General features: G+C 37.7%; 1 protein-coding gene across 1 annotated transcript; it reads left to right on the top strand.

The window, feature by feature from the left end:
• Positions 1–927: 927 nt before the first annotated feature.
• kcnj3a (potassium inwardly rectifying channel subfamily J member 3a) lies at positions 928–47,650 on the top strand. The gene is made up of 4 exons (XM_051905975.1): positions 928–1,655; positions 2,633–3,301; positions 4,997–5,213; positions 42,639–47,650. The coding sequence occupies exons 2-4, from the start codon at positions 2,639–2,641 to the stop codon at positions 43,229–43,231; spliced, it is 1,473 nt and encodes a 490-aa protein (XP_051761935.1). The 5' UTR covers positions 928–1,655; positions 2,633–2,638; the 3' UTR covers positions 43,232–47,650.
• The last annotated feature ends 13,298 nt before the right edge of the window (positions 47,651–60,948 follow it).

The raw sequence follows: 60,948 nt of genomic DNA, 5'->3' as shown, positions 1-60,948 counted from the left end.
TATCTTTTGTCCAATAAAAATGTTCCATGGATGTTAAAGGATGGAACCATAGATACCAAAAAAACATTTATTTTTATTCGTGTATACATAAAGTTAAGATCAGGAACGTGTTTTAAGAAAGGGTTTTGAAAGTTTGAATTAATGTTAACTAAGTAATTAGGCCTACTGTTTGCATTCTTTACACCACTGGTTGCCAACACATCGATTGTGATCATTCGACTGTCTCTGTAGCTCCCGAAAATAATAGAAAAATAAATACACAAATAGCCCTGCTTGACTGTATTTGTTTCAGTGTCTCAGAGCAGCTTGGTTCATTTACTGTGCATCAAGCCTCTCTAAGACGCTGAAACACCGTACCATGAGGTGCACACTTGTAAATTCTTCGCTTCACTCTTAAACTGCACAGCATAGGCCTATATTTATTTTCCAGCAAAATAAAAGCTTGAATGTTTTTAATTAAATGCTCAATTTTCTAAGTTATGGTAGTTTCACAATTTAAAGTAGTTTTCTTGGTTGCATAAATTTGAAAGTTGGCAAAAAACATAAATAAAAATATCTGTTATTCAAATACAATTAGCCTAATTTAAAGGCCTCAAGTTGGAAGTACAATCTGGGCTGTCTTTTTCGCTCAACTCTTCGATCGGTAGATCTCGCCTTTCATCAAGCCTGAGGTCAAGGAGTTTGGCCTTAAAAAAGGTTGGCGACTTTACACCATTACACATCCCGTAGCCTATGTGTGCTCTAGCCTATTATAGTGTATTGCAGTGTATTTTCTGTGCATGTACTGAATACTGGTATGTAATGTATATTGATCGTTTGCACTCTAATGAAAAACTAAAGTCAAATTTCTTGTAAGTATAACTTCCTTAGCCAATAAACGCGAATTGTGATTGTGAAGTTCCGCCCTCCCCTGCTGAATAACACACCTCAGTATCCCGAGGAGCTTCAGAGGCTGCGAGAGAAACGCTCAGTGCACAGGAGAACTGAAGAGACAAAGAGCAGCCTCACACACTCACCCTGAGGGTCTGAAGGACACGACCTGGCCGTCCCTGCAACCATTTGGGCTATTTTATTTCATTCTCTTGCAACGAGCTCGATAACACAGGAACAACAGAGCTTTTGGTTTGCGACCAAAACATAGTGTAAATCTCTCTGTCCGAGGCGCGTCCGGATGAATTCATAACCATCAGTTTGGTTTCACCACACACAGGCTCTGAGCAGTATAATCTGATTAAGTTGAATATGTTCTACTGGTGAACATACAGAGGTGGAGAATATTCAGCCAGATGTTGAAACGCATCTAGACTAGTTTTTGTATCCATTAATTGTTGCGCAAATCGCTGGACAGACGAATGCGCTAATCTGTGATCGGACTGTTCATTTCAGACTGACGAAAATCATCCACAACTCTGAGCTTCGGTTTGTGAAACTCAAATGAACAGATGAGTGAAGACAGACTGAGTGTTTCAGGACCCGAGCCGCTGGACAGCGCCTGTGGAGAGTTTCCTGCTTTCATCCCCGACGAGGGAACATGTATCTTTACACCTTTTCCGTAAACAAACAAACGATTACTTCCCTTTAAATCACGCTTTATAGTCTGAGATGACACGCAGCTAATGAGAAGAGAGGAGAAATCACTGTATGGTGAAATATAGGTAAGACTATTGTCTTCTCTTCTTATTCTTCAGATTTTTATTAGACCGGGGCTATAGTCATAATTTCCACTGACTGTTTCTCAGGGTAGGTTTTGAAAGTCAGTGTTTATGTTTTATGACTACAAAAAAGCTATTGAACATTCCCACTGCAAAGATAGTTAATTTATTATTATAGATATAACCATGAAATCTGCAAATTCTTTAACTTTCTTCTATCTAAAGTACAAAAGCTATCTTCCACAACATGTAGCCTATCTAAAATATGACTATACAGGCTATTTAATGGTTTTACAGCAAAATGTAAACAATTAAAGAATTATGGAGCAAAGACACTTAATTAAACAGCCAATGAGGAAACACACACACACACACACACACACACACACACACACACACACACACAATATGGTAACATTTTATTTTGGTGACTTTGTTACACGTTACATGTATTGGTTCTCATAATAACAGTAAAGTATGCGTAATTATAAGCAAGTAAACCTAAACAAACCCTAACCCCAAAACCTATAGTACACATTGTTAATTAATATTACTTAGTATATATTTATGTAATTACACTGTGACAGGGACATCTTAAAATAAACTGTAACCTATAAAACCACTGTGTTGGTGAAATTTTAATAAATCAACTGAATAAATTTAGTAGGTATAAAACACAGAAATAAAACACAAAACTTGCCTGACCTGACATACAGTATCAGCCTTTCACTTAAAATCTATATGTTTATTATTATTATTATTATTATTATTATTATTGTTATTTGACTTTTCAAAAGCTTGTACGGTAAGAGATAAAGACCTTGTGACAACTTCTTCATGTGACAACTAGCTTCGGTCTCTTCTATTTCTGTGGTCTTGTTTTTACTTATATACTCTTTATCCACTGAAAAGGTCATGACAGGTCTAATACACTGCTAAAATATCAGACAGTCAAGTTAGTATTACTGCTGTCTCTGCAGGATAAAATGTCTGCACTTCGTAAGAAATTTGGAAGCGACTATCAGGTAGTGACCACCACATCCTCCAGCCATCAGAAGGAGAAGAAGAGGAAACGGCAGCGATTCGTGGACAAGAATGGACGATGTAACGTCCAGCATGGAAACCTGGGTGGAGAGACCAGCAGATATCTCTCAGACCTATTCACAACTTTAGTAGACCTCAAATGGCGATGGAACCTCTTCATCTTCATCCTCACATACACAGTGGCCTGGTTATTCATGGCTTCAATGTGGTGGGTCATTGCATACATCAGAGGGGACCTGTACCGAGCTCACGATGAAAAGTACACGCCATGCGTGGCCAACGTCTATAACTTTCCCTCTGCTTTCCTCTTCTTCATTGAGACAGAGGCCACTATAGGATATGGCCACAGATACATCACAGATAAATGTCCAGAAGGAATCATTCTCTTCTTATTTCAGTCTATCCTGGGCTCCATAGTGGATGCATTTTTAATAGGCTGTATGTTTATTAAGATGTCTCAACCCAAGAAGAGAGCAGAGACTCTGATGTTTAGTGAAAACGCAGTCATCTCCATGCGTGACGGCAAACTCACGCTGATGTTCAGGGTGGGAAATCTGCGCAACAGTCACATGGTTTCAGCACAGATCCGGTGCAAATTACTCAAGGTAAGGGCCTGACTTTTGTCACATTTTAGAGGTTGTTAACTTGTAATTAGACATGTATGTACTGAGTAATATACTTTAACAGCATGCACACAATTTGTTGCCTACTAATGTTGTGAAGCTGCTTTTAAAAATACTTTTTTGTGATTTTGCAACTATCATTGTCTAATAGGTCTAACATGGACACTGTAACAAAACTATTGTATTCAATACTTATTTACATTAGTATGCTTAAAATGTATTAATCATTTGTGTAGGCATATATTTCAGAACATGTACACTACCAGTCAAAAGTTTGAAATAATTATGATTTTGTAATGTTCGGAAAGAAGTTTCTTATGCTCACCAAGGCTGCATTTATTTGATCAAAAATACAGTAAAAAAAAAAAAAAAACAGCAATATTGTGAAATATTATAACAATTTAAAATAACTGTTTTCTATCTTAATATATATTTAAAATGTAATTTATTTCCGTGATCAAAGCTGAATTTTCAGCATCATTACTCCAGTCTTCAGTGTCACATGATCCTTCAGAAATCATTCTGATGTGCTGATTTGGTGCTCAAGAAATATTATCATCAATGTTTAAACAGTTTTTGCTGCTTATTATTTTTGTGGAAACTGTGATACACTACCATTCAAAAGTTTAGGGTAAGTAAGATTTTTTTTTTTTTTAAAAAGGGAAGAAGAAAAAGAAAAAAGAAATGAATACTTTTATTCAACAAGGACACATTAAATTGATCAAAAGTGACAGTAAAGACGTTTATAATGTCACAAAAGATTTCTATTTCAAATAAATGCTGTTCTTTTGAGCTTCATATTCATTAAAATCAGAAATCTGTCTTGTGCACCAAATCAGCATTTTAGAATGATTTCTGAAGGATCATGTGACACTGAAGTCTGGAGTAATTATGCTAAAAATTCAACTTAGCCATCACAGAAATAAATGCCATTTTAAAATAAACTCAAATAGAAAAAAAAAAAAAAAAAAAAAGTAATAATTGTGATAATATTTTACAATATTGCTGTTTTCTTTTAGTTTTACCGTATTTGCTTGCAAACAATGCCTTGGTGAGCATAAAGCTATAATATACTGAAGCTGCTACACTTAATTAGTATTATTACTGCTGTATCTATATTTACCTGAAACGTGTGATATGAGCACTGTAATGGAAAGTGTTACTCTGCCCTCTGTTGTTCATCTACAGACTCAGCTGATGCTTGGAGGTGATTCTTGACCTCCTCTCATTTAATTAAAAAGAAATAGAGAGAGAGAGAGAGAGAGAGAGAGGAGAGAGAGAGAGAGAAAGAGAGAGGAGAGAGATTTTATTTCATTTAAATATTAAAGATGTCATCAGAAAATATGTTTTCAGTCCCTTAGACCTAGATGGCTGCCTTGATTGCATGCAGGCCTATATTTAAGTATGCTGGCCAAAATCTCATACAATAAAAAGAAGACATGCTACACAGTGTCTCCCTGACATCTTTGTTGTATTCAAAAAGTAAAAATTAACCTAAATCTAGTGATTGGTATAACACAATTGTAAAATTGTTCCTTAATTGTAAACTTTGAGCTTTAATTTGATTTAATACCTCTCTCTCCTTTGATGACTGACTGTCTACCCTCACAGCTCACTTCACCGTACAGTTTGTAAAGCAATGTTTACGCCCCATCTCCCCTCTTCTCGCTTCCGCAGTCCCGACAGACACCTGAGGGTGAGTTCCTCCCTTTGGATCAGCTGGAGCTGGATGTGGGCTTTAGCACTGGAGCGGACCAACTCTTTCTCGTGTCACCACTCACAATCTGTCATGTGATCGACACCAAAAGCCCCTTCTATGAGCTCTCGCAGCGATCCATGCAGACGGAACAGTTTGAAATAGTTGTGATTTTGGAGGGTATTGTTGAAACGACTGGTAAGTTATCTTTTCTGCTCTTTTAATCATGCATTGGTTTCGCCTTTTGATTTTAAATTTAAAAGGCCTCTGAAAGTTAAAGGCTAGAATACACTACACAACTTTTGTCCTGGTTTTTGATTTACATTCTGGATGAGTCAACGCTAGTTGCTGAAATTCAGAGCCTGTCTGCAGATTTTGGGCAGCCAAAGTTGGTAGTTTATGATGGGCACAGACTTTTTTAGCTTCAGATTTTCATTCCATCCATCAGAGGATATATGACATATTTGATATTTAGAGCTGATTTTAGAGCACGTTGTTTTCATTTTAAATGCATCTCCTAGAAATGAGAGTTTGTTGTTTTCGAAACGACTTGAATGTATGGTAGTGTGTGATCCTCAGTCGTTTAGTGTACTATTTACAAAGTCGGCAAGTGTATGATCATAGCTTATTGTTTTATAATCTGTTCTGATTTTAAAAGTCATCTAGTGTATTCCACTAGAACAAGGGACATTGTACTATTTATTCGTTTAGAAAGACTACCACATCCTGTTAAAGCTAAAATAGGAGGCATTGGGTCTCACTGGCCTTGAAGTGCACTTGATTGATTGTGTTCTATTGATCAGCAATGAAGTGTAATTGTAGACATGCTGTTTGGGGAAGTTGGTAAAACCAGTCTAGTGTCAGTGTGTATCCATTAGGATGAAAAGCACAATAACATTTAACAGGGCTCAGTAGTTAACGCACATATCTTGAAATCAAAGTTACAGTATGTCCTACAGTATATCTGATTTTCTTATTTATTTATTTATTTGATTGATGTTTATTATGTCCATTTAGCTCTCAGTGTGCTACAATTTTACCTTTTTTTTTTTTTTTTTTTAAGATAATGAACAATTTCAGAGCTTACCAGAAAATATTCTTGGGGAAGAAAGAAAGAAAAAAGAAAATAAATCATATGCTTTCTGGAACACACTGTATTTGCCTTAGCTTTTGAAAATCCTATATATAAAGCTCATTTTAACAGGTGGTTGTCAGTTTTCATAATTATATTCTATTTACTTAGGTTAACTTTTATGTTGGGATATAATCAAACATAAAATAGTCCTGGTAGATGTTTGGAGGTGGACATATCAGAGGTTGGCCAGCACTATGAGTTTTTGATCTAACAGCGTTAGATCATTTTAAAAATAAAAATAAAAAATCATTTAAAAAACTGGTGACTAATAACATGCCAGATTAATGATACTGCCTACAAATCATATTAGTGCTCTTCATTGCCATTTTGTCAACAACCCAAAGGAAGTCTCAAATACAGTACTCTTTTCCAATATCTCAGTATATTCCTTCAGGACTGGAAGACTTATTGGTAATTTGGCTTATATTAAACAGTGGGCATAAACACGGAGCCAAAATTTACGTCTCACTGAACACTAACTCAGTTCATCTCTCTCTATCTGTGGTTAGAAGCATAGTTTCTGGTACACATATACAGTACACATAGATACATACTAAAAAAAGAATAGAAACAATAGTAAAAGAAGTAGTAGTTTGGGTAACACTTTAGAATAATGGACCATCATTAAATGGGACATAAAGTGGATTTTTTAAATTATTTTATAATGTTTCCTGAGGTACACTTATAATGTTAGTATGATTTTTACATCAAAAATTGCCATAATTTTGAAATAAAAGGCATTTTTCTATCCTGATTTTATCCCTCTGGCTTGAATGCTCAGTTTGAAGGGGCGTGTCTGCTGTGAGACTTCAATGTAAATGGCCACTGCTGTGATTGGCTGACATCTTTGCATTTGAAATACATATTACATGTGGAATCCTCTTGGATACTTTTACTATTAACGAATTAACGAATTCGTTAGATTAACAAATCCTGAAAAGTGTTCATTATAGCCTTATATTTAGATCTTTTCCCATCACATGAAATGTTGCAGTGATGAGCATTGAGCAGATGACAGACAGGTCAGTCTGTTGATCGCGTGTATGCAGTGATCTCATCTGTAACTTGGTTCCTGCACTCTCACGAAATGCTTTCACCACAACTAACAGCAAACAGTAACAGTAACAGTGTAACAGCATCATTCATTATAACGGCAGTTTTGGCAAGTGTCCAGATAAACTTTGATCGCATTCTGTATGTAATTTAATCACAATTTAAAAATCTTGTTATTTTAATGCTACTAAAAGAAACAATGTGCAGTTGATCGTTTAGTCACTGGATTGATTTACTGATGCAAAATCAGTATTAAATGATTTTGGGACAAAGAAAATCTGCCTGAACTTGAATAATTACACATCAGACATCACTGATCACAGATCAAGCATAAGAATGAACACTGCAAAGCCTGCATCTATATTGCGACTGAATTACCAAATAGTCCACAGTGATATGTAAAAATAATTGATATCCATTTTTCTATGACATTGGGATCTGATCAGCAGATTATGCAAAGATAATGTTTTTCCACAGCAAGGAACAGCACAACGTCTGCGCGGCATCGCAATCTTGTTATTATACAATCTTATTGTAAACAACTAGGCCTACTTTAGATCCACTTGCTGCTCATCAACTGAACACCAGTTGGCGGGGCCAACGATGCAACAGTGTAAAAGTAGGTGTTGTTGTCTTACTCCAGAGGTAATCGTATGCAAATGATTGTGCCCCTGTGACGTCACATGCCACCTCGGATTCAAATGAAGTATTTTTTACAGCTTGATTATATAAATGCTTTTTTATTGATGACGAGGGCGTTTTAAGTTATGGAACTTGCAGGGTGTATTAATGATACAAAGACCTCTTATATGCCAAAAGATCAAGGAAAATTTGATTTCCCATGTCATGACCCCTTTAATAAGTAGCTCTGTAGGAAGTAATGCAGGACAAATGAGTAGTACAACATTAACACTTCAGCTACTACTATTAACTAATATATAAACAAGATTAACTAATCAGTAAATAGTAAATTTAGGACTGAGATAGTTCCTTATTAGGTAATCAATAATTACAGAACGTTATTAGCCTAATTAAGAACTATTAACTAACCATGACAAATTATAAAGTGTTATAAATTAATTATTAATCACATTAAAGTGTGTCGGAGACATAATAAATGGCCTTTTTTACTCTGAACATTGTCATAAAACTCATCACTAATTACTCAGCTGTTACCTAGTCACTCTTCAAGAACTAGTTATCTGGACCATTATTTATTGGCAGCAGCTATTTTCACTAAGTGCAAATAGCTATAGTTGCTATTTGGTAGCACTTTATTTTACAGTGCCGTAGTTACATTGTAATTACTCAAATAAGTACCGAGTAATATTAATTAACTACATGTACTTACTATAGAGTTACAGTTAGGTTAGGGTTTGGTTTAGGGTTAGTTACTTGTAATTATGCATAATTTAGTGTTATTACTATAGTAAGTACATGAAGTAACGTGTAACTACGGCACTGTAAAATGAAGTGTTACCATGCTATTTACACTAAGTGAAAATAGCGATGTATTTACACTATATAAAAGTAGCAGTTCCTTGCAATAAGTGCAAATAGTTGTTAGATGCTATTAGGCTATATATAAATATTATATATAGTGGAATACTATTATAAATAGTGGAAAATCTAAGCATTGTTGTACATTAACGGAATGCAATAATAACAGAGTGTATATGACTATATTTATTAAAATTATTAAATGGATGCTGCCTTATTGGGACAATAAAGCCCGCCCTATACCTATCCCTAACCCTACCTGATAAATAGGCCTACTTACTTGTTAAGCACTTTATTTCCACTTTTCAAATATTTTCTTCATTTTTATTGAAAATAAATGCCTTTCCGATCTGACGTGATGGGAAAAGGGAGAAGAGCGATTTCGGCAAAACACGGATTTGAACTCAGGTCGAACGCGTTATGCACCATAATCTCTACTGCCTACGCCACTGCAGACATTGAGTGGCACATGTCTTTCTTGTGTGGCCCAACCAGACATTAGTGGGTGGAGTTAATGTAAATAGCCTTTGCCAACAAGAATTTTAAAGTGGAAGAAAAAAATGAATCAGCGTTTTTTTGAACAAATCTCTTGAATTGAATGATTCAATGACAAATATTTTTCTAATAGTCACTTGTCGCCACCTGGTGGCATAACGATGTAATCGATAAAAACGTTATTTGAAGCACCATGTTACTTTCCATAGGTGATTTATTCTATTTTGATAGCTTCCGTAGACATCAATGTTCCAGTTCTTCTGTAATAATATGAATATTTATAACACAGAAATAATAAAACTGTGTGGTTGAAAGTACTGTTTGTGAAGATGTTTCATACCTAGGCTGTAAATGACAACTGCAATCTTTGGCTCAGTGGCAGCGTGAACACAGATTTGAATGTTCGGGTACGATTTTGTCAAAGGGTTAATAGACACAGGCAAAATGTTCTCAATTAGGAATGAGATCATGAATTGAGATCGCAATGTGTATGTGTGTGTGTAAAGTATGTGTGTGTGTGTTTGTGTGTGTGCATGTTTCACTTTTAAATAATGGTCCAGATCACTAGTAGTTCCTGCAGAGTGACTATAACACTTGAGTAAATATGATGCATTTTATGTCCATGTTTTATGAACATGGGGACACTTGATATTCAACAATATTACACCATTGACACCGTTGTATGCAAACTGAACTGGGCTGGACAATGACATTACTGTTTTCTCCAGAGCTGCTGTATAGATAAATGAACTAATTTAATAACTAATGATTTTTACAACAGAATGAATCAATACTGAACTTTCTTAAGCTGGAGAATAACACCATTTTCTTCTAGAAGCTGAATTATGTTCCCTCTTTCACTGTAAAGCTGCTTTGGCACAATCTGCATTGTAAAAAGCGCTACAGTGACTTGACAAGGTGACTTGACATGTTCAGAGTAAAAAAAAAAGTCAATCTTCAAGAGCTACTAGTGATTACTAATATACTAAGATACTAATTTGATTCAACATAAATGTGAGATATTTTAATATACTGGTCCTTAAGAATGATTGTAAAATAACCATGCAGTGCATTTCTTTCACATATCTTTGACATCGATTCAATCACTGCAGAAGTCATCGAGTCCAATCCCCAACATCTCAGACATCACTTGACAAGCATTTCTGCTGTAGGGGACTCATGTGGCATGAGCACAAGACAACGTTAATAACTGATGAACAGTGAAAGTACAGAATCCCAAGACTCTCCAGTTTTCTGGTGGCTGTAACACTGTTTCTATGGCAACCCATTTTGAACACCCCCCCCCCCCCCCCCCCCCCCCACCCCGCCTGTTTCTATGTAGCCTTTGAACATATGCTTATTATGAAGCCCTGAACAGTGTGTGCAAAGCACTTTTTTTAGACAACCGAGGAGGAATGTGCATCAGACAGAACAAAGAAAGAGGCAGAGGTACAGAGAGGGCAAAAGTGCCTTGACATGGGTCCCTGTTAAACAGTTCAGAGATACAGAAAAGAGGCACGTTTATGTTCAAGTATTGATAGTTTATTTCATATTGGCAGTTTCTACAGTTTGTAGAAAAAATAACCTCAACTCAAACAGGAGTAGGTGATCTCAAAACGTACAAATATCTGATATAAATAATCATGCCCATTTTGCGTGTGTTAACAGATGCGCTAGTTCCTCCTTGTTTCAGTTCCAAAATTTATCAAAAGTTTTCAAATATTTTCTGTAACATATTGTGCAATAAAATAATCACTTCTGCGCTCATTATCATCAATATCGTCTGCTCTCTAAGTATTAGCATTGGATGTTGAAAAATACATTTTAGTCAGCCACTATTAATATTGGTGTGATCTATGTGTGTGTATGTGAAACAGCCAGATGAGGGAACATTCATCAGCATCAGACCCCTTAAGAATTTTAACACTTACAGAACACTTTTTTTTTCAATGAGATGATTTTGAGAGCTCTCAGTTCACTCAGCAAATATTCCCGAATAGTTCTGACACAACAACAAAAGCTTTGGAGGTAGATTTTTTGTGCCCGTCATGCTGATTTGAGAAATTTTGTCAGTGAATGCAGGAGCTCTTTAAAATAAAAATACACAAACTCTTTGAAATGTCATGAAAAATAATCTCCCCAGACTGTGAAGGCTGTCACTGATAAAGTCTATTCTAAAGATATATTTTAGTGAATTGTGCTCTAGTTCAGGGAATTTAGAGGAACACCTTTCTTTATACTCTGTCATTTTTTAGCAGAGGTTGAGCTGTCTACGGTTTTATATGTGTATATATATATATATATATATATACCTAGCTAAATTGTCACTATTGGTCAATATTTAAGTCTTAGTTAAAATATGTTTTTAAAAATTTTATATCTTTACTGTTTTTCATCATTATATTTTTTTGTCCCTGAGGTCCACTTATAAAGTTAGTCAAGGTTTGTCACAATTTAGAGTTTAGCTTTTTTGTTTGTTTGTTTGTTTTGTTTTTGCTGCTGTGTCTTTAAGAGTCTTTAAGAAAATGCTAACCTTTTGCATGTGAAATGAGTAACAGCAGTTAACTCAAGGCAGCAGCTTTGTTGTCAGGTCCAGTATTCAGTATTCTTCTTAATTACTCATCCTTCAATAAGAGCTTTAATACAAAGACACACTGAAATATGTCTTGCATGAAGCATTCGGTCACAAGACACACGAGAGCCAATCAAAGCTGACATAATAATTCTGCAGGTGGCAATTTTTTATTGTGTGTTTGTAATTTGAGTATTATGGCATATGGAGGCAGTGTTCGCTTTTGGGTCTGTTCCTCAAGCAAAGCAAATGTTTGGTCTCTTGGAGACTTGGAAAATATATATATATTGGAAAATATATATGTATATATATATATATATATATATATATATATATATATATATTTTTTTTTTTTTTATTAAATTGTGACTGAAGTTGTATCTGTCTTTTTGGATCTGTGTTTTCTATTGTTTGATATTCACTAATGGTTAGGTTTAGGGGTATGGGTCGGGTTAGGTGCTCAAAAATATCTAAATAGAGTAAAAAAAAAAAAAAAAAAGTATTGTGGCTGTTTAAATCATACCCCAACATATATGTCATAATGGCAAAATTATACACCAGTATATAATTTCATGATAATAAAATTTCTCTTCGCATAACCATGCCCTAATGATGACAGTGGTTTCTCACTGACAGCAATGGAGTTCGTCAATATAGTGACATCTAGTATGGAGTCAAATCCATGCCACATATATTTGCAAAACAGAAAAGTATTGCAAAAGAAAAAGTATTGAGGAAAAATAAATTTAGTATGTTTTTTTTTTTTTTTTTTAAATCTACAAACTCCATGTAGCTTAATTGTTTAAAATGTTGTAATAATGCATGTGTAATAATGATTGTGTAATGATGACTTGTCAGTGCTTGAAATTTCTCATCAGCTACACATTTTAACAAAAATAGCTGAAACCGAGACATAATTGCATTGTTTAGAAAACTGTCGGAACACCAGGATGTCCAGCTACCCTAGTAATACGTTAATATATCCAATCAATGATTCTCGAAAGAAGGACAGGTCATGATTTTATCTGCGTATGTAGTATGCATGAGTATGGCAAATAAAAATACTGCTTTAACTAAACTAACTTCATTAACTTAAGCAAACACTGTTCATACACATTCAATTAAAATGAAACAACACACATTTTGCTAGTGCTATGCTAGTGAACTAAAAGAAAATAATCAACTTTGTATAGCTGCCTGAAATCCACCCTCATGCCTCTGCTCCACCATGATGACTGTGATTTGTGTCTCAAGCTGATGTTGTAGCTTTGAGGGAGGCATGCCCAGTCCCGTTGTACACGCCCAAGTCCCATGACTCCTCCCCCATGTCAAAACAATACTACAAAGTGAAACGCACAGAAAAGTGACGGAAAAACAATACCAAGAGCACTCACTTGACTGAAATGCAGATGAAAAGGAGCTTTGCAAACGATTTAGTATCACCAATAAAAGTAGCTTTGCAAATGAAAATTGTATCATCAAGGAAAATGTGTTGCAAAATCATTGCTGTTAAAAATCTTTTACAGTGATAAAGGATCAAAGTTCTTAAGCATCTTTTAGAGCAGTCACTGATTTTGCTATTATTTCTTTATTTTTACTCTATTTTATTTATATTTTGCAATTTTTTTTTTTTTGCAAAATTTTTTTCGCGATTCATTATTCATCTTTTGCAACTCTTTATTTTCTTTTGCAAAACTTTATTTTCTTTTGCAATATTCATTTTCCAAATGTATGTGGCATGAATTTGACTCCATATGTCTGATAACTTTAGCGTCTCAATAGTGATGCTTAAGAGTCAGTTCAGATGGCTGTCTTAATTGTTTTGAGAGCACTGACCTTTGTTTGGAGAAGATTGAGAACGATGGTAATCTGGTAAGAGAGTTGTATATACAGTGAAAAAAATTCAGAGGTTTTTAAACTCAGGGGCTCTGTGATGGACTCTGCATTCTGTTGAAAACAGGCATCTTTTTTATTCAATCTTGTCTTCTCTTGGATTATAATATTGTGTCCTTCTTAGTACAATCATGCATCAGTGTGTTTGCATCCATGCTGTTTGTTTGTATTTTCCATTTAAAATATCCCAGCATTTTGTGTCCCTGTCCACATTATCATTTCATTCATGAGGAGGATTTCCCGCTTATTTTCTCTGTGAAGGCTTTTGATGCTTTTCTGGAGGGATGCAGCCCGCAACAAAATCCTTTCACAAAGAATAATCAAAACCCTCCTAAATGCAAAGTGTAAATTTAGCCCTGCACTAGGATCAGCCTGATAAAGGCCCTCGTATATACAGAATGAGCTCTGAGCTTTCCTCAGCTGTTCTGCAACCAGTGATAAGAAGTTTCATAAATGATGAAACCAATGGAATATAGCACATCTTGCTGGCAAAACCATAGCTTGAATTATAGATATGCTGAGATGAGCTAGTGGCCCTTGACTGCATAAACTGTAAAACCCAACGAGTTAGGGTAACTCATTTCATTTGAGGAAAGTTTTTGTCTAACATTATCCAAACATCCCTCTTTGTAGAACACAAGGATCATCATATGGATATTTTTTTAATAAATGGTAAAAAAAAACAAAAAAAAACTTTACAGTTATAAGATGGTAAATATTTAATTGATGTTAATTTTACCCCAAAATCCAACATATCTGACACAAAACGGTCCAAATCCACGTTTCACTGCTGGATTCCAAATCTCTATGTATAGTCAGTTGCGAAACTCTTTTAGATGTGTTTTATGTTTTTCGTGGCATCCAAGCTGAACACCAACGCTGCCACTCAGTCTTTTTGCCACTCAATGGGTGTAACCGCAGTGACTCCCACCTACTGTGACGTCATGCGCATACCCTTTATCCATGAGTTTCAAAGATGTCACTTCGGCTATGCCCGCTGCCATTTTTGTGTCCGACACGGCAACTAACACAGCAGCACTTCATTGTACTGATGATCATCTTTAGCTTCTAGCGAGCACTCAAACAGCAACACAAAACATTAATAACTATGATTGTGGCTGTCATATTAATAACATTATAATTGTATACACTTGTAAAAAAATGTTGTGAATTATTTGGTCTTAGTTGCTGTGTTTCGGCGTGTTGTTACAGGAAGAACGCGTCCACAACAGGAACTACATTCATGTTTCTTAGTTCAAGTTCATGCGTGCATGATTTTGTGCAAATTTAAGTTGTAATATTAAGTTTATCTTGTATAAATATATCTGAATTATCCTATATAGAATGTGTTCTGTTGCGTTAATTAACCTTCTAGCAAAGCGCTTCAGTTTATGGGTGTTCTCTTCAGCTTCAGCGTGCGCAGCTCAAACAGTAATGATGTTATCCAAATGAGACTATTTGGGAAAAATATCGATATTTGGAAAATCATCTGTAATTGTTTGTGATCCTTATTTTATTACCTCCGACTGTGTTTTGTCCCTTAAAAACATTTCTACAGTAGTGCCCACGAGAATAAGGTGGATATCTATATGGATATGAACTTGAACTAAGTAACGTAGTCAGAATAATGTAGCTGTTGTGGTCACATTCTTCCTGTAACAACACGCCGAAACACAGCAACTAAGCCCAAAGAATTCACAACGTTTTATTACAATAGTGTGTACAATTATAATGTTATGAATAAGACAGCTCCAATCATAGTTATTAATGTTTTGCGTTGCTGTTTGAGAGGAAGATGATCATCAGTATTGTACTGAATCAGAACAATAAAGCTCTACAGGTTATTAACCTCAACGAAATGCATCCTATATGAGATTAATCAGATATTTATAGGCTACATAAATGTAATATTACAACTTTTATTTGCACAAAATCACGCGAATGCACAAGTGAAGCTTGAACTAAGTTATGTGCTAATCAGAATGTTTAACTCCAGTAGACACACTCTTCCCACAACAATGCGCTGAAACAACAACACAGAGATTTCACAACGTTTTATTACAATAGTGTTCTCATTAGAAAGTTATGTAAATGACAGTCCCAGTAGTTATTAATGTTGTGCATTGCTGTTTGGCTGCCAGTGGTGTGGTCCCTTCTGATTGAAGCCAACAATTCCGCCGATTGAACTCCTTTGGGATCGAATAAAATTGTAGTTCGGGGTTTCTCTGACGACTGTTAAAACATCTAACAGCACCACATATCCCAGGCATATTGTAACCTTGTTGTGAACTTTCTGAGAGTGTTTCGTTGATCTTCCTCTGGTAGCTGTAGCTGCTGTGACCATAGACTGAAACAGGTCACGCAGCTGTGACCGGACACAAAAATGGCGGCGATAAAACACAGTGACGTCACATGAAACCCATGGATAGGTTGAGTTGGAAAGACCACTCTCAATGTTTTGATGGTGCTTGGGAGGCTCAATGTTTACACTTTTGGGCAAGATAAACACATGAATGGCAAACTACTAGTAGTCAATGTACAATAAACTGGGTTAAGAGAATTTTAACATAAAAAACTTGCAAACTTCGACATTAAACACTAACAGATCTCCTCCTATATTAATATTGTGCAAAAAACACATAAAATAACACTTAATTTTAACATTTAATATCCTTATCGAGTCTGAAGCAAAGTATGTTCTGTTTACTGTCACTGGATATTGGATGTACAGTATTTCATATTACAGATTGACTACAAACCAATTACATAACTGACTACAATTACAATTACATATATAGTGAAGACAACTGAGTGGAGCAATATGTTGTGTGTTGTGTGTGTGTGTGTGTGTGTGTGTGTCTGTGTGTGTGTGTGTGTGTGTGTGTGTGTGTGTGTGTGTGTGTGTGTGTGTTGTCTCTCAGGTGAAAAGGGCTTGGTAATTGTGTCTTTAGGGATTTGCTATGGCTGGGCTGAATGGTGATAAATTACTTGAGGGTGCGGAGTGGCACACAACCCCATATGAACCCTGTTTGGTGAGGAAAAATATCTTCCAAGGATCTGTCATACACATAGAAAGGAGATAGAGGAAAATAATTGGCTCAGCAGTGCAGCTGATGTTGTTCTCGGTGTATAAATGATTTGTTCTGTACAGAGTTCAGGGACGGGCTCATGGGGTTTTATAGTCATAAATGTTGCGATTAGCCCACCTGCACTGCAAACATCAGAACACTCAGTCTGTAACCCGTGAAAAAGCAAAAGCCTTTTTTAAAAATCGAGATCAGGCAATAAATGTTACAATAATAAACATACAAACATACACACTTTATACATACAAACAATACAGTAGCAAAGTGGAAATACTTGTCTCACATTTGTAGTACTGGGATGATCGTCAAGAATTAAGTACAATGTCTTATGGACATATTAATCAAAACGTGGACGTTTTTAGTAAATATCAAGGTCAAGAATGGTTGTGATGCTTTGAATATGTTTGGCTGCAGCAGAACCTGGAAGCCTTCACTGAAGGAACTGTGAATTCTGCTTAGCATGACAGAAATCTCCAGGAGAATGTTAAGATATCTGTCCTAATCAAAGTCTAGACTTAAACTTCATTGAAATGCTGTTGCAGGACCTGATATGCACAGTTCATGCTCAAAAGCCTATAAATACCACTAAACTGAAGCATTACTAAATTCCTTCACAGCATTGTGAAACACTCATAAATAACTACAGAACACATTTGGTTGGTACACAACATTGGTGTAGAAACAGTTTTCACTTAGAAATTGCTAGTAAATGTCAAAATGAATAGATAAATGGTAAGTAACACATTTTAATTAATCATGACATTTAATTTAGAAAGACAGAAATAGTAAAATAGAAATAGTAAAACAGAAAGACTGAAATTAGAAAGACTGAAGTTGTTTCTGGTTTGATCAAACATACTCCAGTAATCTTTGTTATATATATATATATATATTTATATGCAAATAATATGCAAAAAATATGCAAATATACAGAAAATCACAGCACTGTACTTCATCAGCAATCTTTTAAACGTTACTAGGGAAGAAATGTACCTGTTCACATGAGGATCTAGACCAACATGAAGAAGACATACAGTGACCTGAAAAGAAAGGAGAAAAAAAAAATCCTGTTGAAATCTGTTGAATTCCCTACCTGGGAAGCTCAAAGCCTGGGTGTATCAGCATGGCATTCTCCCAAGAACTACCTTTCAAATCCTTGGAGGAGGAATTTAGGGTAACAAAAGCCAGGGAAGTGGTACAGTACCAGGACTCAAGTAATCCAAAGGTGGCTAAACAAGGGATCCGAGTGAAGACTGGCAGGAAGTGGAGGGCTGAGAAGGCTGTTAAGGAGGCAGATGCAAGGCTGCAGAACAGGCTGGTGGAAGTGGTCACACAAAGCCATGCGGGGCTAGGATCCTCTACACCACAAATAAGCAGAGGAGAGGAAGGGCACTGCCAAGTTCAGGATGAGGTAAGATCAAGGTGAGAGAATGCAGTTAAGAGGAAAGTGACCTGTGCAGAGCTGTGGAAAGCTGAGCCGCAGCGCATAAAATTTCTTATTCAGGCAGTGTATGATGTGCTTCCAAGTCCATCAAATCTCCACATGTAGGGCAAAGTAGAGCCATCAGCATACCCACTGTGCTCCAAACGTGGAAACCTGGAGCACATCCTTAGCTGCTGTTTGAAGACATTAGGAGAAGGGAGATACCGATGGAGGCAAGATCAGGCCCTGAAAACCATTGTTGAAGCCATATGCTAAATCCACCAAGCAGATCACTGCCTTTTTTAGAGCCGGAGAGAAGCCATGGGAAAAGAAACTTCGGGTAGTATTTTGAATTCTGCAAGGGATTGTCAGATGTTTGTGGATCTGAACGGCAGCTGAAGTTCCCTAGCTATGTTGCAGTCACCACCTTGCACCAGAAATTGATCTTGTTTCTGGTTTGACCAAGCAGGTTGTGTTATTGGAGCTAGCAGTCCCATGGGCAGATTGGAAGCAGAGATGGGCACTCGAGTTAGTGCTCGGCAGGGCCGACGCGTGCCTATCCATGGGTTTCATGTGACGTCACTGTATTTTATCGCCGCCATATTTGTGTCCGGTCACAGCTGCGCGACCTGTTTCAGTCTATGGTCACAGCAGCTACAACTACCAGAGGAAGGCCAACGAAACACTCTCAGAAGGTTCACAACAAGGTTACAATATGTCTGGGATATGTGGTGCTGTTAGCTGGTTTAACAGTCGTCAGAGAAACCCTGAACTACAATTTTATTCGATCCCAAAGGAGTTAGATCGGCGGAATTGTTGGCTTCATCCAGACGGGACCACACCACTGGCAGCCAAACAGCAATGCACAACATTAATAACTGCTGGGACTGTCATTTACATAACATTATAATGAGAACACTATTGTAATAAAACGTTGTGAATTCTCTGTGTTGTTGTTTCAGCGTGTTGTTGTGGGAAGTGCGCGTCTGGAGTTAAACATTCTGATTAGCACATAACTTCAAGTTATATGCTAAGTTCAAGCTTCACTTGTGCATTCGCGTCATTTTGCGCAGATAAAACTCGTAATATTAAATTTTTGTAGTATAAATATCTGATTAATCTCATAAAGGATGTTTCGTTGAGGTAAATAACCCGCAGAGCTTTGTACTGATGATCATCTATGGCTTCAGCGCGAGCGCTCAAACAGCAAAGCAAAACATTAATACCTACGATTGGGACTGTCTGCTTACGTGACATTATAATCGTATATACGTTGTGAATTCTTTGGTCTTAGTTGCTGTGTTTCGGAGTAACAGGAAGAACGCATCCACAACAGGAGCTACATTATTGACTACGTTAATTCAAGTTCATCTGTGTGTGATTTTGTGCAAATATTAGTTGTAATATTATTTTTATTTTGTGTAAATATCTGAATTATCTTATATAGGATGTGTTCCGTTGAGTTAATTAACCTTCAGTTTACGGGTTTTGATTCTCTTCAGTTTCAGTATGCGCAGCTCAAACAGTAATTATTAACAGTCAATGATTAACAGTCATTAAAAATTAACAGCAACTAGAATTCACAACATTTTAATACAATAATGTATACAATTAAAATGTTACTAATATGACAGCCACAATTGTAGGTAATGTTTTGTGTTGCTGTTTCGCGCCGAAGCTAAAGATGATCATCACAATAAATCACTGCTGTGTTAGTTGCCATCTCGGACACAAATATGGCGGTGGGCATAGTGGAAGTGACGACTTTGAAACCCATGGATAGGCGAACTAGGCAGCCGCCTAGGGTGGCAAAAAGGAGAGGGATTTAGTTTTTAAGTTAATCAATTTATTTATTTATCTTTGGGACATTCGTTTGGAATTATTTCACTTATCAAAAAGTTATCACCCGATTAGTTATTCTAAATCTAAATTATCTTTCCCTCATTCTACCAAGTACCAAACCCCGCCCCAACCTAGAGCGGCATATCACTGAACAAAAAAACGCCGTTTTGAGCGGTGAGTGGGCTATGAGTTTGCACGATCGCAAATTCTCTCATAAAAACAACGAAATTTAGACATTATGTAAATAAGAGATTCAATGTGTGACAGCTTCATTTATTATGAAAGAACTTTGTGAGATATGACAACTTTTTAGTGATTACAGAGGGAGCACTCTTTGCACGCCTTCTGCCATGCTCCCTTATACAGTAGGCCTATTTTCTGTTAAAATTAACAGTGGTTTGTGAACGTAGTGAACAGACGTCCCCGTTTTCCGGGGACAGTCCCGGTTTTTGGTGCTCCGTCCCCGACTGGAGCTGTCAGCTCGTTCAAAATAACCCGCGAATACATTGAAAAAAGCCCGACCAATATACAGCAGCCTGTTGGTTATCGGAGCAATCGTGTAGTGATTATATTCACAAACAGAGGGGGCTGTGCAGCTACACCGTCACTGGTAAATTTGGTCGCGTGCGCGCGCTGCTAACCTGGACCAGAGCAGAGCGCCATTATCATCAAATATAAAAAGAAACATTGTTATCTGTTTCGACTTTCAAGGTAGTAACATAACTATTCATGTTAAATTAAAGTAATATGGTTATGTGTTGGGTGCGGGATTGTTTTGGACAGTTTAAACGTCCCCTGTCACAACGCAGCAATTTCCACACGTCTTATCAAGTGGTGAAGGTACACTCAGATATGAATAAATAATAATACACTTGCAACTTACTTAGTGCTTAAAACGAGTCTAAAATGCAAAATAATAATTAAAAATAGTTACAAGTTTAAAAAGTTGAAATTTCTGTAGGATACAGTAGGCTAACCCAGCTGGTAAAAATGAAAATATTAAATTCACTAATAAATGTTAAAAATATTTGTTAAATGCTGTTTTATTTATCTAATCTAATATTTATGTTGTTTTATTTTTGTAATGTGATTTTTCAAAATAGTGTAATAGTTTTTTTTTTTTTTTTTTTTTTTTTTTAGTTAGACCTGGTTAATAGTGTTTTTTTTTTTGGTGAATTGTATTAAAAACAGAACAAAAATCCTAATAAATTAAATCATAATAATTATTAATGTAATGATATAGGGCACCTGCAACAATTAAAAAAACAAAAACGTTCAAAAATGTATTGTCCCCGTTTTTTATTAATAGATAATAACAAATGAGATTTCGGTGAGATTTTCGCCTGTGTGTGAGAGAGAGAGAGAAAGCGGAGGAGTCACGTAGCTCACCTTTGTGTGCACAATATTAATAAATGCCATATATTTATAACCTCTATTCATAATGGAGAGATGTGCACGTGCAAGTGACGGGATTTTGGGTGTGAGAACCGCTTGCACACCATCGCTTCGCAACTAGCTACTAGAACTACCACCGATTTGCGGCTTTCGTGTGTCTCTCATTGAAAATGAACTAAAGACTAAATGAACTAAAGACGTCCCGTAAACTGTCTTTGGCTGCGTTTACACTGGCACAAAAAATCAGATCTTTTGCTCACATCTGACACAGATCAGAATTAGTTGCACACGTGTAAACACAAAAATCCACACGAGATCCGATTTTTTCGCATCCGATCTGAGCTACTTCCAAATGTGGTTTTAAATCCGATACATATCCGATCCCTGGACATGCGACCTACGTCTAAACACGTATATCCGATTCCCATTGGAATTCCAAGCCATCACAAGGCGAGGGCGGCACGTTTGCTCAGTTTATGTTGTATCATGAAGCAGACGTGCTTGTATGCACTCGCACTAAAAATTCGCAGCTTTATTATTGAAGCGGGAACATTATATGTCTAACGTTAGCTATCTATTTTTCTAGAAAGAAATTTTGCGCACACACATACATTCAGCAGCTGAATTTCAACCTTTGCCCGGTTAATTTAAGAGACCGCCGTCACTCGTGTTGTTGTTTTTCTTATAAGCCCCCTAGCTCGCTCGAATTCATTCAAAAAAATGGAATTCTAAAACTGATAACTGTAGATAAAATATCTCAGAATTCGCGCTGCAATACATCCATGACACTGACAGCTGTTAACTTATCCATTCTGACTGGTAATCGTGGCCACTGGACATGAAATATATAAATAATTTTAATAGCACGGCCATTCAAAACCCGAGGGTCTACTATGTGCATGTAAAACTATCAGTGACAATCATTTTGGGACAGGAAGTAATGTAAACACAAATATCCGATACCAGTCGCGTCTAAAGTGAATGTAAACACACTGGCCAAAAAATCGGATATGGTCAAAAGATCGGATCTGTGCATTAAGCCTTTATGACGAAGTAGGCTACTGCCGGCCCAATTTTTCAGCGGCCCACCAGGAATTCTCCTGAATCTTCCAGGAGATATTCTTACTATATAAAATAAGTGTTTGCATTTGTAGTTAGTGTTTACGTGCTGATTATTTTTTATATTGCAGAATGAAAAAAAAAAAAAAAAAATCCGAAAACATGCTTGTACATGCTTTTATATTAGTGCAAGTTTATTAATAAATCAATAAACAAAACCTCCAGTCTTTCACATGCATCTCAAAGATTGAGTTTAATTGTTAGTGTGAAGTGGGGACGGCACGACGAGGTTTTGCCTAGAGCGGCAGTTGAGCTTGCGCCGGCCCTGGTGCTCGGACTAGAGTCACATTTTAATAGACTTCATTCCATTACTTATGTCCGTATATTGCGCGTAAACTCTGAAATGTCATAAGAGTCCCATGAAACATGACGGGAGCCACCGTGCCAAATGTTCTTTCAACATTTAGGTTTATTAACATGTCAGATCAGCTAGATGCAAAGAAAGTGGGAAAACAATTAAAGACATCGGAACAACAACATCAAATTTTATAAGACATCGAATCCACAAAGGTTAGTCACATTAAAATACATAGCTAGCTATTACTGTGGTGTAGTTGCATGGCTCCTTTTGATTGCCAGCCTGTTAAAACATGAACAAAAAAATCTAGCCTTTAAACCTAGCACTATGTTTTATCAATCTTTTTGTAGTATATGCAGCTTTTCTCTCTCTTAATGTCTGTATATGAGAGAGAGATGTTAATCCATTTATTACTTAAAGGAATAGTTCACTTTCAAATAAAAATGTCCTGATAATTTACTCACCCCCATGTCATCCAAGATGTCCATGTCCTTCTTTCTTCAGTCGAAAAGAAATTAAGGTTTTTAATGAAAACATTCCAGGATTATTCTCCTTATAGTGGACTTCAGTAGTCTCCAAATGGTTGAAGGTCAAAATTACAGTTTTAGTGCAGCTTAAATGGCTTTAAACGATACCAGACGAGGAATAAGGGTCTTATCTAGCGAAACGATCGGTCAAAATCAAAATGCATATGCTTTATAGGCACAAATGATCGCATCACAAGTGCTTCCACCAGAAAGCGATTCCGTATTCTTCAAAAAGCTTACGCTAAATGTCCTACGCCTTCCCTATTCAACTTACGGAAAAAAAACGGAACTGGCGCCGCGTTCATTCCGTAAATTGAATAAGAAAGGTGTAGGACATTCAGCGTAAGCTTTTTGAAGAGTACAGAATCGCGTTCTGGTGGAAGCACTTGTCATTTGTGCCATGTGAACTAATCCTTTAAACCGCAGTATCGCAATCAGCATGCGTACAGTTTTCTATTGACTTAAACATGAATAACAATGCTGCTGTATAACAAACTGCTGTATAACAAATGGTGACTGGTGTTATACAGTTTTAATACAGTCGCTAAGTGACTACTCATCTTGTTGCCAGGAGGATTGTTTTGTACATTGTAATGAATTATAAAGTAACAAGCTGGATTTGCATGATCCCTTACATCTTAGGGCCTATTACAAACAAAACAGATAACTGAAAGATCATATATTTTGTCTATATAACACAAAATAGGATTTTCTTTTTTTCATTTTCCTTTTTTTTTTTTTTTTTTTTTTTGTAAGGCATGAAATGACTTGATACTCGACCTGGACTCGTGTCAAAAGACTCCAGACTTGACTTGGACTCCAGCTTAAAGACTTCAGACTTCTGACTCTAACTTCAGATGAAAGACTTGTGAACATTTCATTAGCCAGAGCCTTCAGTAATTTGGGGATTGAGGGAGAGAGAAGAAGGAGACCATCCCCAGTACCACTGAAGTGGCAGAGAGGGTGTCAAGATGGCTGTGGCTATATCCTTGAGGAAAGTGTATGTTGTTGAAAGACCGAAACAATCAAGCATCATCACTGAAGATGTATCGGGAAGCAGTATCAGTAGATGCATACAACAGAAGGGTTTCATTTTTAACACTGGATCATTGGAAAATGTGCTTCTACCTACAGTTTTGCAAAATTCCTTAATGTACCTATACATACAATTCACTGCAGTTTCTAGTTGAAACGACCACTAGTGGTAGTAAACACCAAAAACTTTTATTTATCAGAATGGTTGCTTCAGATCACACATTTGCTTTTGTTAACACTATTGGTTTGTTTCAGGGTATAGGATTTAGAGTAGGTGGTACAATATTTTCAAATGCGATAGAGCATTAACCTTTTATCTCCACTCACTGGACATTTAATTTCCGAACTGCCACAATACATACGACAACCAACATAATAAAACGTTGCCAGATTCATGTTCATCTTTTTTGGATGAAACTGAAGGCGTTTTTAGCAGCACTCACTGGACGTTTCACTTTGAAAGTATCGTGCAACATGCATAAAGCAACGTAAAATATAATTTTCCAGAAATGGCGCCACAGACACCTTTTTCCAGTGACCCTGGGTTGTCCATTTCAGTTATGGTGCTATTTATGTTGACAGCTGCCCATGTAGGCAATAGTTAGCTCACTAAGTTTGCAGACACAACCAGTATAATAGCAAAAATTTGCAAAAAGTATTATTTGCCAGACATTATAAATGTTGTGGATTTCTTACTTGATAGCTTGGAGTTGTTGATTACACTTAACCCATAATGTTTTAATGGTCTCTAAATAAATTTCATATAAGCTCTGACCTATCTGTATTAGTGTCAGCAAGGGGTTGAGGCATAAATGAAAATAAACTGCTGGATCTATTCGTAAGCAGTTCTTTAATGAAAACAAACTCAAAATATAGCTGCAAGCAGCACTGACAGGCCCAAGCCCCAGCGCCACCAAATTTCATGTCATAGGATGTCATAGGTCACTTTCAATTAAGTGTGAAGTTATCATTTTCAGATCAAAATTGTCCAGAAGTATTTATCTTATGGTGTTTTTTATTTTTATTAACCTAATTATTAAACTAATTATATATATATATATATATATATATATATATATAAAGTTGTCAGTTCCCTACAGATGAACTGGTTCTATGGCTTTATTTTGTCATTCATATTGACAGAAAAAGATAAGGCCTTAGAGATTTATTATCCTATAATGCAGGCAAAACGACACAGGATTGAATGGGTTAAATTCTAAACCGTCAAAAGTGTAAAATACACACACGCACACACACACACACACACACACACAGAGAGAGAGAGAGAGAGAGAGAGAGAGAGATAGGATGCTTATTTGGAGACTGTTTACGTTAGTTGAGCCAGAAGATAGATTTATTTATTTATTTCAACCAGATAGCACCATTCTCTTCCTGTTTCACCTTTTTGTCATTACTTTAATCCCTCACCATGGCAACACTATTTGAGATATCCAGTTTCCATTCACAGTTTAGCATCTTCAATGTCTTGGCATCATGTTGAAAAAGTTTGGTGTGAATTGTATTAAACCCCTTTAGATGAGGGGATTCAAACATCACAGCCTGATGTTTCAAAAAATCCAAATTCAAACCAAAATAGCTGACTTCCTAATGATTGGAGCTAATGACTATAAATTAGAAAGTTGTCTGAGTTTGTGCCCCACATTCCCGCCCATTTCTAAAGGTAATGATACACAGGGCAACTTTTTGTGCAATGTTGCTGAGCAATGTTGCTTAGGCACTTTTGTGTTTGGGTCTTCAGTACTATTGATTGATTGTGTTTGAACGCCTCTGAAGAGCACTTTAATCGATTGCAGATAAACACATGGGCTCATGAACATTTTGTTGGCTGGAGTGGCTCCTTGTGTGGTGATCCTCTGGGAAAGATAGTTGCTATTTCTGTCCTATTGTTATGCTACGCCTGTCAGAGCCCTGGAAAAGCCTTCGTCAAAGGAAAAGAGAAAAGGAATGCTCTTTTCGCCCCTTTTCTCTGACCTCACTTGATCTACAACCTCATTTATTCTGTGTCTCTCTCTGCCTACCCCAGTGACACCATACATACAAATCCCTTCGCTCTTCTTCAGCTTTACTCAAATAGAAAACCACTCCAATAAAAAAAAAAAAAAGGGTTGGGTCTGGAGGTGCAGGAATCAATAGCCTGTTTAAAGTAGTAACATTAGCTGTTCCTAATGTTAGTGATTTTCATTGAGACTTTCTTAACCTCATTGTCTAAAATTGCAGTGTTATTTTATATATCCCCTGTCCTGCTGTGCTAAATAGGACATGGGAGTGAATTTATATCATGATTATATCATAAAAAATGGGAAAGACATCCTGCATCTCTGCTGGAGTCTGGGTCTGTATATTGTCAAAGAAACACTTTAGGGAGAGTTGCATTTTGCTCATCTCTTGAGAGCAGCAGATTACATAAAGTCAAATGTAGATTCGTCATATGCCAGAGCATTTATTATTAACACCAATGTGAACTGCCATTCACAACGTATTTTACCTCCATAATCTGTTGTATTTCCGAGTGAAACAAAGTAAACAATGAGATAAAATGTAGGGTGGGTCTTGATTTTATCCAGTGGTAATGGATTGGATTGTAAAAGTCTAAATTGATGTCTAAATGTCATCTAAATATCTGTTACTCATATATGTGTATATAAATTTACCCGGCAATGTGACATGGCTGGAACCATATATCGATGCACACTATATTGATGTATACCGACCCAGACCATGTGTCCATACAAAAATTTAGTATGCCAGGTACCATGTTCCTCTCATTTCATAGATTATTTTTTAAGAAACAAAGAAAATTTTTTATACCTATGTAATGACTCTTTTTGTAACGCACTTAAGAATAAAATTCTAATAATCATAATACAAACATCACAATGTGGTATTAAACATTCAAACCAAGAACAATAACTGTAATGACAATTATATTGTACCGTGCAATTGTTATTTTCTTTTTCAATTGACCAATAATCTCTCAAACACCACCAACAGCCCAAGCCCAGCACCAGATTCTATAATTAAAAATGTTTGATTTACTGATGTTTCATACACTTTCAGTTGTTAGGCTTTCAAATTTGTATTGTTGTATTGTGAATAGAGGCTGATGAGATTTTATTTAACTCATACCTAGACTCTTTTCTACCCGCTCTAATGAAGATTATTTAGATTTAAAATACTCAGGCCACAGGTCAGGTCATTGTTCTAAATAATTCTAAGTAAAAAATTTTATTTCAATCATATTCATTTGGTCTTGCATTTCCGAAATGAATTTTAGTAAATAATTTTCAACAAATAACTGTATTTATATTGACACTGCCTTGCATTTTGAGAGCCTCAAATTAAATATTAAAGGGAAACTGACAGAATGTGCTATTTTTCACACATGAAAGGTGCAATTCTCAGATGAAGACCACTTTAGTAGATCAGCTCGGACAGCATGTGCTATTAAGTTTGTGTGTGTATAATATATATATATATATATATATATAGTAGTCAACATTTGAAGTGGATCACAAAAGTTCATCAAAGTTGTCCTAAGAACTAAACTGTCCTAAGAAGAAGGTTTTAGGACAACTTTGATGAAAGGTTTTGATCCACTTCAAATGTTGACTACTGTATATATAGTTAATTGGCTTGGTGCCTTTTTGTATGTTTGTAACTCTTTTGTTGTTGGAGCATACATTGTTGTTGGGGTGGTTGTATAAACACACACGATGATGAAGATGAAGGCAAACAGGTAATATTTAATAAATTCAACGGGTAATCCAAACAGGAACAGAGCAACATACAACACATCCACAATAGACACACCGGACACTAGACTGAAGCAGAACTGAACTTAAATACAGGTGATGATGATGGTGAATGATGAGTGCACAGCTAAAAAATCATTAGTGTCCATGACAACAATGGACACAGTGATGTCATCGTTCAGCTCAGTTCAATTCGCATAGAATGGTGTCAAAGCAGGCAGATCAAAAACATTTTTGAATATCAAGTTGAATGTCAAGTGTCCCCAACTAAGCAAGCCAGAGGCAACAGTGGTAAGGAACCCAAACTCCATCAGGTTACAAAAATGGAGAAAAAAGACCTTGGGAGAAACCAGGCTCAGAGGAGGTGTTAACTCCCACCCTGTCCCACCCAGTACCTTCATCATCACTGTTTCTAGACAGCACCAAAAACGTTATGAACTATGAGTTATTCATTTCTTCGACCTGCATGAACTGTGTTATACTTACCATTATTATATCAAGATTTGTATTGCCACCATCACAGCAAAGCTCAGGCAGTCCTCCAACCCAGCCGCTGCCAGATGTTTACAGCCCTGTGCCGTCTCCGTGGATGCCCTCCTATGACATCAAGCCACAGGTCGTGTTACCACCAGCAGCGTCAGTGCAAGAGGATCCTGCAGCTCCGCCTCCGACCTCGGATCTCTCGTCCCATCTCGGTCTGTCGACCTGTCGGCTTCGCCTTGGCTCCTCCCACCTTCGGCTGCACCAGAGCCCCTCAGACTTGCAGCTCCACTGGGTTCCCTCGTTCTGCCTGCTCCCCTTGGTCAGTCGTCACACCACTTCCGCCATGGACTTGCGGGCCGTCCACTGTGCTCTGTCCCTCCATTCCTACGGCTGCAGCGGGTTCCTCCTTCCCCTCTGCGTCGCCTCTGTCCTCCATCACACCGGCTCCACCTCAGCCCATGGGTACTCTGGCTCCACCTTCGACGTTCGTCGCCGCAGCTTCGCCTAGGTCTCCAGTGCCAGCAATGTCACTTGTTTCCATTGGCTCTCCCTCTGCGCCTGTGGATCCATCGGCCTCGTCTCCTTGGGTCGTCCCCCAGTTGTCGTCAGCCTCTACACCACCTTGGTTCCTCCCTCCCTCTACTCTGTTGTGGGCTGTTTACATTGGTGAGCTCTGGGTACAGACTACTAAGCCAGCAATTTATGTCCACCAATGCTGCCTGGGGATCGTCTTCCAGTCACCACCATCCCATCGCCAATGCCTGCTCTCACCACCAATTCACCATATCCTTGTCCACCTCCAAACCCCCCTCCATCCCTCCCTCAGCTCTTTCTTCAGTTATGGTGTGAGGTCGCGCCTTACCGGAGGGGGGAGTAATGTCACAGTTATGTTCAGTTTGTTTAGTTTTCATGGACTTCTAGTTTGTTTTCATTCTTTTCATGTGTTCCTTTGTTCATTTTCCCACCACTCCTTAGTCGTCATGGTTTCTGTCATTATGAGTTCATTTGTATCAGCTGTGTGTCATTAATTACCTTGTTTGTGTTCCTATATAAGTTGTATCCTTGCTTTCATTCTCTGTCCGATCTCCATTATGTTAAGTGTGTTTGTTCCTGCCTGTTCATCTGCCTTGTGGATTTATTATTAAATTTTGGGTCCCACTTTATATTAGGTGGCCTTAAATGTAACTACTATGTACTTACATTTAAATTAATCATTTGATACAATGCACTTATTGTGTACATACATGTTTTTACGTTGTACTTATATTTTAAAAACATACCTGCATGTAATTAAATCTGTAATTAACTTCTGTAATTACATTTATAATTACACTGTTGACCCATCCCTTAACCGACCCTTTAACTTACCCATACCACCACACCTGTCCCTAACTTTACCCGTATCCAACCTTAATAGCAGCAAAATTGTTTTGCAATACAATATGAACACAATAAGTACATTGTACTTATTTTTTTTGATGTAAGAACATACAGAAGTAGTTAAGGCCACCTAATATAAAGTGGGACCAAATTTGGTGTTTTGGAACTTTATTCGTCTTCATCTGTATTCCTGCAAACACCCGTGACAATACCACAATTGTGCTTTTGTTCAGAGTATTAGCAAAATATTAACTTTGATTATATTTTACAGAATCATCCAGAACAAAATCTTTCTTGCTTGTGTGATATTGCTTAGTAATACCAAAAGCAGGCTTAAACTGAAACTGAATTTCAATCACATGTAATTATTGTCATGTGTAGCTGATAATGTATTCTGCTCAGTCTGGCCACCTTTTAATATTTATAACTTTATTGCTCCATTGTCATCTTTTCTCTCTTTCTCTCCCTCTCTCTTTCCTTCTTTTCAACATTACCCTATAATTCCATGCAATCTTCCTTTGATTCATTCTCTGGCAGAGCATGCTGGGAGGTTTTGGACTGGAGGATCCCCTTGCTCTTCTGGCTGTATGAGAATGAGGATGTTTACCCTTGAGGCAGATCTGTTATCTTAACACAGGAATGAAGAGAACCTCTTGTGTACATATGTACAGTATATATATATATATATATATATATTTATATATATACACACACATTTCAATTGTGTTATCTAATACTGTTGTTGCCATAGAAACAGATTTCTCAAGAAATCATACTGGTACATTTGGAGAGTTAGAAATTTTAGCATTACTTTTTAATTTCATTTTTATGTAAGTGGCCAGTAAAATGTTTGGTCACACCTACTATAATTTTTTCCCCTTTAAACACTCCTCTTATTACTGTTTTATTACTCTTCCCAATTAATCAATTTTAAAAATAATAATAATAATTCACTTCCACATCATTTGAGAAGGACGGTACAACTTTTCACCATGGACACTACTATGATTCTGAACAAGGGGTCTGTCACGGTCATGCCATGTTCGTTTTAGTTTTCATGGACTTTTAGTTTGTTACCTTCAGTCACTTGTGTTTCCCTCGTCTAGTTTCCCACCACAATCAGTCACCATGGACACTCATCACTTTCATTACAGCTGTCTGTCATTATTGAATCTGTTAATTCGTCTGTGTATTTAGTTCCCTGGTTTCTGTTCATTGTTGTCGGGTCTCGTTTGTGTTCGGATGTGTGTTACGTTCCTATGCCTGTGGATTTATTAAAGACTTCCTTATCTTCCTTATCTTCGTGTTCGCGTGAGTTAATACCAGCACAGTCCCTGACAGAAGACCCGACCTAGAAAGAGATTGCAAGCGTCGTGCTTAAAATATTTTCTTTCCTTTTTCGTGTTCAGTGTTCTTTTTTGTTCCGTTCTCACCCCTGTTGGCACTATGGACTTTGCACCAGTCCAACTAATGTGCCTTGAGCAGGGAGAAAGCTCCCTCGAGAGACATTTGGAAAAGTTCCTGGATCTCGCCCATCAGACCACCTTCCCGGACTACTGCCTGTGCTCGTTCCTCTTTGTTGGACTCAACGCCGCCACACGAGCACAGCTGTCCGGGGAGAGTCCTCGAGGGAGCTTCGCATCCTGTGTGGAGTGGGTGCTGGCATCCTGTGTGCCCGAAGCTCCTCCTCCAGCCTCGGAAGGTCTCGAGCTGCCTCGACCTGTCGCCCGGGCTCCTGCACCTGCGCTCCTTCCACCCTCGACCTCAGAGTGGACCATCGGCCATTCGGCCGTGCCAGACTCCCTCGGCACATCGGCTCCACCTGGGTCAGACGTCACTTCACCTCCGCTGCGGACTTGAGGACTGTTCGCTGCTCTCTGGTCCTCCACCCCTTCGACTATGGCTCGCTCCGCCCCACCTCAGGCTCCGCCTCCACCCTCGGTCACTCCAGCTCATCCTCAGACCTCTGGATCCCCTCCTCGATCTCTAGAGGTCGTCGCTGCGGCTCCGTCGCAGCCACCAGGATCTTCACCATCTCTCCGCCACCTCGGCTCTTCGGCTGCGCGGTGGGCTCCATGCTCGCCGTCATTGTCTCCAGTCATCCCCATGGCGGCCCTCATCTGTGTTCCACCATGGCTCCTCCCTCCATCAATGCCGCCGTGGGGCACTACCCTGGCTGTGGCCTGGATCAACATCCAGCAGCCCCTGCTCAAGGCCATCACTTAGCTGTCACCACCTCCTGCACCACCCTGGACTTTTATGTTCCGCCCCCTCTCGGTTGGCCGTCCACCTCCAGAACCACCACCTGCATCATCTGCGTCTCCGTGGTCCAATCTGCCTGCTGCCATCCCAACACCTCCCCGTCTCGCCAGCCCTCCACCACATCCTTGTCTTCCTCCAACTACCTCCCTCCCTCGTTGGCTTATTCTGTTTTTTGTTACAGCGTGAGGTCGCACCTACTCGGAGGGGGCGTAATGTCACGGTCATTCCATGTTCGTTTTAGTTTTCATGGACTTTTAGTTTGCTACCTTCAGTCATTTGTGTTTCCCTTGTCTAGTTTCCCGCCACAATCAGTCACCATGGACACTCATCACTTTCATCACAGCTGTCTGTCATTATTGTTAATTCATCTGTGTATTTAGTTCCCTGGTTTCTGTTCATTGTTGTCGGGTCTTGTTTGTGTTCGGATGTGTTATGTTCCTATGCCTGTGGATTTATTAAAGACTTCCTTATCTTCGTGTTCGCATGAGTTATACCAGCACAGTCCCTGACAGGGTCAATTTCATTGCCAACCAGCTCCAGGGATGGGGCTCCAGGCATTAAATGGCTTATGGCTGACCAGAGAAATGGTGAATGAAGTAGAGAAAATTAAGTCAAAATCATGAGTAAACAGCTTCTGTTTTGCCAGGACCACAGAAAAATTAAGTTACGAATGAGACAGCAAGATAGAAAACAATAATGCATTGTGTTTTAAATATTTTTATTCATTTCCCCCCACAGTAGTTAATTTCAATTGCCCTGTCGTGTGACAAATAAATATTTTAAGGACAAATATTCCATGTAGTCTCTCCAGGTAGCGTAAACTACAAACTATATACATAATAATGATCAAAAAAAAAAAAAAAAGTTTGAAAGAGTTTTAGATGGAGTATAGCATGTTACAAAAATTTCAAAGCTTATTGAAAACCTGTTTTTCTATTAGGTAGTGCTAATATACTACAGCAAAAATGAATATTCCTGTAGTCCCACATAATAATTACAAACTGAATTAATAATTTGTAATAGTCTTGCTCATATTCAAGCTAAAAAAAAAAAAAAAAAAAGAAAAAAAAGTAAATTCATAACTACTCATTTATGAAATCTGACCCCAATTAGATAATACAAAAGTTTCACTGAATAAGAACAGAATTCTGAGATGTATTCATGTGGGTGTTGGAAGTTGGAAGTCAAGATGTCATTTGCTTACCCCACTTTCAATTTTCAAGTTTCAAGTTTACACTGTCAATATAAAGTGGCAAAAAGGCAAACATATCAAAAACATTTGTAATATGAAATCATGAGAGAATATGTAATCATGATAGAAACAGCATCATTGTGTAGCATCACTTTTTTGGTGTGCTTGCTGTGTTCACGTAAGTGATTTTTTCTTTCTTCTTCGTATTTGTAACACTTGACTTCTCTTAAAACCTCTGGGACTCAGGACAGGCCCATGGCCTCATTCCAGTGTGTGTGTGTGTGTGTGTGTGTGTGTGTGTGTGTGTGTGTGTGTGTGTGTTTGTGTGTGTGCGTTTTTGTGATTAACGCGTTTTTGTATAATGACATGGGTATTACACTGGTATTATGATTAAACATAAAATATTAGGACATTTCATGAGTCCTCATATTTAAAATAGCTTTAAAAACATACTAAACAATGTTTTATTAAAAATATAAAAATGCAGAATGTTTTCTGTGATGGGTAGGTTTAGGGGTAGGGGTAGTGTAGGGGGATAGAATGTACAGTTTGTACAGTATAAAAGCCATTACGCCTATGGAATGTCCTCACTTTGATAGCAAAACAAACCTGTTTGTGCGTGTGTGTGTGTGTGTGTGTGTGTGTGTGTGTGTGTGTGTGCGTGTTTTTGTGACATATCAGGACACAAATTTGTATAATGACATGGGTATGACATAGGTATTACAAGGAGAGGGTAACTTATGAGGACATTACCCATTTTTCAGAAGGCTTATAAATCATACAGAATGAGTTTTTTTGAGAAAGTAAAAATGTGCACAGTTTTCTGTGATGGGTAGGTTTAGGTATAGCGGTAGTGTAGGGCGATAGAAAATACGGTTTGTACAGTATAAAAACCATTACACCTATGGAATGTCCCCACAATTCACAAAAACAAACCTTCAATGTGTGTGTGTGACAGTGAGATGAATCAGAGTGTGAAAACACTGCAAATGAAAGACCATTCCTCCATTCATCTTCATCTTTTATTTCCACTCTTTCAATCATAGGGAGCTCTATACCATAGAACCTCATTTGGCTCTGTTTTTGATGGTTAAGCCATGTGTGTGTTACTCACATTCAAATAGAATTAATGGAAGAATGAATATAGTGCAGAAAGGAGATGCAGGCCGAACGTCATCCTCAGTCCTTTTTTTGCACAGTATATTTTTGCACAGTAAATATTTATTTTTTAGCTTTCATACCGTTTTGCTAGCTTTCATCCCAGTGCTTCTCACTGCCTGCGCTCTGCACTCATCCTTATGCTGTCCTAATCCCAAAACACTAAATTCTCACCTCACATTATCAAGGGAACTCCTCTGCTTTTAGTCTGCAGGTGTGAAGGACTGGATTCGTGTGTGTCAGCTCCATTCATCTTCATTTCCAGCTGTTTTTTTCTTTTTGAATCCTAAGTAATGTAAATTCTTGTTTCCTGGTTATTTCTGCTTTAGTGATTTTGTACACACAGATTTTAGGATTTCTTGTCAAAAAGAAAAGAAATAAAGAAAGCAACAAATAAAGAACAAAAAAATATTTAAATGTATTGCAGAGTAATGCATTTGAAATATTTTTTAAAAAATAGTTATATTATTTCTATTGTTCTATTGTTTCTTGTCCCATCAAACTGGCAGTTACAAATGATGTAACACAATTCATATTTTTGCAAATGGTGAAAGAGTAGTTGCATCCCTGGATATTACGTTGGTCATTTAACATCTCTATATTTAAAACAAATATGGAATGTTTAGGATCTTAGGATGCATTCATTCTCGGCTTCTGTGAAGGCTTTTGGGATTTTTATTTATTTATTTATTGATATTGAAATTCTGTGACAAGCTGTTTTGTCTGTTTTTTATCTCTTCTGATCCTTATTAATATATTTTGCTGTGGGGATGTTTCTAAAGTAGGCAAACATCACACTAAATCCTTTCCTTTTTTTTCCGTTTTAAAAATATTTAAAAAATAATTTTTAATATTTTTCAAATTCAGTAAATGATGAAAAATGTTCAATTAACGCAGCTTCTGATGCAATATGCCCAAATCATTGTAATGCAGGCAATATATCTAACACCTCACGCACTGGATTGCCAGATGTAAATGCAATACAGCTAAACTAGGCTAGACACTATTCAGATAAAAGTGTAAGAGCTCCACAGTCTACAGTAATGATGCTTGCCTTAGTATAAATGCCACTAAAGATTCCAAAGTTCATTAAGAACGAGTTCAGGCAAGGGTGCCCTCTGCTGACTGATTTTACTGCTGAATTTATTTGCTTTTAACCTCACAGACACACATAAAGACCCTGCTTCCTTTATTTAGCTCCAGTTGGTTTTATTCAAATGAGTACATGGGAAGTCCAGAGATTGTCTTATTATTAAATAAAATATCATTATTAGGCATACACAGCAGTCATAAATCATTACAATTTAAGTCTAATTTATTTGTTGAAACGTGGTAGCCATAGAGAGAACACATCATTTTTTTTTTCATTGAACAACATACAATATAATACAATATTTATAATTAATTATTCATTTTTTGTCTTCATTCGTTCAAATGCATTACATCAGCATCATAGGCACACATAGCAGTCAGTCATTACAATTCACAATATTACACAATGCCTATTAATAAATATTACTACACATTTGCTGATGGTTGTAATGCTGTAAATGAGTTCTACCTGTCGCGACATTCCCTACTCTGCCTTCTCTTAAAAAATAAAAAATTTTCTCATAGTAAAATCTACATATATATCCCCCAAAAAAGTATTGTTTAACGTAAAACATGATAAAGATTAGTGGACAGGCAGTTGATTCATTAAATGATAAACTATTTCCTCACAAAAGCAGTTTATTCAGTGTGGTGAAACCTCTCCTCCATTGACATCCATTAAAGAAAACGACCTCTGGTCTCCTTCCCTGCGTACCAGCATTTGTGTTAGCATTACGTTTTTTTCGGCTAAGGTTGCAGGCTTGCCTTCAAGTGGCTTTGGGAAGTCTCCATTTAGCAATTATTACAGATTCTTAAATTTTATAAAGTTCCCTTTTCCCCTAAGGAAAATATTATATAGTATATAATAAATATAATATATATATTATAATAAATCCAATATATATAAATATAATATATATAGTTTCATCCTCGGGTAGTTTAGAAATGAAATCATGTTGTGCATGTTTACATGGTCAGAGGAGAACTCAGGGCACGGGGCACAGGGCATCAGATGACTTGACTAATTATTTTTCTGCTGTTATCCACAGTGCTGACAGGGTCATTCATTAATTTATACTATAATGCACAGAGGAGTTTTACCACTCTTACAGTATGCTCTCCCCCACAATGCAGCTAGCCCTGAGTCTAGCTGAACACAATCACAAATGTGTAATATGTGATGCAACTGGATGCACTGGATGCAGAATGCACTGTTTTTACACATAGCAGTTTTCATTACTTTGGTAAATAGTGGTTATAACCCTCAGACTGTCCTGCTGCAGACTGCAGGTAAACAGTCTATGTTTATTAATGGGAGCATCAGCATATGTGTATGAGAGAACAGCTTTGGATGCAAGAGCTATGCATGTGCACATGGCAAGATTAGGTTTCCATAGAAACACAGTGTTGTAGTTCCCTTTAGAGTGGAACTTAACTGTGCGTCATGGCTTGACGCTATGGGAACGCTTCGCGTGAGCAGGTGTCTGAAGCACGTGTTTACACACACCAATCAGTGATTGGCTGAGCGTGATGACATAGCACCGTAGTGTAGTACATCACTGACACTATAAATAGACACCATGCCAGCGTGTCGCCAGTTTCTTTGTCTTCAGAAGCCACATGTGTGAGTGTGTGTTTGCTAACTACATAGATGATTGACTGATACTAGCCCAGTCAGAAGAGTTGACGGCTTGCTCACATGAAGAAGTTGAGGTTGAGATTGAACGCCAAGAAGAGTGTGCTTTTTCCAGCTCAGAGAACCACTTTTCTCGGGGTCATTTGGGACTCAACCCTGATGCAGGCACGGCTGCCACCTGCACGTGTAGAATCAATCCTAAATGCTATGAAAGATATTAAGCTAGGTTAGGAGCTTTCATTTCTTCAATTTCAGAGGCTGTTAGGTCTCATGGCTGTTAGCTCCCTTTGAACTGGACGCCATGGTACAGAGATGGCCGAGACTGAGTCTGTATGCATTTCCTCTGATAGCTTTATTCCCGGGTGTTCTAGCAAGGGTTTGCCAGGACAGAGTCCACCTTCTCCTAGTGATTCCATTCTAACCGCCCTGAGTATGTTTCTCGGGACATGATATCTCGGCATTCCATGGGAGATTCCGGTTCGGAGAGATCTTCTGTCTCAAGTGCAAGGGACAATCTACCACCCCAAGCTGGAGATCTGGAAAGATCTGGGTCTGGCCCCTGAGGGGTCCCAGCTCATAGATTCTGGTCTCTCAACTGAGGTTGTTGAGGCAATTTTGAGTTCTAGAGCCCCTTCCACCAAAAAGCTGTATGCCAGGCAATTGCCTGGTCAGTTTGGTGCTGGAGTTCCTTCAAGATCACTTGTCAATGGGAACACTAAAGGTTAATATGGCCGCCATCTCAGCTAGCTGCATACCTTTGGATAGAGCTTCTGTTGGGAGACATCCTCTGGTCTCTCAGTTCTTGTGTGGTGCCAGGGGGTTGAGGCTAAATTCCTTCCTGTGACCTAGCATTGGCATATTAGCAGAGGCACCATTTGAGACACTGAAATCAGTTTGTAAGAAAATGCTGACTCTTAAAGTGGCTCTCTTGTTAGCATTGACGGTCCGGTCTTAGCTTGTGCTCGCAACTGTCTGTGCAGAATCACAGCCTTGTGGGGCAGGCACTGTACCATGCTGTGGTGACGTTGTCATTAAAGTTCCCATAGCGTCAAGCAATGACACAGTGTTAGTCTTGGGTTACCTATGAGAGGGGACACACCTGTGTGTTTTCTTCAGACAATTAGAATGTGGCAACACGCTGGCATGGCATCTTTTCATAGTTTCATTGGCATACTATGCTATGTTGCTACTTCATCGGCACACTCAAAGTGTTCCTATAGCGCCAAGCCATGACATGCCATTGAGTTCCCCTCTCAGGGAACCGGGTTACATGCATAACCTGAGATGTTTTGATTGCATGAACCCTTTCGCTTCTGTTTGACATCATTATTGGTGTTTGCAAGCATTGCTGTTACTATTCTTTATAAGTAGGTTTACTGATTTGAACAAAGCCCCAAAACCTTAACTCTTGTAATAGTAACACTTTACAACAAGGTTCCATTTGTTAACATTAGTTAACTACATTAGTTAACATAAACTAACAGCAAAAATACTTCTAAATCATTTATAATCTTAGTTTGTTCATTTCAAAATTATTAATACATTATTAAAATCAAAAGTTGTATCTGTTAATATTAATTGACCTGAGCTAACATGAACTAACAATTAATAATTGTATTTGTATATACTAACATCAACAAAGATTAATAAATACTGTAACAAATGTATTGCTCAACGTTAGTTAATGCATTAAATAACATTACCTAACACTGTGCAATAATATGGTAACTAAAATTATACAGCAAGTGTTGTATAATTTGCCCGTTCATGAGAGTGTATTACTCTCATGAACATGCAAATAAACAGAGCGTTCAGTACACATGAATTTTCTGTAATCCACATTTGTAACATTTTTGATGAGTTCAGGGTTGTCCACTCAGAATGTCATTTTGCACGTGAAAATCAGAAGACTACAATACTTGGCCCACAAAAGTTAGCTGACTGAAGGCAGCCTGGGCCGTGCTGATAACAGGCTTTTTGCTTCTGTTCTTGTGAGAGTTTTATTGATTCTCTTCCTCCTTATTACTTTTTGTATTGAGGACATTTGCTTTTCATGACAGACTTTGTATGTTTTATTGAGGTCAGATATAAGCAAGCTCAAACTGGATGTTTCTATTACTGAGAAGCTCAAACTGGAAAGAGACAAATATTGATCTCATTTCATGTGACCCTCGTTTTATTGGTCTAATCAGGATATATCAGAAATTTCTGTGATATAAAAAATTTAAATAAGCCTCTTCATCATTTTTACTTGTGTTATTTATTATTACTACAGTATTATTACACTTCCATTAAAATATAGAAGAACACAGATAACAAAAAAGACAACAAATCCTCAGTCTTTGGAAGCATTTCATATGTTTATAAGATATTGCATGCATTCAGGGATGAATTATGATGCTGTCGTGCCCTGGGCACGGACCTGTCTATAGGCCCCCCAGCTCTCTGATTTTGTGCTGGGGGGAAGCGGTGCGGTGCAGTGTGGCAAGAAATTGTTGCGTATGGGTTTAGTGATGCAGTGTGCAGCTTGTCTGGGCCCCCCGACTAATCTAGTGCCGTCCCTTCATGCATAACTCTTGCATGTAAACTGTGGATTAAAATATGACAATTAATCTCTCAAAGCAAAACATCTTCAACACTCTAATTAGGTCCAGAGAGAGAGAAAGAGAGAGAGAGAGAGAGAGAGAGAGAGAGAGAGAGAGAGAGAGAGAGAAACATTTAGCTAATCTGATTTTCAGATTTTTTTTTTCTTTTTTCTTTTTCCTTTTTTCGTTTAGCTAAGCTGATCTGTTTCTATTTGTTATGCCTTGATAAGGTAAAGATTTAACTGAATGTTAAAACACAAGACAATAGAAAGTGAAAGAAAGTGAGGCTGGCAATATTTACATTCATAGTTTGTTGTGACACAGGCAATTATTATTGAGAGGTTTCGTAATTCAATTTTTTTTTCTCCATAAGAGGCAAAAGACCACTTATATTTGCACCACTGATATACACATTTTTCAAATTTTAAGAGTATTCAACATATTTCCAACTTGTTTTCAATAAATATTATTGATTTAAGTTTGTTTATTGATTGATTTTTATTTCTTTTTCTTATGCATTCCAATTTTATTCTATGTATTTGTTTCCTCTGTATGTAAAGCAGTTTGAATTACCATTGTGTATGAAATGTGCTATATAAATAAAATTGCCTTGCCTTGCCTTGATTTGTTATATAGGCCTGGTTTAAAAGAATCATTGTATTATATTTATGCTTCATTGTGCTCAACATAGCCATAAAATAAACATAAAATATCTTCTAATTGGCTATGAATGTGCCATGTCACTCTTTCAGTGTGGGAAGAATTGTCGCTGGTGTTGTAGTCTGGGTGTTGGGGGGTTTCTTGGATCAGAAAAGGTATGAAGCCCCTAGGGGCCAGTTGCATACACTTAGGCAAGACTGTGTCCTAAGAATTAGAATAGAACTAGTAGTGGACAATCTAGCAGTTAGTTAGAGGTAATCAGACTTGCTTTTTGGCATCAAATTAGACCAATCTACATTTTTATGTAACTGACTTAAAGTAATATACAGTCTTAAAGAAAAAAAAAAAAAAAGATGACGGTAACACTTTACAATAAGGTTCATTAGTTAAACATTAGTGAATATATTAACTAACATGAACTAACCATGAACAATACATTTGTTACTGTATTTACTAATCTTCGCTAACATTAGTTAATGAAAATACAGTTGTTCATTGTTTGTTCATGTTACTTCACAGTGCATTAACTAATGTTAGGATTTGAATAATGTATTAGTAAATGTTGAAATTAACATTAATAAAGATTAATAAATGCTGTATTAACTGTGCATTAACTAATGAACCTTATTGTAAAGTGTTACCTAGATGGACTAACTTGACAGACCAGTCTTAGCAGTTTATGCAACCGGCCCCTGGTCTAGAGTGTTGTCACTGCATTACCGTACTGTCATTACCGGACTTAGGCATAGGCAGGTGTGGGCTGTGCCCACCCAAACATCCTGCCTTGCCCACCCAATCATACTTTAGGCCCACCCAATCAGACTTTATTTTTTGATTTGTGTATTGATTAAAAGCAATCCGAAGTGGGCTGTGTGTTGAAAAATTTGAGAAAGAGCTGAAAACTGCCACAACCAATCATAACACCATAAATTAGCTTTATTTTTCCTTTACTGGCTGAACGAACAGCACCTTATACACAATGTGGCAACTGTCAGCTGCAGAAAAGCAGAGGGTGATAACGGGCAGAAATATTTGCATGCTATAAAAGTGTGAATACGAGGAGTTTAAAATGTATCTTCTGAATATGTACCTTATATTTAATTGTAAATATGAAGTTTAATTTATATAGCTTTGATTGATTTAAAGTGTAATTTTAGACCCCCTAAAAATGGGTCAAACTACTGACATTACCTGAGCAGTTGAGTTAAATACGCAAGAACATAATGTAAGTGTTTAAAGTGCGTGGTTCATTTGAAAGCTTGCCCTCTTTGACTTGCTGTTAATGCTGCTAAGTTGAATGTACAGAGCAAACTGATGTACAGTGCAAAACATTTTCATCTTAAAAATGGTCTAGTCATTTCATAGTACATGGATTTTTTTGATTTCTTGTTCCTTTGTTAACTTTAATAGTTTGATAGCCGGAAGCTCTGTAACTTGTGATTGTTTGCCTTTTTCACGACACTTGCTTTAGGCAAAAAAAATCATTTGGATGACAAGACCAATCATAATCCAGTATGCAAATGTAAGAAATGAAATCAATCATATTTCAGTAAGCAAATCATCGCTGTGAGTTTATTATGAGTGGTGAAATGGCTGGCCGCACACAACCACTGAAGTGTAGTGTATGAAACAATGGTGCAACAGCATAAACTGTAAGATTGGAAAAGGTGGTTTATATTATTCAGTTTCTATAGCATATACTTTCAGCTGTCAAACCACAAAAGGACAAACTTGTTACTGAAATAATGTCTATACACAATGTATATCTTTCAGCCAAGGGTCAAGTCATTTCTTTAAACATGTTTAATGTTTAATATGTACAGGGTTAGAAGTTTAGAACCAATCTTAACCAGATGTTTTAGGGAATGTCAATACAGTTCTGCCTTCCAAGCACTGTACTAATCAAGAGAGTTGTGTATGATACTCTTTAGAGTGCAGCAATGCTTTTCCCAGTTTTATCTGATTGATTAATCCTTGACCACTTCTTTCATTCTTCCATTTGTTCCTTTTCATGTGTCTTCTCTCACAGGCATGACTTGTCAAGCGCGGACGTCGTACACAGAGGACGAGGTGCTCTGGGGCCACAGATTCTTCCCAGTTATCTCTCTGGAGGAGGGTTTCTTTAAAGTCGATTATTCTCAGTTCCACGCTACATTTGAGGTTCACACACCTCCCTACAGCGCAAAGGAGCAGGATGAGGCATTACTCATGTCCTCTCCACTCATGGCTCCATCTTTGTGCAACAGTAGAGAGAAGAACAGCTCCCTGGACTGTCTGGAGCTGCTGGAAGATCCAGAGAGCACCACTAAATTACCAGCCAAGTTACAGAAAATGACAGGTAGAGATGGGCTGCCCAGGAAGCTCCTGAGAATGAGTTCCACCACATCAGAGATGACATACAGCCTTGGCGAAATGCCCATGAAGCTTCAACGTATCAGTTCTGTGCCTGGGGTCTCAGAGGAAAAGCAGGTTACCAAGGCGACTAAGATTGCCACAGAGGCCATCAGCAAATCAGTTGCGGACTTGCCGCCGAAACTGCAGAGAATGGCTGGGGGAGGAGGTCGCATGGACGGACACCTGCCACCCAAACTCCGAAAGATGAATTCTGATCGTTTCACATAGAAGAACTTTCTTCTTCAGCAACTTACAAAAGGGCCCTCTTATAATTCAAGATATTTAGCGTGCATATATAGACAGATAAACCGTATATGCAGTACTAATATAGGTTAATGTAATTCAGAACATCTGTTCCTGTGGTGGGTTCATATTCAGTGAACAGGCTCTTTCAGGTTGTTGTTACTATAAGCACAATCTGGTATGGATGACACCACTCAAGTGCATGTTAAAATGTTTCTCTCCCTCTGATGGCATGACAAGCTGTACATATTTATTTGCCAAGGAAATGTTAGCAAATATTATTTTCTGAAGCCATATGGTGATATAGCGGACAATTCCTCCTACGTGGCTAATTAGCAATTGTTCATGTCACACAGTTAAGTTGTTTACCATAATACCTCTATACTGAGCTTATGTTACAATGCATGTGCATATATATATATATATATATATATATATATATATATATATATATATATATACAATTAGATAAGTAATTATTTAGAATAGTACATCTATTACTGAGAACTGTCAATTGTGGAAAGCTTTTTATGGCTTTTATATTTACTGATAATATCATAAAAGGAAAAAATAAATAAAAATAGGGAAATCAATTGGATCAATTGGTAAAAGCTGGTATCTGTCACCTCCTTCAAAATAGTTCACCCCAAAATGCTTTTGTTTCTCTCCCTCAGGCTATTTGAAAGCCATCTTGCTTTCTTTTGAGAAACAGAAGTAGATGCTTTACGGAAAGTCCATGCTGCCACTTTTAATAGAATTGATACAGACAGTGACCAGGGGCTGTCAAAGTTAAAATTAGAAGAAAAGAAAAGTTACATTAAAAAATGGTCCAAAAGAATTGATGCTAAGCTGATGATTTTCTCCTTCACATTAATGGGTTTGAAATAATATGAGGACAGAAATTCCATTTTTGGATGAACTATTCCTTTTACTGTAACAGAGCAATAACTGAATGGCTGATAAGTATCAAAATTAGAGCAACCATTTAGCAAAATTACCTGGAATTTCAACACATATTTGTCAATATTTCTTGTTTAAACTTGGGACATCTAATACACATTTCACTACAGGTGAAGTGTGTAATTTTTTGTTGTTAAAGTACTGTCTCCTACCCCAGTTTAAGCCATTCTTAGGTGATTTATCCAAAAAAGTGTAAACACTGTGGTTCTGTGGTATGGGGTGCCAGTTGTAACCTGACTAACCATTATGTTTCTTGCACACAACAATGAATGTACTTTTCATTTCATCAATAACAAAAAAAAAAAAAAAAAAGGTGCACAAAATGCGTTTCATTTACAGAACACTCAGCGGAGGATATTTTGTGAATAAATTGTACCTCTTTATTTGGTGACACCTTAACTATTGGACATTTCAATATCATTTACAGCAAATAGGTTTTAAAGCATATTTCTTGATAGTCTTTGATGTGCTTTCAGGACATTAGGGCTCAATATAATCCCCACTATCCACATTATTAAATTATTTCCTCATTATAAGTTGGGTGAAGAATCAAGGAATGACATGGACTGATTCTGCCTCTTCAACTTTTAATAACCCTGGACTTAAGTGCACCTTCTGCCTTTATTGAAAAGGATTTAAAGGAAATTTAATCCCCCCTCACCCCCACCCCCACCGTTCTTTCAGATTCTAGATGTAAAATTTGGCGTCTGTGCAATCAGTGAAGTAGAACCGAGCATTAGAAGTCTTGATTGGCTGATCCTTTAAAGTGTTGAGGTGGTGTCTAAATCCTGTTAATGCACCCTCACTGAGTACCTCTCTCCCAAGAGATTTTTTTTTGCCTGAATTGCCATTGAGATCCCTACACATTTGTCCATTAGCCACAGCATCTTAAAAAAAAAGTGTGTAATTTGAGTGTTGTACACCTGCACCCTTAAAGATAATCACTGCTGTATAATAGATGCTAGGTGGATTGAGATCCATTCCAGCCATAAGCTGTAGCACTAAACAGAGGCACTCTGTCAGACCACTCTGATATCACTTTTATATCACTCTGACTCTCCATTGCAGGTCTGTGGTCATTATCAATGTAGAAAAGAATGAGAATTGAGGCTGGAACCAATACCTAATTAAATGCTGTCTATAAAACCAGTCAATTAGTCATTAATTAACTGTCTGTTAATTAGTTATATTGATTTCAGAGCTGGATCATTCTCAGAAAACACTGCAATTAGTGCCTGGTAATTTCAGCAGGGTGGTCTTTATATGTTATCGGAATTATAATAAATATGAGTTGAAGACTTGGAAATTGCACATAAAATTCCCCTTATCATAATACTGTACAAATCTGATATTAGCGGTTGGATAATCAGTAACGGATAAGAGAAAAGTTCCAGTAGTGAATGGTAAGTTCATTCATATTTTGAAATGTCTTGAAATATTCTTGTGCTTTGTGGCAAGAACAAAAAACTATTAAGGTTAAAATAAGTGAAATACTGATAGAAATTTACCTTTGCTTGAATTACACAGTTAAAAAATATATATAGTTTTTTAAGGGGAAAAAGGAAGCTAAGTAAACTGTGAAATTACTTTTGAAAAGCAAATTTAAAGTAAATACATTTTTATCATATACAGTAGGTAATATTTAGAACATTTGAAAATGCATGCAATGGTAAATATATCAAATAGTATGAATAAGTTCATTATCCTCTTAATTATAAAACAAATGACACAGTTTCCTAACAATGAGTCAGCAGCATTGTTGTCAACCATGTTTGGAATGATCTATTTAAGCAATATCACACAAAATACAGAAAAAAAAAAAGAAAAAAAAAATGTTACAGGCAATGTTGCATGACTCCTCTACCCAATCCACTTTTATTTTGTAAGGATCACCACCCGTCAGCCCAGCGATGGAATCCAATGGCCTGGGTTAAGGTATAATGCGTGTATGTCTTTTCAGCGCTCCTGTGAAGTTCACTTAATTTTTAGAATTAGATCAATTTTACTTTAGCTGTGCGCTTAATCTGACTTCAATTTCAAATGATTATTACTTTTGGATTGTGTTTCTACTTAGGAATTAATCAAAACTATTGGTTATGTATTAATTTAGATATTTGATTACTCTGGGTATCCCATATTTTTCAATTATTTGTTCATTAGGGAACCAATGTTGCATAGAGAACTTGCGCCGACCGGTCGTAGTCTCACAGACACAAACTCGTCAGTTCTGATCTTAGACAGAGGATGCAGGGTGAATATTTACCTTTAAGTCGGCCGTGCTCTGCTTGCTCACAACAGAAAGCGTAATTTTTGTATAGTCACGAAAACTGCAACTTACAGTTTTTGTAAGTTGCAAAAGTCAGTTTAACAAAAGTCAGTGATAGTCAGAAATCGGAAGGTATCAAATGATGTGCCCCATGCTCCATTCATTGAGCCTTCCGTATGATCAATCCTGACCACAGATTTGTGGTAACACCAGACTCCACTTTAATCTACTTGAAATAATGATTTAAGAATAATACAATGAATCAAAAAGAACATTTTATTTGTCAGGTGAAAATGTATTATGCTTATTACACAATTAGACAAACAGAAGCCAATTCAGAAATAATAGATACATAACATCAATTGCTCAAGGATGACTCTAGAGTAAGAAATGCATACCTGACCGTGGAACACACAGTGGTGTGTGGGTGTTTTTAAGACACTCACCCAGCACTGCATTGGGGTTTCTGGCTACAGAATTTCCCAAATGGCTGCTCTACCACCTTCCCTTAAATACCCAGACCAGAACAAAAGGATTGTAAATATTTACTACACCAACACCTGGTTTTAGAGGAGAGGAGAGGAGAGGGTTTATTAGATAACTTGAAGAGGTACCACCCCAAAAAAAAGAACAGAATTCTCCTAAGTTTTTAATCTTTCCCATAATGTCCTATGCTATTTCTTTGAGATCTTCTTCTCTTTTATTATTGCAGAGACGTTGAGTGATACAGTGAAACAACTCAATGCTTTCTACACTTTTGGAATGCCGCTTGGTCAATATGATCAGAGAACTCAAACAAAATGTAGTATAATATCATTCATCAGAAACATTTCTTATATAACATTTCTTAAGAGACATTCTATATTATATTATATTATATTATGTCTGACATTTCCTGTTGCAGTGAGAGTGTGAGGTAAAAGAGGTGATTTTGCTTTACTACTATGCTTAAGTGGAATGATATGTACAAATCCTCAATACACACCATGACTATATTGAGGTAAATATTTTATGTAAATTCTTAGGAAATGCTAGCATATGCTCATAGCCATAATTAGTTAGTTTTTATGCTAGATTTGGGTGTTAGTTGAGGAAGAGAGTGTGTGGGGATAGCTGCACAATTTACTGTGGATATTGTAGAGTGATGAACTGTAACCAAAATAAACACAATAAAATGGCTTAATCTGTCCTCTAAGTGACAAACAGTATTTGCTTGCTTGTTAATTATCTGTATTAGGGATGTGCCCAAAGCCAAATATCTTATTCGGAAATTGCATGAATAATGGCTTCAAAATGAAAAACAAATTATACCAAATAATAGGAATATTTGGCAGACGCATTCACTCCTCATGTTTGCTGTAACAGGTGAGCCAGGGGACAGCACAATATTATACTTAAACCTCTAAATTCACTACACAATAATGTGTGTGAAGTGAATGAGCATAAACTCTATGAATGAAATGAGCACAGTACAACTGCAAATCAAATAGCCGCATTGCTATCTCCGCGAGTCTCTCAGAAATCAAGTCAAGTCAAGTCAAGTCACCTTTATTTATATAGCACTTTATACAATACATATTGTTTAAAAAAACAGCTTTACAGTGATAAACAGGAAAATAATGATTTATTGATGCAAACAGAATTCAATTATGCTATAAGCAACTCTAAAAATACAATAGTAAATGGTTATTATTCATTTAAAATCAGTTCAGTGTTGATTCACTTTGGTTCAATAGTTCATCAATTATAGAATGAGTTCAATTCATATATAAAGCAGAAATGGAGAAAACAGTGATGCCATCATCCAGCTCAGTTGTTCCCATCCAATAGTGTCAGTGTATTCAAGTGAAGAATGTTGCCAAATATTAAGTGTCCCCAACTAAGCAAGCCAAAGGGTGACAGTGGCAAGGAACCCAAATTCCATCAGTGACAGAGAAAAAATTGGAGAAAAAAAATTGAATATTTCATTCATATTTCAAAAATCTGAATATTTCATCCAGTTCCTTCTGCTTAAAGATCGGGGTACATCACACCTTCATATGGAAGGAGGAGGAGTTGATGCTGGCCATAGGGACTGTGCAGAGGATTTGTCTGGTTCTTGTGGTCTTCGCTGAGGATCTGTGCCAGGGGGGTCTGTCTCTATGTCTGTCTCCACTGACATTCAGGGCTGTTGTAGTCGTCTCTAGGTGCAGGTCCACCATCTGGTCTGGATATGGACCGGATTCTGGCTGACTACAGTAACCTCAGGATAAGAATGAGACAGACAGACTAATATTAGCATAGCCATTCCTCTTACGGTGTAACAAGTACATCAGATGTTACGGGAAGTGTTCCCGGTTCCGGTTGACCTCCTTTATGCAGCCTAACAATCATTTAATTTAAATGTGATAGTGTGTTATGTGTATGCTAGGTTAAAGAGATGCGTCTTTAATCTAGATTTAAACTGATTTAAACTGAGTGTATCTGCCCCCGAACAATGCTAGGAAGACTGTTCCAGAGTTTTGCTAATACTTATGTCATAAACACCTTGTGAAACATCAAAATTTTAATTGGTTTGATATAACCCCCCTGTAGTTTTGACAATATTTTGCAATTGACCTTGCTTGAGTCACACACAGACATCAACATTCAGCATGCAAAACACAACAATGCTAACAATTAAATTTGATTCATTATTTATTAATTGTAACAATATAAATCTTATCTGCGGTGGTTGTTGTGCTACTACTGATACAAGCCAGCAAATAAAATTGGCAAATAAAGGGGTCAGAGCATATCAATGTCATACTTGCGAGTTCACACACCTCTTTAAAGGGTTAGTTCATCCCAAAATGAAAATTCTGTCATTAATTACTCACCCCCATGTCGTTACAAACCCTTAAGACTTTCTTTTATCTTCGGAACACAATTGAAGATCTTTTTGATGAAATCTGACAGCATTCTGTCCTTCCATAGATTGCCTGTGCAACTTGATCTTTGATGCTTCAAAAAGTTCATAAAAGAAATTGTTAAACTAATCCATATGAATCGAACAGTTTAGTCCAAATTTTCTGAAGAGAATCACTTTTAATGATTAACAGATTTAATTTAGGCTTTTACTCACATATAAACCTTGATCAGCGAACATAAACAGATGCTCAACCGAACCTGAATGACGCACGAGAACAAACCTCTTCTGGAAGCGCAAACGTGCTGAGCTGAGCTTCATGAGCTTCCACAAGAGGTTTGTTCTTGTGCGTCATTCAAGTTCTGTTGAGCATCTACATTGGAAATGTACTGTAAGTACTGTATTTTTCCTTTGAAAAGAGAGCACTTTCCCTAAAGCTTCTTATGTTGTTGTATCTTGCTGTCTTGTAGCATGATTTGTGTAAAATAATAAAAATAAAAGGTGTTCCAAAAACCAGTCAGTATCTGGTGTGACCACCATTTGCCTCATGCAGTGCAACACATCTCCTTTGCATAGAGTTAATCAGGTTGTTGATTGTAGCCTGTGGAATGTTGGTCCACTCCTCTTCAATGGCTGTGCGAAGTTGCTGGATATCAGCAGGAACTGGAACACGTCGTATACAGAGCATCCCAGAGCATCCAGATCATCCCAAACATTCTCAATGGGTGACATGTCCAGTGGATATGCTGGCCATGCAAGAACTGGGATGTTTTCAGCTTCCAGGAATTGTGTACAGATCCTTGCAACATGGGGCCATGCATTATCATGCTGCAACATGAGGTGATGGTCGTGGATGAATGGCACAACAATGGGCCTCAGGATCTCGTCACGGTATCTCTGTGCATTCAAAATGCCATTAATAAAATGGACCTGTGTTCGTTGTCCATAACATACGCCTGCCCATACCATAACCCCACCGCCACCATGGGCCACTCGATCCACAACGTTGACATCAGCAAACCGCTCACCCGACGCCATACACGCTGTCTGCCATCTGCCCTGTACAGTGAAAACCGGGATTCATCCGTGAAGAGAACACCTCTCCAAAGTGCCAGACGCCGACGAACTGCAGTCAGGTCGAGACCCCGATGAGGATGACGAGCATGCAGATGAGCTTCCCTGAGACGGTTTCTGACAGTTTGTGCAGAAATTCTTTGGTTATGCAAACCGATTGTTGCAGCAGCTGTCCGGGTAGCTGGTCTCAGACGATCTTGGAGGTGAAGATGCTGGATGTGGAGGTCCTGGGCTGGTGTGGTTACACGTGGTCTGCGGTTGAGAGGCCGGTTGGATGTACTGCCAAATTCTCTGAAACGCCTTTGGAGACGGCTTATGGTAAAGAAATGAACATTCAATTCACAGGCAACAGCTCTGGTGGACATTCCTGCAGTCAGCATGCCAATTGCTCCCTCAAAACTTGCGACATCTGTGGCATTGTGCTATGTGATAAAACTGCACATTTTAGAGTGGCCTTTTATTGTGGCCAGCCTAAGGCACACCTGTGCAATAATCATGCTGTCTAATCAGCATCTTGATATGCCACACCTGTGAGGTGGATGGATTATCTCGGCAAAGGAGAAGTGCTCACTAACACAGATTTAGACAGATTTGTGAACAATATTTGAGAGAAGGCCTTTTGTGTACATAGAAAAAGTCTTAGATCTTTGAGTTCAGCTCATGAAAAATGGGGGCAAAAAAAATTGCGTTTATAATTTTGTTCAGTGTAAAATAAACATTAAATAAAAGAGATATAATAATAATAATTAGTTTGACCTCTTCTGGTTGAGAATCAGCATTATTATTATATTAGTTTAAGTATTTACTTTCACTGACACTTTATTGAACAAAAAAAATATACAGAAAATAGACTTTAAGTTTAATATTTTGTACCCTGTTTGTGGAACATAGCATCAACTGGTACTTTTTAGGATTCTTTTTCAAATCAACAGAGAAATATCAGTTATTTTCTGAAAGTTCAGAACAAGCATGATCTTTGTGTATGCGCAATATGGATGATGTTTTCATTAAATGATACTTGTACTTGTTGGTATCACTTTACAATAAGGTTGTATTAGTTAACATTAGTTAATCTTTGTTAACGTTAACTCACGCACATATTAATGCATCTATTCATATTAACAGCGCAATTAGTTAACATTAGTTAATGCATTAGTTAATCTTTGTTAACGTTAACTCACAGCATATTAATGCATCTATTCACGTTAACAGCACAAGTAGTTAACGTTAGTTAATGCATTAGATAACATGAACTAATCATGAACAATGCCTGTAAATAGCCTTAATGTTTTAAGGTTAACTTACTGTACATATTTACATCAGTTTATGTAGCAGTTGACACACTAAGGGTGAACATTTCTAACCCTAAAGGTAAAAATGCCATTGTGTACCTTATCAGCATTATTTATTAATAAGGCATTGATTTGGGCTGTAAAATTCTAAAGTGGAAACCATCTGAACATTAACAGATATGTTGTACATGTTTATATGCACTTTACTATCATTACTTACACTCAACAAAGCATTTATTAATGGAATTTGTGAACCTTATTGTAAAGTGTACACTATTTCAACATTAACTGATGTGTTACTAACATTTGTAGAATGGAATTTGAATCATAACGAGCGCGGGCTTTGACTGTGATGGTCGCTGCTGAGAGATCGCCGGATAAAGGGCTAAATTTGGATCTGTTCCTTACAAACATATGGATTCTAAAGATTTGAAGTACAGCGAACAAATAAAATTGATGTGATTTGTGAATTTATGTTGTGCTTTGGGGTATCTTATGTATTGTCAGTCGCTGCATAGGAGAAAATGCCTTCTTTGCCTTCAGTAAACAAACTAAATATTACAAAATGGTTAAACAATTACAGAAATTTTAATAAAGGGTCTACAAAAAAATGTTAGTAACACATCAGTTAATGTTGAAATAGTGTACACTTTACAATAAGGTTCACAAATTCCATTAATGAATGCTTTGTTAGTGGTAAGTCATGTTAATAAAGGGTCTACAAATGTTAGTAACACATCAGTTAATGTTGAAATAGTGTACACTTTACAATAAGGTTCACAAATTCCATTAATAAATGCTTTGTTGAATGTAAGTAATAATAGTAAAGTGCATATAAACATGAACAACATATCTGTAATGTTCAGATGGTTTCCACTTCAGAATTTTTACAGCCCAAATCAATGTCTTATTAATAAATAATGCTGATAAGGTACACAATGGCATTTTTACCTTTAGGGTAAGATGGTGAGTTAGAAATGTTCACCCTTAGTGTGTCAACTGCTACATAAACTAATGTAAATATGTATAGTAAGTTAACCTTAAAACATTAAGGCTATTTACAGGCATTGTTCATGATTAGTTCATGTCATCTAATGCATTAACTAATATTAACTACTTGCGCTGTTAACGTGAATAGATGCATTAATATATGCGTAAGATTAACGTTAACAAAGATTAACTAATGCTGAACAGAGGTGTTGTTCATGGTTAGTTAATGTTAACTAATGCATTAACTAATGTTAACTAATACAACCTTATTGTAAAGTGTTACCTAATTGTTTTATATGAAGGCATCACAATTATTTAACGAGCTATGTCACAAATACTAGTCCTTCTTTAATCTTCTCTTGTACATTCTACACTTCCTTCTTTCCTTTCATCCCCCCTTTTCATCTCTCTTCTCCTCATCTTGTCCCTTGTAAAAGCACCTCTGTGTGGCCACTCTGACGTACATGTTATTAGTCTGAGTTAGGCTGCAGAGATGTGGGAGAATATTTGATTCACAGCAGCTGCACTCTTTACTGTGGAGTGTACAGATGGGGGTGCACCTGCGTCCCTAAGTCTTTTCACATCCACACACACATTACGTATGCATAGTGAGTACACATACAGCTACACACACACACACACACAAACACATGAACTAAAGCACATACACATGTAAATGTACAGGTTCTTAAATAAAAACTTAAAAACCTTATTTACATTTATCACATGTAGCATTTTTTTCATGTTTATTTAATCTTCTGTATGTAGATCATGAGTACCCTTTCATAGATTCACTTGATGGTGTGTCAGTAGCTGATGATATGGGAACACCCTCCAGGTGTGATGATTGTTTGAAGCCCTTGTGGTTTGAATCGCTCATCTGGTACTTTGATGTCATACACCAATCGGTCTGCACAGCGCTGCTTCAAGTCGAACACACCTAAACTCTGAGGAAAGAAAGGCAATTGACTATTTCCATTTTTAGTTGAAAATTGTGTCGTGTAAACGCTCCCTATATATATATATATATATATAACATATACCAGGATTTACTTTTTAAAAAACTTGACGTAAATATGTGAGATCTGTACCAACACATATGACTATGCATACACACTCTTTTAGTAGTGTATGTGATTTAGGGTCACATAATAGCTCAGGGACTGGAGTCATCTTTGGACTCTGGATAGGGACTGGAGTCATCTCTTGACTCTAGATGGAAACTGGAGTCATCTTTGGACACTGGACGAGGATGGAAGTCATCTCTGGATTCTGGACGGGAACTGGAGTCATCTCTGGACTCTGAATGGGAACCGGAGTCTCAGGCATGGTGGCGGCCATCATGGCTGAGGGCTCAGGCGTGGCGGCCATCATGACGGGACGAGACTCTGGAATGGCGGCCATGATGGGACGAGACTCTGGAAGGCAACAGCGGCAAGGAACCCAAACTCCATCAGGTGACAAAAATGAAGACAAAAACCTTGGGAGAAACAAGGCTCAGTCGGGGGGCCAGTTCTCCTCTGGCCAACAACGAACAATGCTTGATTATGATTTAGGCAGCATTACGGGTCATAAATCAGATTGGGATCGGAACAGTCAAAATATTTAATCCAGTTCCATCTGGTTGAAGAACGGATTCATTACGCCGGTATGTAAACGGTTTTGTTGAGGATCTGTGCCACTGGCTGTCATGTCGATGAAGCCTTTGCAGGGTATAGTTGACACAATCTCTGCTGACACTTCAGGGATGCGTTGTGGTCATGTCTAGGCACAGGTCTTCCATCTGATCTGGATACGGCCTGGAACCGGTAAACCTCGGGATAAACAGAGAGACTAATATTAGCGTAGATGCCATTCTTCTTCTGATGTAACTTGTACATCGGGTGTTATAGGAAGTGTTCTCGGTTCCAGCTGACCTAATTTATGCAGCTTAACAATCCTTTAACTGATGTGAAAATATAAAGTGATTATGTGTTATGTGTATGCCAGGATAAAGAGATGCGTTTTTAGTCTAGATTTAAACTAACAGAGTGTGTCTGCCTCCCGAACAATGCAAGGAAGACTGTTCCAAAGTTTAGGTGCCAAATAGGAAAAGGATCTACCACCTGCAGTTGATTTTGTTATTCTAGGTATTATCAAATGGCCAGAATGCTGAGATCACAATAGACGTGTAGGACTATAATGCGTTAAGAGCTTGTTTAAGTACTGGGGAGCTAAACCATTTAATGCTTTGTAAGTAATTAGCAAGATTTTAAACTCTATACAATGTTTAAGCCAGGTGCAGTCTTGACAGAACCGGGCTAATATGGTCAAACTTCCTGATTCTAGTAAAATCTCTAGCTGCTGTGTTTTGGACCAGCTGTAGTTTGTTTATTAAGCATGCAGGGCAATCACAGAGTAGAGCATTACAACAATCTAGCCTTGAGGTCATGAACGCATGAACTAACTGTTTCGCATTTGCCATTGAGAGCATATGTCGTAGTTTAGATACATTTTTAAGATTTAAGAACAGTTTTACAGATGCTAGAAATGTGGCTTTCAAATGAAAGATTGGTATCAAAGAGCACACCCAGGTCCTAACTGACGACAAAGACTTAACAGAGCAGCCATCAAGTGTTTGACAGTATTCTAGGTTATTTCGTGCAGGTTTTTGGTCCAATAATTATAATCTGTGTTTTTTTTTTTTCCTGAATTTAGTAATAGTAAAGTGATTACATCATCAGTGTAACAGTTAAAACTAACACCATGCTTCCTAATGAGATCTCCCAAGGGTAGCATGTACAGGGTGAAAAGCAACGGTCCTAGTACTGAGCCTTGCGGTACTCCACGCTGAAATTGTGATCAGTATGACATCTCTTCGTTTACTGCTATAAACTGATAATGGTCAGATAAGTATGATTTGAACCATGCCAATGCAATTCCACTAATGCCAACATAATTTGAGTCTATTCAAAAGAATGTTGTGGTCGATAGTGTCAAATGCAGCACTAAGATCCAGAAACACTAATAAAGAGATACAACCACAATCTGATGATAAGAGCAAATCATTTGTAACTCTAATGAGAGCAGTCTCAGTACTATGGTAAGATCTAAATCCTGACTGGAAATCCTCACAGATACCATTTCTTTCTAAAAAAAAAAAAAGAAAAAAAAAAGAAAAAAAAAAAGAAACATAGTTGTGATGACACTGCCTTTTCTAGTATTTCTAGTATACAGAAAAGGTAGATTCGAGATCGGACTAATTCTCTAGGATCAAGTTGTGTTTTTTTAATAAGAGATTTAATAATAGCCAGTTTAAAAGTTTTTCGGTACATATCCTAGTGACAAAGATGTATTAATGATATTAAGAGGAGGATCTATGACCTCTGGAAGCATCTCTTTCAATAGCATAGTCGGTATAAGGTCGAACATACATGTTGTTGATTTTCATGATTTAACGAGTTTAGACAATTCTTCCTCTCCTATAGCAACAAATGAATAGAATTTTTCCTCAGGGACACTACAATGCACTGCCTGATGCGATACTGTACACAAGACTAGATAATGATCTGAGATATCACCGCTCTGCTGCAGAATTTCAACTGCATCAATATTGATTCCATGTGACAATATTAGATCTAAAGTATGATTATGAAAATGAGTGGGTCCTGACATGTGTTGTCTAACTCAAATAGAGTTTAAAATGTCTGTAAATGCCAATCCCAGTGCATCTTTTTCATTATCTACATGGATATTAAAAATCACCAACAATTAGGACTTTATCTGCCAGTACTAACTCTGATAGAAAATAAGCAAATTCTTTGATAAAGTCTGTATAGTGCTCTGGTGGCCTGTATACAGCAGCCAGCACAAATGTCAAACGGGATTTATCACGTACACTACATAACGTTAAATAAAGCACCATCACTTCGAAGGAATTATATTTGAAAGACTTCTGAGTAATATTGAAGATCTTACTATAAATTACAGAAACACCTCCCCCTTTGACTTTCAGATGAGGCTCGTGTTTATAACAGTAACCTTGAGGGGTGGAATCATTTAAAGTGATGTAATCGTCTGGTTTTAGACCGGTTTCTGTCAAACATAGCACATCTAGTTTATAATCTGTGATTATATATTTACAACAAGTGCTTTTGAAATAAGGGATCTAATATTCAGCAAACCAAGCTTTATCATTTGTTCAACTGTATTATATCTGTTTTTTTTTTTGAACACCAATTAAATTTTTACCCTTAAATGGGTTTGGGAGTTTTTTGTATTTACTAAATCGGAGAACAGACAGTCTCTATGTGATTATATCTAGGTGAAAGAGTCTATATGTTGGGATTTATCTGACTTCTGTGACATGAGACAACTAGCAGAAGGTCAGTTTAACCAGTCTGTCTGCTTCCTGACCTGGGCCCCAGTTTGTCATGTTTCAGACTATGTGCCATGTTACTAGAGAGAAGAGCGGCACCATCCCAGGAGGGATGGTGCCGCTGCAGGTCAGGTCTGCCCCAAAAACTTTTCTATTTGTCTATGAACCCTCTATCATTCTGTGGACCCCACTTAGGCAGCCAGCCATTGAGTGAGGACAGTCTGTTAAGTATCTCATCACTCCAGCGAACTGGAAGAGGGCATGAGCAAATTACAGTGTCTGACATCGTACTTCAAAGTTCACACACCTCTTTAATATTAATTTTAGTGATCTCCGACTGGCGAAGTCAAACATGATTAGTGCCAACGTGAATAATAATATTAGAGTATTTACGATTAACATTAGCCAGCACTTTTAAATTTGCTTTGATGTCAGGTGCTCTAGCTCCCAGCAAACGTGACTATGGTGGCTGGTGTCTCTATTTTCATGTTCCGTGTAATAGAATCACCAATAACCAGGGCACTTTCAAGAGGATTCTCAGTGGGTGCGTCACTGAGTGGGGAGAACCTGTTTGAAGTTCTAATTGGAAAGGAACAGTGGTGTTTTGCCCCGCGACTATGCCGTCTCATAGTCACCCAGTTGCCCTGCTGCACAGGCTCTACAGCTGGAACCTTGCATTCTTACTATCCTCGATTAAAGTTTGGATGCGTGTCTCTACTTCTGAAATCTTCTCTGTCAGCTTGACTGTTTCCCTGCATTTATAACATGTGAATCCCTTGTTGTTGACAGAGAAAGCTATGCTAAACATGTGACAGGCAGTGCAAGTAACAACAGGGGAAGATGACATGACTCACAATGTTTGTAGACTGATTCAGGCTTACCACAGATGTTTGATGGACTCGTAGAAAAAGGAGCGCATGAGAGAAAAGGACAGTAGGCACGGATGACAAGTTAACAGGCTAGCGCAGTGGTTTTCAACCTGTGGGCCGTGGCTCACTAGAGGTCTAGTTTAGCTCAACCTGAGCACACATTCTAACAGGCAATGTACTCAGTAAAAACACTTTTTACTCTTTTACTCTTAAGCAAGAGGAGCACAAACTCACGCCATCATGCTCTAAAGGAGGCCCAAACAGGGCCTGCGACTTCAGAAAGACATGTGGCGTCAGCCAGTGGCAGTGTCTAAGCTCTAAGGGAGCCAAACCTTAGAACCAAACTATTCAGTGAGGTTAACTAGTTTAACTCAACCTAAGCTAATTCCCTTCCACACATACCCACAAGCAGTGTACTCAGTAAAAACACTTTTTACTCTTTAAGCAAGAGGAGTACAAACTTACGGCATCATGCTCTGAAAGAGGCCCAAACAGGGCCTGCGACTCCAGAAAGACACGTGGCGTCAGCTAGTGGCAGTGTCTAAGCTCTAAGGGAGCCAAATCTGAAAACCAAACCATCCAGTGAGTTTAACTAGTTTAGCTCAACCTGAGCTTAATTTTATCCACACATTCCAACAGGCAATGTACTCAGCAAAAACACTTTTTACTCTTTAAGCAAGAGCAGTACAAACTTACGCCGTCATGCTCTGAGGGAGGTCCAAACAGGACCTGCGACTTCAGAATGACACGGGCGTCAACCACAATGTCAGGCGGCCTGTAGAGAGCTAATAAACCAAAAGGTGGCTAACAGTGCGGCTTAGTTACAGCCGACATCTGAATACATATGAACGGTGGCTTAATTATCTGAAGCCAACACATCCAAAAAAGGGGACAAACAAAGTACTAACCTAATAATAAATCGTACCAGCCAACCTAATGGAACTTCAGGGTCCTAGTCCGCATCATAAACAGGAAACTGATATAAATATAAGAAACCTACCAAGCCAATCTCAGTAGGTCTAACTGATATGCTTACAAACAGACATTGTGTGTAAGCAACACCCGCCTGACCTGCTGCCGCATATAAAGCGTCGGAGCCTACCTATATCACGAACTAGCTGCACTCATCTCGTCAGTAGGAGGCGTCGACACGTACCCAAACTCACTCCATCAACATGAGCGAATTAACCTGCTGATGTTGATGAATGCGAGCTGAATACAGGTCCTTCCATGCCTTCTCGATCTCAGTATGAAGATCAAGAAGGAATGGAAAGCTTACGGTGGCTGGAGAATTATGGCAAAAAAGGAACCGTTCGATGAACCGTCCGCGAGCGGTTTCTTTCTTAACCTGCTCTAATGGCAGCCGCAGTCTGCCAGAAGCGCGTTCCATATTCTCACACAGCTGTACATACGCGGGGGGCAGGGTGGCTTTGAGGATTCAGAAGGCTCACCATCTTCATCCTCATCAGCCATCTCCTGCTCTCTTGTTTGGCTTAGAACAAGAAGAGCAACTGCTGCTAAATCTAACAATGTCATAGACAACACATCATAATCACACAGCTCTCCCCGTCAGCCGTCGAAGGTCGCGTGGAATTTCACCCCTACACCTCTTCAACAAGCTCCAGCTGAAAACCCCTTGATCTAGTCTCTACTCTGCCTCAGCAAGAGTAAGACCCAAACCATTAGGTGCAGCTGCCGGTCCTTCTCCTCTCGAGAAAAAGACCAGAAGAGAGTGGAGCATATTACAAGTAAAATACACTCACAATAACAAACAGACAGATCCCACAAGAACTGCCTGAACATGCTCTTTTGTTCTCATAAAGGACAACGTTATAAGTTATGCATGTGATCAGATGTCAACACTATGGGACATGGATGCACACACTTCCTGAAACATTTGTTAGACATAAATTGTCTTACCTTAATATCGATTTGATATCGTTTCAAACAAAACAGTCCCTGAAGACGAAAAAGATACTGACTGGTTCTCTAGGCGCTCCTTATATACTTCCGGGTCGTGCTATGATGACATCATAGGCTGTCGCCGGCCAATAGTATTGTCGTGAGTTGATAGTTTTCAGACACCGGTTCATGTGGAGGCATTCCCCAAAGCGTGTCAAACGCAGAGTTGAGTTCCCTTTCGAAAGGGAACTTAATTTATTTAAATATATTAATATAATTAATGAATTTAATTATTAATAGGTTACATTAAAAAAGATAAATTAAATTAATTAAAAAATACATTTAAAATAAGGCACCACCTCTCTCGTACGTACTCTGTGGCGTAAAAAAGGTTGGGAACCACTGGGCTAGCGAAATGCTAACCTGTTGAGATAGCGATTTAGATTAAAAGAAAAAAAAAAAGCTAGCGACATCAGATTAATGCGATAGGCAATATTAGACAATATCAGATATATGGTCATGAGTAAATTATATTTTGTAATATAAAAAACAAGGAATGATATTAAATAGAGATTCAAAACAGAGCTATACGGAGCTACAGATGCAAACCACTCAGAAGTGAGGCAGAGCTCCACTAACCTCCTCAACCGTGTAAGTGAAACCACACATCCACTCTCGTGATATCCCAATTCGTCGGTTCACTTCTGACGTATGTCGAACGTGAACGACTGAAAGGGAAACAGACTGTTACTACTGAGTTAATTACTTTCAAATTATTTACATTTCATCTACTCACCTGTTTGATTTAACTAATCTCTGCTACTAGTGTCAATAAACATTGTAAATGATATTACCTGTGTTGTCTCCTTCTGTTTGATGACAGAAGAACAGACCACAAATATGGATTGTGCAGCTGAAAACATTGTGGAGGATCTAATGTGCTCTATTTATCAGGACGGCTGCAGTATTGAGAGATATGTGGAGGAATTTGTACAATATTGTGACTTATCTACCTGGAATGACTGACAACTCATGGATCTATTCTGGAGTGGGTTGGATTCGTACATTGCTCTGCAGATGCCAGTGGGAGATTCAGACATCAGTC

This window comes from Ctenopharyngodon idella, chromosome 9 (genome assembly GCF_019924925.1).
Source record: "Ctenopharyngodon idella isolate HZGC_01 chromosome 9, HZGC01, whole genome shotgun sequence".
NCBI lineage: Eukaryota > Metazoa > Chordata > Actinopteri > Cypriniformes > Xenocyprididae > Ctenopharyngodon > Ctenopharyngodon idella.
Note: the sequence above shows the minus strand (reverse complement) of the source record. Positions and strands in the feature narration are given on the sequence as shown.

What these genes read in the sequence shown, in the direction of transcription:
- kcnj3a (XM_051905975.1), top strand. Translation starts at nt 2,639, where the DNA reads ATGTCTGCACTTCGTAAGAAATTTGGAAGCGACTATCAGGTAGTGACC. An exon ending in TCCGGTGCAAATTACTCAAG is followed by an intron (nt 3,302 to 4,996) that starts GTAAGGGCCTGA and finishes TCGCTTCCGCAG; the next exon opens with TCCCGACAGACACCTGAGGG. An exon ending in GGGTATTGTTGAAACGACTG is followed by an intron (nt 5,214 to 42,638) that starts GTAAGTTATCTT and finishes CTTCTCTCACAG; the next exon opens with GCATGACTTGTCAAGCGCGG.